The sequence below is a fragment of the Strongylocentrotus purpuratus genome, unplaced genomic scaffold (genome assembly GCF_000002235.5).
Source record: "Strongylocentrotus purpuratus isolate Spur 01 unplaced genomic scaffold, Spur_5.0 spur5_scaffold_3, whole genome shotgun sequence".
In the NCBI taxonomy this organism is placed as follows: domain Eukaryota; kingdom Metazoa; phylum Echinodermata; class Echinoidea; order Camarodonta; family Strongylocentrotidae; genus Strongylocentrotus; species Strongylocentrotus purpuratus.
In genome coordinates, this window is record NW_022145609.1 from 35,837,728 (window position 1) to 35,909,721 (window position 71,994).

Below are 71,994 nucleotides of genomic sequence, written 5' to 3' on the forward strand. Positions count from 1 at the left end.
GTTGCGGGAGACATCGTATGGCCTTGCTAAGTAAGATTGTCGACCCATTTTATAAAACAAATAATACACAAGTAAATATATATTTTTTAAAGTTTCTCTAAAGTTAATCAAACTATAAACATACACACACACAAATACTTATCCAACACACTCCCCCTCCTCCTATCTCACTCTCTTATACATATGTTCATAAGGAAATATATCCGGATCAAAGACAAGTTTAATCATAAAGAACAATAAGGATGAATTACATGTTCTTTGCTTCCTTCTTCTCTCTGTCTAATTTTGCGTCACTGGCTTCATAAAATGACTTCTTCCAATAAGTCTGTTGTGGATCGGAAATGGCGGCTTCAAAACCTGGCACATAAAAGTACAGCCAATTCTCAATAGCTGTCTGGAACGTGTTCAGTGCGTTAAGTGTTCACGGGAATTCCCCAGTCTTTCGCAATAACAACTATGAAGAAATTGCCACCACGCACTGCTCACGTTCCGTGTGATATATATCATACAATGGCTCTTTTGTTGTGGCTCTTACGCACCATAAGCACACTATGTATTCAGCATACAATGGTCTGACAAGCTGCAGCGAATACTTATAATGTGGGATTCTGTGATATATGTTTGTCATATTTTTGTGATACACAAGTCATGTAAAGAAAGTGTGTGTATACTATATTAATAGTAAACTGACATGAAAGTTATGTTAAAAAAATTACTTTAATAATTCAAATCAGTTCAAAATGTTTTTTATTAAAAACAAACGTGCGTCTCAACATAATATCAAATTGTTTATAGTTTACAATCATTAACAAAAATAACAATCAACACAATTTTACCAAATGTAGTTTTTACCTTCTCGGCTATTATTTTCCCTCATTGAAAAGGAAACGTTTTGTTATTGAATAAAAAATCCTTCCAATTAAAGCTCCGTGCATGACACATGTATAACTTGGTACGTCACATCTAAAATGGCTGCGTCCATGTCGTGTTAGAAGGCATATCATGATGCCAAGCAATCCACCGTCACACACATCGTCCCTTATTGAACTAAGTGCATGACCGTGAGCTATTTCGTTTTTCCCCTCCTATTTTGTAAAGTAGCAAACATAACTTTAAAAGAAGCACATTTGAATACGAATTTTGAGCCATTAGGGCTCATCTGCATATGTTAGATAATTTTTGTTATAACCTCTTATTTAACATTAAGTACAGAGGACCATTCTCATCTAATTAGAAAGGTAAGAAAAATATGAATCACATTATTGAAGTAATGAACTGTAACTGCATAACAAACAAAACAAAACAAAGAAAAAGTTACACAAACTTTCATAGTAATCTCTGACGATATCTAATAAAAAACAAAAAAGAGCGTACTCTTTCATTTTCATAATGAAAAGAAAAGGCATTTTTCTGTGGAAAATGAAACACTCCAGAACTGCAATGACTTGCCTACATATCAGGGTATTTCAGTTATTTAAAAAAAAACAAAGCATTATTATAACTAAAATATGGGTACATCTTGTTTTGATATTAATCAACGATTTCTTTTCAGTTTTAATAGCATGTCCATTCACACAAACAAAATAAAAAGGAAATCGAAAATTAAGGATTCTAGTACATTGATTAGACAGATACGTTCCTCCACATTTGAATTCGATCTGAAGATAATGCATCCTGCTTGTTTATCTACTACTCACACTGGATGAATGTACTAGGTTTTACATTCATAACACCAGCTTATACTTAAGCAACAACATGATAAACTGTTGTTAAAGGTACTATGTCCCATTTGCAGACCAAACAAATGAAAAGGTTAAATTCCAACGGCATTTGAAAGATAATACTAATTTAGAACTTCCCTAAAAAACGGGGGGCTTGAAAATGTCATTAAGTGGGAAAATAAGGACTATTAGTTATTGAATCGACTTAAGAGCTATAGAGCCAGTAAGTAATAGTCTGATTTTCAGACCATTGTACCGAATGATCGTACTTTTTATGCTCCGCAAAGATTCAGTCAGTTTGAATTTGGCCATTACAAGAAGTGGGTTATTGATGTAGACAAATGCTCATGTACCCTTTACAGCTCATTTTATGTATAAAGAAGAAGAAAAGGCCAGTCAGTTACTCAATAGTGTCTGCCAGTGAAGTCTAGCAAGTAAACGGGTTTCCTTGCATAATTTGAATATTAGGATACTGCTAGCGTTTAAATTTTACAGATAGGACATACATGACTTATTTATAATTCCTGCAAAGTTCTACAGAATTTGATGTTGGCTGCAAAAGGGACATTGTATCTTATACGGAGTAACCTGTCCTAGTTATAATGAGCATTGTTCTTTTTATTAATTTTGTTATTGAGATTTGGAAACATGGTGTTACAAAAAGCGGTTTATTTAAGCAGGTTTTGCCCTTTGCGTTTAGAGAAGAGATTTAAAATCAAACGTTCTATTTATTGTACAAATGGCATGAAATCTACTCAGTGATCAGGGATAAATAGTGTCGTAATATATTTTATAATAATTATGATCATTATCACAGTTGAAAAGACAAATAAATCGTCGATGATATCTCATATACAACGTCAGGCCAATAGGACATTTTCAAAATGTAATACAAATTATATACGTTTACCAAGTATTATAATTGACTGTGTAACAATTGGCATGATGCCTATTGCAAACGTCAGTTGTTGCTAGGTCAAACTTTGTGACAAGCCCTAACAACACGTACTATGCAATTTACATGGTGAATTTTGAAATATAATTACATGTACTCGAAACGAATAATAACAATTAACTCAACAAAGACATATGTTTTAAATATGATTACTAGTGCATTACGGAAATGGCAGTAAAGTCAATCTTTTTTTGAGGACATGCGAATCATGTAGTTTCAATGGACCCTTTGCCATGTTACCCCAGCAATGATTTGAATTAATATTGATCACTAAAGTTGCACCGCCATGGGTAAACAAATGTGGTATTGAAATCTCAGTCTTCAAAATATTTAGTGGTAATACCTCTACACGTGCGATGAGAACCAATAGGCGTTAACCCTTATCATTGCAATGCCCTCGATAATTATGTACAGGAGTGGAAATCCACTTTAGGAGAGTGATATTAGGGATCATTCTTCGTTTTGGAGAGGAAACCTACATCGAAAATAAAACACAGCGATCCACTATTAAACAAAAGAACTATTCAATAACTATGTTTGAATGTATTCAGTTCTAAAGGTAGCAGTCCTTTACATTTATCCTAAAAAGGTTTCCACTCCTTTGCATTAAGAGGGTAAGGTCCCTACTGCAAGTCAACGACTGAAGAAATTGGCTCGCTGCAATATGGGCATTCAGGGATGAGCTCAGCAATGCTTCGGATGACATCATGACCACATGCGAAGGAGATTTTCTTCTTGACCAGGTGTTCCAGTGTCTTGACCCTGGACTGAAGGGTTTCAAGCTCTTCGTCTTTGCGCTTGATCTCAGTTTGTATGTTATGCAACTTGCCTATAAGGATATAAGATACAGAGAATAAAGAAATGCTACATTAACTCAAAATATATATGTTTGTATCTCTTCAGTTGATAGTCAAAATATTTCAGTCACTTGATTCCTTGACTATTTTAATCTTACTTGAACGCAAACTCATCACAATTTGAAATATTTTCCATTTTCAACTGCACTTTTCCCTCCTCAAAGATTTTCATGATTCTCGAAGCAGTATGGAAATCGTAACTACAGTAGGAGAAGTTAAGAAAAAACCATATCTCCACTATCAAATACTCATAGTGAATGAATAGCATCGAAATGTATATCCTAATCGGCATGACGGATTTATACTTTTGGACCTTCAGCACTGTTTTTTCTTCTCCAGATCGATGGCATCGCAATCCGATTCCATAGTTTTCCACATAAACTTCAGGAAACCGATTTGGGTAATGATTTCTGATTATAGTCCTCGTCATCGTTCTACTATAAAAAAAAGGGAATATATATATCGAGATCTGTAGCCTTGTGTTTTGAATCTGTGCTCTTTCTTTTAAAACAATCATTGTATTCTTCACCTGAAGATTTCTGCTGACTTCCTGAACCCGTTGCCAACTTCGCCGAGGAGTTTCCAGAGCTACCTTTCTTTGAACCTGATCTTACAGTGCTTTTCTGTAAGACAGACGACACAGAGCTGACCTTAGTTCCTTTGTTTTTGTTTGTCTTAGTCAGGGTACGTAGGGGGCGTTTGGATGCGCTTTGCTGTCTGGCAATGTCTTTCCTGTAAGCGTTTTAGAGATTGCAAACAAATTAAACAGTACGCTCATATTGTTACAGGGATAGACCGACTACAAGACAACAGTTCAGATTAATAGTAACGTGTTTTTACAACTGGCGTGAAGGCTATACTATACTATCTTTCAGTCAGATTTAAGTTCCTGAAGTTTGTTCATTAATATTCTAATGCACAAAATATATTTAGACTAAAAAAACTGCAGAGATGCATCAGGACATATTAATATTGATAGGTCATGTTAAACGTGAACTTCTCTGCGATTTGAACTCTATTTGTTTTATGTTTCGTACGAATGACTTCTCATGTATGCAAAAGTAAGTGGTAAAAGTGATAGAGCAGGATGCCAGAAAAATCATTAATTTTTATGATTGTGCACACTCAATTCTAATTTGTGAAAAGAAACCACATGACAAGACTGTAATACCATTTGCATACTGGTACCGTAAAACTCTGCAAGCTGACTTTCAAATTTCTGAATCCACAATACCTCACAGTTATCAATACTTTCAGGTTCATGTAGTCTTACAACAGTTGATGAAACAGCATTGAATGCAAAATGTTTTATAGCACTATCCCTACTTGTAAAATACTCGTTTTTGAGGGGAAGTGTGACAGGGATGAATAGACCGATGTTTTTATGTAATCGTCCAGAGGACGAGTTGAGTGGGATGCTAAAAATGGTTCTCGAAAGAAGATTCAACATGTAATGGTTCCTGAATCATAACAACTTTGTGTTACTTTGTCGTCTGTTAAGTGAACAATGGACCTGTGAAAATAGTTGAAGGAAAGCAGCCGTAATAATATATACGGCTGAAAGTAGGCAAGTACTCGTATGTTTTGCCTTTACAACCAGTACACGTTTCCACAAAATGGCGCGTTTTTGTAGATTCTTCTTAAATTTTTGTGTTAGGAAGGTTTTCGGAGATGTTAATTTGATTTAACTGAATGAATACTAAAAGTTAACTGATTTTTTGAAAAAAATTGTAGGAACTATTTAGCCGGGAACGGGAATTTCACTCTAAGAATAAAGTCACAATGACGCTGATTAAAACTTCTAAATCACTATCAAAACCGTCATTTATGGTGGATTAATGAATTCAATAACCAACAAAGTTTTTAATCATCAACGATTATCTAGTTTCTTTAGAAATTTTCATTTGAGTTTAGTTTATAAATCGATTTTTTAAAATCTTTTCAAAATTCAAATCTTGATTTATAAATCATGTCCATGTAATGTATTAAATTGCACTTTTTATGAAAATATCATATCGTATGTCTTGTATCAAACGTATTTTATACCGTTTCTGACTTTGAATGTCAAGTAGAGGTTGCAGGATTGGATCCCGTTTTTGTTGAAGCATAGTTTTTATTTTCCAATTTGCACTATTGGATGCATTCAGATCACCACCGTGAGAGACAAGGAAGGCAAGGAGAGCATCTGAGTTCGTCTTAATGCCACGGTGTCCCCATTTCCTCTTCATCTGTAAACACAAAAAGGGGCATGGGAGCACCCCGAGGGGTTATTAGAAGAAGCAATATTCGTTAAAACAAAAAATTGACGACTAGCACATGACTACAATTTTGGGTAAAACATTCAAAGATATCACAAAAGTACATCAAAATTTAAATGAAAACCCCCCAAAAGAACAAAAACAAAGAATGTCTGTAAGAGAAAACAATAGGTTACATGAAAATTAATTACTTTTAGCCTAGAGTACAAAAAAGATTAAATGCGGGTCATAGTGTGGATAAACCTATATCGAAAAAAAAAATGGATAAAACACACTGTACATACATAGATGCACCATGTCAAATAATTGGATTTTTATAAATCAAGCAAGTTATTGACCAACTTTTAGAAGTACAATTTTGTTAAGAAAATGAATAAACTACATTTAAGTAGAATTAAATGTTTGAACAAAATACACTATATTCCCTGTAAAAAAAAAAATCAAGACTGAAAAGCCGTTGACAACCAGTGACGTAATACATCACCGCTAAGAGTAAAGGTAACTGTTGAAAATGAGGTCAATTACTATTATCATCTTGGAAGATAGGACTAGATTATAATTATAAGAACAATAAACAGATACAATAAAAAGTAAGTTACTTGTCTAAAATATATACGTATGAGCGGAAAAGGGTTCATTGGAAAATCTTCAAGCTTGAATAAAAGATTGATCAACGGATGACACTTTACAAAAAACAAAAACAAAAACTCTTTTTCTACGTACCGTATTTCAATGCCTTTGCCCGAATGCTAAATTTGTAGTTAAATCCCAAAGAGGTAATGCTTTAAAACCTTTAATTTTTTTTAGGTGATATGATTATGAAATAGCCTGCCAATTTGCACATATGATTGTTGGGTCATATACTAGTAGTTATGAAAGTGGGTTTTCAAATGTACGGGTGATATCTTCTCGGTTTGATTCATAGCAATATTCGTAATTTGTTTCATACTTAGGTAATATAATCTAAGGTTGTTAAAGGTACTATGTCCCATTTGCAGGCCCAAAAAAAAATGAAAAGGTTCAATTCCAACGGCATTTGAAAGATAATACTAATGTAGAACTTCCCTAAAAGAGGGGGGCATGAAAATGTCTTTAAATGGGAAAATAGCGACTATTAGTTGTCAAATCGACTTAAGAGCTAAAGAGCCAGTAAGTAATAGTCTTATTTTCAGACCATTGTACCGAATGGTTGTATGTTTTATGCTGCGCAAAGATTCAATCAGTTTAATTGTGGCCATTCCAAGAAGTGGGTTATTGATGTAGACAAATGCTCATGTGCCTTTTACAGCTAATTTTATGTAAGAAGATAGTCAGTCACTCAATAGTGTCTGACAGTGAAGTCTAGCACGTAAACGGGTTTCCTTGCATAATTTGAATATTAGGACACTGCTAGCGTTTAAATTTCACAGATAGGACATACACGACATATTCATTATTCCTGCAAAGTTCTAGAGAATTTGATGTTGGCTGCAAAAGGAACATGGTATCTTTAATATCATACCTCGGCCATATACGGCTCTTTTTTCATCTTTTGTCCTCCAGAAAAATGGGCAATGATGGCAAGCTGCAAGGATGTGTTTCCAGAACAGTCTGGAAGGTTGACATCTGCACCATGCTCCACCAAGACATCCACTAAATGAAAATGCTCACGGGCGATGGCCATAGCAAGAGGACAGTATCCAAAGTCGGTTCCCACTGGCACTGCATTCACATTACAGTGTCCCTGTCGGTATAAATTCAACAACAAAAAATATCACATTCATATTTATGATAAATGGATCAACTTAGGATTTTAGAAATCTGTCAATGCAGGAGTTTTTATAATGTTCGATGTTGGTCTAATTTAAGCCTACAACACACTTTATAAATCGACTACGATCTGATTTTAAAAACATTTGTTTACCTTTTTCATCAATAGTTCTGCAGCATTACGACAGCCCTTGAAAACAGCTAGAGAAATAGGAGAATTGCCCGCGTTTGCCAATGCTTCCACCAGTCTAGGTATCTTGTCCATGAGCTTGGTTAAAACACTGTGACCAAGGCATGGAGAATAATCGAAAAAAGAAATATGAATTAATTCATCAATCCTTGGAAATGGAAAGGGGAAAGCGGCATCCCTCTCCCTGATCTAATACAGGGCAAAAAGCATAACAAGCCTTTTACTCTAAATCACATAGATAATTTGTCCATAGCGCCCATCTTTATTTTTTAATACAATTTTTCATTTGTTTCCTCTTTGCTTGAGAGACATTTTTATTATCACTTACATTTTTATAAGGTGTTAAAACGTCCTAGTTGTTTTTTAATACACACACACACACACACACGCACACCCACACGCACACACACATACACATACATATTTATACATATATATATATATATATATACATAGTCCCGTAATAACCCTATATCTCTGAAAAGGAATAGTGGATCACCATGAAAGTGTTCTTCTAGTTAAAACTTGTTTTCTGAAACACGTCCTTCATAGTTAAAAGAGCTCACTAAAAATAAAACTATTCTCTGTACCAAGATCTGCTAAAACGAATATGGTAATAGTATATTTGTAAAGTGCTTAGAGATATTTGTATTAAGCGCTATATAAAAATTAAATATTATTATTATTATTATTATGTTTTTATCCCCGGCTGAATTCTGAAGCTCATTAAATATGTTTTATTCATTGGATCGACTTGGAAAAATAAAAGAATATACTCCACACACTATGTATTATCCAAGGTAGCAGCAGCGTGCATGCCAGATACTAGATCACTTGAAACCGCTTTCAGATCTGCTTCCTGTCTGTCCATGATGAGGTCCACTATGGTTCTTCCTCCACTTTCTATTGAATGGAGTACAGGTGTCATGTTGTGCACGCCCTATTGCAAAGACATTCCAAGCCATATGATAAGTACACTTACAATTTGTCATGTCTCTTATTCAATGTTATACACTGTTGCCTATAAAGGTTAAAGCCCCACTGTCCTACTTGTAGCTACTTGCTTCCTCTATATAGAAAACTTCCCCAGTCGGTGCCTGTTGGTCCCCCATGATCCTCTTTTTCTTATTTTAGTTGAGAGCTGAGTTAATGAGATAGCCACCTGTCAGTGACCTCGCTGTGTGGTCTAATCCCTACTCGCACAGTAGTATTGACGGTCTTTAAGATGTACCCCTTTTCATGAAATGAAAGTGACAATATGATATATTCTTAATAGTTGCAGTGTATATGTTCTCAAGCCTTTATTATAGAATGGATTTATCAATCCCTGCAATCTGTTTGGTTAATTGCTGCCTATAACAATCGGCTCGCATGGTGATGTAGATATACAGTAGGCTTGCGGTTGCACCATGCCAGACAGCTAGGGGAGGATTGGGGAGTCCTGAAAAAGACTGTTGGTTATCTTTCTTTAATATCTTATAGTTCTAAAGAGAACTATAGCGCCGGTTTGAGAGGAAGGGTGGTCCCATCCTCTCAAGATTGCTCAGTTTTTGTTTTGGGAGAAACCTTATCTGTCAAGACTATTAAAATCATGTTGTCACAATCATTTCATGAAGAGAGGTAAAACAAAATTATTTCAACTTGATGGGCAACAGAGTACAAGGTAAGTTATTACTTATTTGGCTATGTTGCATATAACATCTTAAAACACATTTACACTTTTATCATTTCTCTTTCCTGTTTAGTCAGATATATTTGAATGGTCTTAATATCTAACGGTTGTTGTGAAGATTTGTATCCATTGCCCAAGTAAAGGAGGTTAATATATGTTTTATATCCCACATCGGCAATTAGGGCCCCGTCTTACAAAGAGTTACGATCGATCCAAATCAATCATAAGTCCTCCAATCAATCGCAAGTTTGCAGTCTCCTATCTCTTATATACATAGTTACGATTAATATCAATTGCAAATAAGTTACGATTGGTAATAGACGGGGCCCAGGTCTATTTAAAGTGAATTTTACACAATTAAAACAACTGATTTTGCAGACAGTTTAGCTTCAGCTAGATTTTACAAAGCACAACATGCGTACATGTAATACAGTCGATGCGCGCTCATTTGACATTGACTTTGACATTTCACGTAACCTACTTTGCTATGCTTATTCAATGCGCAAGTAGCGCAAGTGGGGCAGCAGCAAACAATACTTTACAAAAAGACCTATCTCAGGTAGATAGTACTTATCTATACCTTTTTCGTGCTCTGTACAATCGTAATGCAAAGAACTATACATGAGGGATATAATGTCCGATATCAACTTTCCCCGTAAAGCACGAGCAAATGTTTTTGACATTTTTTGACATTTTCAACAGGGGGGGGGGGGGGGGGGGGGCGGAAGCCTCTTGCCGAATTTTAATTTTATGGTTTCACAATTTGGCGAGGGGGCGAAGCGAGTGAGCGAAAATGTGGGCATATATATGTTGTGAAAGTGTTATTTATCACCAAAATATACGAGATAAGATATACAAAGTGCAGTCGGGCAGTTCGCTGCTCGAATAATTGTAATTTTGTAACTTTCGGGGCAATAGAGGCTGCAACCCCACCCCGCATTAAATGCAGGTGTTAATATGAAATGTAATTTGAATCCTTGTGGAGTAAATATAGAAACAGCTCGTGCTACAACCATGATTGTAAACAATTTCTTTATATCTTTACATATTTATATTAATTTCATGAATGACTAAATCTCTCTCGTTCGCTTAACAAATACCAACGCTTTGAGTTATTTTCTACAACCATGATTGCAATGAAAACCTCCATATATTTGGAAATCCAGAACAGTTAAACTCCTGTGGTACTCAATGTGTGTTTCATGACTGTCATCATGATATATTAATCACTTTCTTTATATCTTTACATCTTTATACTCATGAATGACTTTATAACTCTCGTTCGCTTACAAAATACCAACGTGCGCATATTACTCCGTATTTCGAATGAATGCAATATAAATATAAGTTTAATTTTTTTTACAGCCACTATAAGAAGCAAATCCGTCGATTACTTTCATTGTTGGGGATGAATTATCTTTGTTTAAAACGCTTCAAGGATACTCGTCCCCCTGGATCCGCCACTGATACTTTAAACTATGAAGTAAACAAATCTCCCACATACTTTTCAACAATTCTTTTTTTTCTTTCTATCTGACACATCTTCTACAAGAGGATTTCAAATAATCAGCTCTTGAAAACTTGTATTCATCCTAAACATGCGAAAGATAACCATGATCAAGCTCATTTCATTATGACTCAATATAATTTCTGTAAAAGCCCAAAGTATGCAGTTCCGTTGCATTAGTATCATGAAGACATGAATTCACGTCCCACTCCTGCCGTAACTTTTAAAGTTTCAATCTATCACAGAAAAAAAAATCAGTTGTGACCTTTTACAAATACGTTTATTTCAAGAAGATCATATTAGACTTCAATCATGAATTTTTGATATAAATGATTATATTAAATATATATCACAATTTCCTTACCTTTTGGTTCAAGTCTGCACCATGCATCAGCAGATAATGTGCACATTGAAAGAATCCAAGTTCACATGCCTTAGCGAGACATGTGAAGCCTTGCGGGTTGACGGCATGCACATCAGCCCCTTGATCTAGAAGATATTCCACAGCTTCGTATTTGTTGCTTCCGTTTGGAATGGGTGCGTAAAGAAAACGGGCGGATGATCATTTGTTTAACCCGAAACAACTTAATGGATTACAACTTGAACATGGGCAGAAAGCACAAAAATCACTGGATAATTTGGGTCCATTTCTGTTGCTGTACATTGTACCGTTTATGAATAAGAGCTAATATATTCACTCATACAATTAAAATTGAAGTCTCCAAACTGGCAACGCAAAAAATATTGTATAACCATTTTTTTTTAGGTTTAATGTACACTGTCGCTCATAAAGGTGGAATATTTTAGTTTTATCCCAATTCATGGAATTATTTTAAAAATTATTTAAAAATAATAGATCTAGAAAATAGTATACATTCTCAGATTTTATTGAATAATACTTTGCCAATGTGTGTTTTGCGGGACTGCTAAAGCATGTGTACGCTACTATGCTTATCAACTAGGGGACCCCTGCCGTTAAGTCAGAAATGACAGTAATGAGGATTAATGCCCCACAAAAGGGCACTACTATAGCACATCGACACAGTTTTGATCCTGGGGCCTCACAGTTACGAGGACATTGTTTTGTCACTGAACCATGACTGTACGCAGCGGGGGCTAGGGTAGGGGGCAGTTTCCATAAATTAAAAAAAAAACAGAAAATGCAATAAATTTTCAATAATTTATTGCATTTTACCCCGGTCCCCAACATAACAAAATCCTCTGGACGGCCATGCATTATGGCTCAAGGCATGGGCACACAGAAGATTTTTTTATGTTGGGAACCGGGGTAAAATGCAATAAATTATTGAAAATTAATTGCATTTTCTATGTTTTTTTTTATTTATGGAAACTGCCCCCTACCCTAGCCCCCGCTGCGTACAGTCATAGTTCAGTGACAAAGCAATAGCCTCGTAACTGTGAGGCCCCATGATCAAAACCGTGTCGATGTGCTATATTAGTGCCCTTTTGTGGGGCATTAATCCTCATTACCGTCATTTATGACTTAAGGGCATAGGTCCCCTAGTTGATAAGCATAGTAGCATACACATGCTTTAGCAGTCACGCAAAACACACATTGGCAAATTATTGTTCAATAAAATCTGAGAATGTATACTATTATCTAGATGTATTATTTTTAAATAATTTTTAAAATAATTCCATAAATTGGGATAAAACTAAAATATTCCACCTTTATGAGCGACAGTGTACAAAAAGGCAATTTCGTGTTTACGTGTGGAATATTTCATTCCCAGCAGTTTAATTTTTTTTAAACACTTATTTTTACATTATGAAAGAGTGGGTAAGGGTAAAAAGGTACATGAAATGACAATTAAAATGTCAAAAAAATATATGAATAAACCGCAAAATAATAAACTAAAAATGAATGGATAAATTACAAATGATAACAAGTCAGCCATCATATATAAGTTTCACAGGCATTCTGGAGACAAATTACTCTGCAATAGAATATAATATAGGGAATGCGGCGGGGTGGGGGGCTACCCCGGCCCCCCACTCAGTGTTATTTAGGGTACGCATATGCTCGTTCCCTCTTTTTGAAAGCACCCCCTATCCGAGGACTGCCAACATTTCCCAACCCCCCTTTCGCGGGCCTTTCGCAGGTTTTTCCTGCCTTGGAGACACCCCTAAATCATGAAAATTCTCAATGTAACCCCCTAAATTCGGAATAATTTCTAAGGAGTCCAAAGAGATTAGAGAAAAAAAGACCCCCTTTTTAAAGAAATCTCCGGGTGAAAAGTTAATACACCCCTTTTTTTTTTTACAATTCTCGGGCCGGACTTTGTCGCACGAAAAGTACCCATTTACCGGACATTTTGGTAACACGCATGGGGTCCGTCCGTTCTCGGAGTGGGGGGGGGGGGGGGCTTCATCCCCTCGCTAGTGTGGTTACAGTGCAGTTGACCGAAGGCCGGCGAGACCGAAAACCATAAATTGTGTGAATTACACAACATGCAGTACATATGCTTGCGTACACACATTTGGCTTTTGGTTGTATTTGTTATGACCGTAAATGTTGGTGCTTTTGATCCCTAGGCATATAAAGGTTATATAATAATTATGGGGGACAGTAAATTCAAAGAAAATACCAGAAATCCTAAATCAGTTTTACCAAAAAGGTAAACTTGTGATGAAATATGAAATCTGAAAATTAATTACTCTTTTCATTTATGAGTAAAATCACACCACCATAAATTAGCTCATTTCATTGTGATGACAAGTTGATGATTGGGATTTCAAAATGTTACTAGTATAATGTGAGGGGGAAAATGCCGATAAACCTCTCCTTAATAGTGAGAAATGATATGTGTCCTGGCTGCTTTAAATGCAGAAATAATAAATATGCTTAGTTGAAGGACAGATATTAAAATGCAACATTTGTACACGCTTAAATTTACTTGCCTCAATATACAGGGCGTATCATAATAAAGGATATTGAAGTTTAATGACGATTTATATGAAAACTACTGATTTCATAATCAAGCATTTTGTGTCTGTTGTAAAGGACAGAATGTCCTCTTTTTAATGACACCCGATCATACTACTACTGTCACAGTTGACTGAATAACAAAGCATTGCTGTCCACCATGTGAAAGGTGCACTGTGACAAGTTAGCATTCACAGATAAATTCTAAAGATTAGTGCTTGTGTCAGCCCAGACATATTGAAATGCTGAACAATGAGTGGATTATGTGTCTAAGAAGGAAATGTTATCAAACTTGGCACAGTGCACCTTTCACATGGTGGACAGCAATGCTTTGTTATTCAGTCAACTGTGACAGTAGTAGTATGATCGGGGTGTCATTAAAAAGAGGACATTCTGTCCTTTACAACAGACACAAAATGCTTGATTATGAAATCAGTAGTTTTCATATAAATCGTCATTAAACTTCAATATCCTTTATTATGATACGCCCTGTAGACGTCGATGTAGAAAGTCGAGACAGGTCTCATCACCCATTATTAGTATATTATTAATGACTGCTTTGAGAGAAATAGTTGTTTTTATACGCTCAAGGGAAGGTTACAATTGTGCTATTGCCCGAGGCGCGGGCAATAGCACAATTGTAACTTTCCCTTGAGCGTATAAAAACAACTATTTCTCGAATATTAAAGCAGTCATTAATACTTTTATATGCCGAAAAAAGTGCCAACTTATGACACCACCTTGGCCTTTCTAGGTACGGTTTTTTATGAGTGTATCTTTGAGTTTATTTCTAGTCTGACTCTAAGCAAGATATTTTTAAAATTTAGGGGGGGGGGGGTGGGCCCCTGTGGGGAACATGGAGAAAAACTTGCACTTTCATATGACACCTCACTTATTGAGTATTACCTTCAGGATCACGAGCAATATTGGTTTGAATCTCATTTTGGAATTAAAACATCGACCAATTTAGCATTAGTGCGCGCAATGCACTTGGACTGCATAGATCTAGATCTAGAGATGTGTGCAATCTCTATGGGAAGGTTTTAGCACACAGTATTTTCATGGAGACTTTCACGTACCCTTTTGGTGTTCTTCAGAATTAATAAAGTCTTGCATTTGATCATCATCAGGAAGTTGAAATCTTGGGAGAGTTTCTTCAGCCATTTTTGCCTTGTTTGGAATTCAGTACGATCGAGATTTCCGTACGGTCGTCTGCGCTGCGCTCTGTATTAAAAAATTGGTAAATTAAGCTAGCGACCAATTCTTCGCACATGTACACGTATGTATGGTATCCGCGATCGCTCAAACCAGTTTTTAAGCAAGACTGAACTATTCCCGGTAACTTGAATTTTACCCTCGAACTATTACATGGGCGTGGCATTTTTCGTTTATTTACGGGAATGGCTAAAACCATGACTGCAATTTCGACCAATCAGATGGCTGGATTTCTTAAGTGAGGTATATAATTCGCAATATCATGCAGAGTTTTTTTGTATTATGTAGCCCGTAAAATATTGTTGGGGGCAGATAATTAGAAGAACTCGATATTCGAAAACTAAAAATGTTTGCAAGATTTTGACCCGTACTGTCCAACCCGTTAAGTGTTAAAAAGTGAGGAAGTTGGTTATCTATCGAATGTCAGATATCTTGAAGAGTTTATGAAATAATAGTCTCTCACATAACACTGTTTAATATCGAGACTAAGGATACGTAGTAGAAGCTAAAATCTTATTTTCTCTTTCAAACAGAGTTTATATATTAATAGTCTGACTGAACAAACTGTTATCTCCAAGAGCATTTTTGATAGGGCTCCTTTAAAGCTTATCTGTACTAGTTTATAGAAGGGATTAGCCCACTCTGTAAGGTCACTGGACAGGTGGTTATCTCATCAACTCAGCTCTCAATTAACATAAGAAAAAGAGGATCATGTGGGACCAATGGTCACCGATTAGGCATTGTTTTCTAAATAGAGGGAGCAAGTAGCTACAAGTAGGACAGTGTGGCTTTAACATTAGCAAAATTAATGACAACCCTTCCACAGCTGCAATGATGCACACACATTAGAGGTATCACAATGAATCTGAGTGGAATAGGATATTTATAATCATTTGTTATTGTCTATATAAATAATGTCAGCCATGACGCTGCCCAAGTTTATCCCAGATAGATAGCTTACGTTATATTATGTACACGCGCGAAGTCTCGCGGACCTTCAGTCAAGTGGGCAGACCCCAATAGTGCCTCAATAGAAAGAAAGGTCATACAAATTCATTTAAACTAACATGTATAATTCGATTATCAAAAATTATTCAAGAAAGTAAAAAAAAAATACAAATAAACAATGACAACATACTGTGACAAATCAATATTAAATTAACTCGAAGGTACATCACTGCGACCAAAAGGTACATGTGAGAATTTCTTCTTACATGATAACAGATTTTAATGTTGCGCAAATAATATATCTCTTTTTAGGTGCATTTAACATGAAATCATTCAGCATGAATTTAATTCAGTAAATTTAATTTCATCAGAGAAATGCATGCTAATGGTGAAAATAGAAAATGTTTTGTAAATCAAATTAGATATGAGATAACCATCTGTTTGGAACCTTCTTCAGAAGAATGTATGTACAATGGCTTGTAGACTCGGACCATAAAGCCTGTGGGATATCTAATTTTACTGATTACATTTAGAAAACCTTTCCATGTGAATGATGGTGTAAAATCAACGTGGGATGATGGAAACTTACTTTCTTTGTTAGAATTTGAATAATGTATTCACAGATTCGGGTTTAAAGATACAGGTGAGTTCTGGTAATGCGATTGCATTGTGAAAGAAAAGGTGTGGAATGGATCAGAAACAGTTGATCATGTAGCATGTAAGTATTGGTGTGCACTGCAAGGTTCTGGAGTCATCAAGATCATAATAAATTTGGCCGAGTCTTGGTAAAGTAACAAGCACTGTACACAGAAAGCTATATATGGGCTAGTACTACCTTGATTTCCTTGTTTTTCTATGCTCATTACTCAGCCAGTATACATTTTCTTCCAAAATTGTTTGGCACATGTCATTTATTTGTAATCTTGAACATTCAGTGTAAGTTTCGTTTGATTCTTTAAGAATTATTATTATTTTTTTTTACCAGAACTGGAGTTTATCTTAAAGCATAACAGGTAGGCAACACAAATTATCATTAGGTTTACAAAAATACTATTTTTTCTTGGAATTTCTTACGCAAGTGTCGACTGGTAAAGTGGGGCTTTGTGGTCGTTCTCAATAAAGGCCCCTTTACCAACGAGGAACTTCATCATGCGTACATCTCCTTTAGCTGCACTGCACCCTAACAGTGTTATGCCCGGCACTGCCTCATAATGAATCTAGATGCAAAGAGACAGAGAAAACTACTATTAATAATCTTTTCACGGACAGCTTTTCCTCAACTCCCATGTACGATAGGATTTGCTGTACACAGTAAAAACGCTGTTTAAAAAAGTGATGTTCACTTACAGTTGTACACTATCTTAAACAACAGTTGAACAAATTGTAAACAATGTTGCTCGAAACGAAAGTAATTTTGTTAAACATTCGTTGTTTAAAATTTAATGACTGCTATATTTACTATACGAGAGCTTTTAGACAGTGTTGTTTACATATGACGTCATGTGTCTCGTGCCAGTAAAGTGCGCGCTGGCTAAAAGCTTTATTTCACATTGTTATGTTTAGAAACAGGTTCCTTGAAACTAACATGCAATTGAAATTAACATGCCACTTAGAAATGCAGTGCTGCTGTTCAGGCACAGCTCATTGTTATTCATATTAGATGCATACACACAATGCAAGTATATGCAAGGGTCTTCTGTTGACTACACAGATTGATACATATGTAAAAGCACATGGACATTGAGTCTGGATTAAACTACCAAAGCAACCACACGTGTTTCTGCAGGCTCCATATTGTTTGTCTCTATACTTACATTTATTTAGCTTAATAGTTTTTACTTTCCAACCCACAACACAACACACATCATGGCCGACCAAGCTACCGACGCGCTTCTAAGTGACTGGGGATTCAATGTCTTAATTGAAATCACTTTTCTATTAACCAATTTGAAGTTTTTAACTTATAGCGTAAGTTCACAGTTACAATTTTCAGTATCTGTACGCAAATGTCAGAATAAAGGTAGACTTAAAATCGTCGCGTCATGCAGTGCGGCACTGATCGCGCACTCGTTTATAACGTGTGCTAAATTCCTTGCCATATAGATTGCATGTATCCCTATATATGCAGTTTATACGTGCGTGCATGCGCGCTCATGCAAAATGGGCACTGTTTTGGCGCTAATTCATGAATTGCAGAATTACCCTACCATATTGTAGTCTTGTAGTCTTCATATAACTATATAGAGACCCAGAAGTAGTGGTGCACTTATTCAGAGTATCAAACCCAAATTATACCCCATTATACAACCCTTTTGTTGTAAACAACCCCCACTGAACAACAGCTCCTTTTTAAACAACTTTCTTTAAACAACCCAGTTGGTGTAAACAACCCCCACTGAACAACAGCTCCTTTTTAAACAACTTTCTTTAAACAACCCAGTTGGTGTAAACAATTCCCACTGAACAACAGCTCCTTTTTAAACAACTTTCTTTAAACAACCCAGTTGGTGTAAACAACCCCCACTGAACAACAGCTCCTTTTTAAACAACTTTCTTTAAACAACCCAGTTGGTGTAAACAATCCCCACTGAACAACAGCTCCTTTTAAACAACTTTCTTTAAACAACCCAGTTGGTGTAAACAATCCCCACTGAACAACAGCTCCTTTTTAAACAACCGTCTTTAAACAACACCAGTTGTTTAAATTGTGATTTTAAACAAGTTGTTCAAAATGTTGATCAACTAAGTGTTTAAACTTTAAACAACTCGAGTTGCTTAACATTTTAAACAACTCTTAGATCAGGTCACCCGTTAATCAAGAGTTGTTTAAACTTTTAAACAACTTGTTCACAAAAATTTTAACTGTGTATCTATGATATTAATGCTTTATAAACTCTTAAATTTAAAATCGCATGAGGAAACCAAGATCCAGCTCATTAACCCCCTCCTTTTGACACCTACGTGGCATAACTAATATGTATACATAAGCCGAACATGTGCTCCCTTTTAAAATTGGTTTAACCTTTCTTTCTTCTTTCTTCTCCCTTTTTTTTTGTTGTTACAGAATTCGAAAATATAGGAACACCCCAAACATTTGATGACTTTTTTTTCTCTTTGGTACCCCCTCCCCCTTTACAGAATTCTAGATCCGACCCTTATTACTTACCCATTCTGGATGTATAGCCAAGATACGCTCCATCTTGTTGATATCACCTGCTTCTGCATGAATCATGATGCTCCATTGAGGATCCTGCATGGCCCGAGGGAGACCTAGAGGCAAAGGTAAAACAACGTCATATAAAGCTTGTAACGAATGCTCGCATAATCACGTTTCACGTTTTGAGTACTTTCGTAGATACAATCTAATGAAGCATTTGCCATACTTTTTATAGTCACGGCAGTGATTTAAAAAAAATTGCGATATATGACGATATTCGGGCACCTCGCTAACAAAAGAGATATTCGGGCACCTCGTTGACTAATTATGGCACCTTACTGTTTGAAAATAAAAAGCAGTTTCTGATAAAAAAAATTCACGAAATTGAGGTTTATTTCATTATAGATGCAAAAATAGTTTAACGAATTTCTCTCGCGGCATCGCTAGAGATGTCTTGAGGTTGTTGTGGCACTTGTTGAAAAACGCTAATCTAATTTTCGAGGTGTAAGGTTGAGCCAGTAAATCACGGATTCTCAGGTTGTGGGAGTACGCGACGTGACTCTTTTCTATTAAACCCTACATTTTACCGGTTTCAGACATAGGGGAATGTGCATAACTATGGAACGAAGTTTCTATTCACAAGGCTTGCAGACAAGTCCACAAGTCCGTTTCTATTAAATGGAAATACAGATCATACAATATCTAATCTAAAGATCTATGAATTATATTTAATTTTCTACAGTATGAAGCAAATCCGATTGCTTCCGGAAGTGATGTTGATTCCTTTTTAAAAAATAATACACAGTTAAAATTTTTGTGAACAAGTTGTTTAAAAGTTTAAACAACTCTTGATTAACGGGTGACCTGATCTAAGAGTTGTTTAAAGTGTTAAGCAACTCGAGTTGTTTAAAGTTTAAACACTTAGTTGATCAACATTTTGAACAACTTGTTTAAAATCACAATTTAAACAACCGGTGTTGTTTAAAGACGGTTGTTTAAAACGGAGCTGTTGTTCAGTGGAGGTTGTTTACACCAACTGGGTTGTTTAAAGAAAGTTGTTTAAAAAGGAGCTGTTGTTCAGTGGGGGTTGTTTACACCAACTGGGTTGTTTAAAGAAAGTTGTTTAAAACGGAGCTGTTGTTCAGTGGGGGTTGTTTACACCAACTGGGTTGTTTAAAGAAAGTTGTTTAAAAAGGAGCTGTTGTTCAGTGGGGGTTGTTTACACCAACTGGGTTGCTTAAAGAAAGTTGTTTAAAATGGAGCTGTTGTTCAGTTGGGGTTGTTTAAACCAACTGGGTTGTTTAAAGAAAGTTGTTTAAAAAGGAGCTGTTGTTCAGTGGGGGTTGTTTACAACAAAAGGGTTGTATAATGGGGTATAATTTGGGTTTGATACTCTGAATAAGTGCACCACTACTTTTGGGTCTCTATATAGGTATATGAAGACTAGGGTAATTCTGCAATTCATGAATTAGCGCCAAAACAGTGCCCATTTTGCATGAGCGCGCATGCACGCACCTATAAACTGCATATATAGGAATGCATGCAATCTCTATGGCAAGGAATTTAGCACACGTTATAACCGAGTGCGCGATCAGTGCCGCACTGCATGACGCGACGATTTTAAGTCTACCTATATTCTGACATTTGCGTACAGATACCGAAAATTTTAACTGTGAACTTACGCTATAAGTTAAAAACTTCAAAGTGGTTAATAGAAAAGTGATTTCAATTAAGCCATTGAATCCCCAGTCACTTAGAAGCGCGTCGGTAGCTTGGTCGGCCATGATGTTGTGTTGTGGGTTGGAAAGTAATAACTATTAAGCTAAATAAATGTAAGTATAGAGACAAACAAGATGGAGCCTGCAGAAACACGTGTGGTTGCTTTGGTAGTTTGATCCAGACTCAATGTCCATGTGCTTTTACATATGTATCAATCTGTGTAGTCAACAATTAAAGACCCTTGCATACACTTGCATTGTGTGTATGCATCTAATATGAATAACAATGAGCTGTGCCTTAACAGCTGCACTGCATTTCTAAGTGGCATGTCAATTTCAATTGCATGTTAGTTTCAAGGAACCTGTTTCTAAACATAACAATGTGAAATAAAGCCTTTAAGGCCCGGTCACACAGGGAGGACGCATGGGGAACGCACGGCCAGCGCATTGGAAATTTGCAATTTGGGCCAGTGCGTTGTCGTTCGCTAGGCGTGCGTCATCATTCGTTACTCGTTCGTCGAGCGCGCTGGACCAACGCTGGACCAGCGCTATGCATGCGTCGTCATTCGCTGTGTGCGTCGGGATTTTTTGAGCATGCTCAAAAACGTGCGCCGAGCTCGACGCATGAATATACACGCCAAAGGCACGCCAGACATGCGCCGGAGCGCGCTAGACCAGCGCCAGACATGCGTGGAGCGCGCTAGACCAGCGCCAAACAAACGCGGAGCACACGCCCTGTATACGCACAGCGCGCTAGCTACACGCCGTGCATTTTGTGTCAGCTCGCTAGCTTTTCCAAAATTATGACAAAAGTTAGGCACACGTTCTTTTCCGATTTCCAATGCGCTGGCCGTGCGTCGTAGAACGCGGTGCATGCGTGGACCATTCGTCCAGCGCGCTAGCAACACGCTGTGCATTCGTGGAAGTTGTTTTCATGTGCGCTCTGTGTGCGCCCTGTGTGCGCCCTGTGTGCGCCCTGTATACGCCCTGTACGCGTCCAGCGCGCTATGCATTTGGTGTCAGCTAGCTGTATAGCTTCGACAAAAGTTGGGCGCACGACAACGCACTGGCCAAAATTGCAAATTTTCCATGCGCCGGCCGTGCGTCCCCCATGCGTCCCCTCTGTGTGACCGGGCCTTTAGCAACACGCACTTAACTGGCACGAGGCACATGACGTCATATGTAAACAACACTGTCTAAAAGCTCTCGTATAGTAAATATAGCAGTCATTAAATTTTAAACAACGAATGTTTAACAAAATTACTTCTGTGTCGAGCAACATTGTTTACAATTTGATCAACTGTTGTTTAAGATAGTGTACAACTGTAAGTGAACATCACTTTTTTAAACAGCGTTTTTACTGTGTACCAAAGGGTGAATTGCAAGGAAATGTGCTATTAATAGAACTTTCAATTATTGATTCATGATTTTTTAAATTTATTCATTCATTAATTAATTTCATTTATGTTTCTATTAATTGTTTATAATATTAAAGTTTGCATCCTCTTTGGATGTAGATATTAAACCAAATTGTAATGTGTAATCGTAAATGTAATAAACTATTATAAGACCTAAAACTTAAAACTTACCACGCAAATTTTCGTCAAAATTTTCATATTCTGGTTTAGGAGCACGAAACCGTTCTGGAGTCAGGTTTACAGAATTGAAAACGAATTTGAGATTGCCCTTGATTTTGACGTGAATATCCGATCCGTCAATCTCTACCACCTTTCCAACTGTACCGATGGCCTAAAACAGGAATATAATGATCATGATTATTGGGCTACATAATTGTTTTGTTTGTAATGTGGAAGTAAATAGAAGGATGGTGGGCTGATATCATTGCCCGTATATTAACTTCGTTTGCGACCTAAGCGAGAGAGTTATAACAAAATATAGATTCGATATGGCATAACAAAAACGAGCATCTGTGATGCCGGAATATAGGAACCTTGTTAGTTCTCGAGGGGAGGGGTTCGCAGAAAGCAGCTCCCCTCTCCCGCCTCGCGCACCCGTATTCTATAGCTAAAATAGTTATATAGACAGAAGTCACCTGTTTCATAGCTGCCGTCCATCCGCCATGTCCAGACTGTAATCTTTTGACCATCTCGATATCATCACTTATCCGGACAAGCTGACCGATACTTAATGGATGAATCTAAAATGAACAGGTGGGTAGAAATGGAAATGGTAAGGATACTAATGATATCAAGAAAATTGTTGATAATTATGTGTCCCCGTAGATTTGGTAATTATTTAATAACAATAACAACAACAACAATTGCAACAACAGCAAAAGTAATGATGATAATTATTATACTAATACTAATGATAATAGTAGGTTATTGTTAAGCACTCATGTCTGTCAGGCTTGACACTCCTGGAGCTGCTAAATTAACATGGCTGCCGGTATGGTACCTGAGCATTTCTAGGAAAGGAATGAATTCCTGCCAGATACCAAGTAACCTCATTTGGGTCGAGCGTGGCAAATGGAGATTTATGTCTTGCAAAAGGAAATTAATGCTGCGGTGGGGATTCGAAACCCGTCATCTGTTTGGTTACAGAACCACCGTATCACGACACCTTTATAATTAGGCCATATTTATCAAGAAAAATATGATACAAGCATTTGTATAGTCAGTTAGGTATAAGCAAGGCCTGCTTACCTTCCTTAGAGCTGCAGAATTCATTCTAAATGTTTCTTGGCTGTCATGGAAAGTCACTGTGAAGTCACCAGTATTCGTCCTTTTAAGCACATATCCCTTCTCGAGAAACGTCTGTGTATAGACAGAGAAAGTAATAGTAAATATGTTTGCCTATTCCATTTTCTGCATTTTTATTTTTAAAGTTACATTTAAGTCGGGTAGTCTCTCCAACAGGGCAGCAATGGGAACATAATATATTTTGTGAGAGAGAAAGAAAGATATTTATAACCATGAATATAAAATTCGAAATAAGTTCTTTTTAACGAATATCATCTCAGCAGCGTTCGGATAGTTCTTCAGGTGCTATGTCGGGGCTGTATTAAAGCGTTTTCATAATTGATAATAATCATTACTTCGAATGTTTTCAACCATTGAATTTTGATAAAATTGTCCAATCAAAGTTTCATGTTTGCAATAATGACAATGAAGTAATTTAACAAAAAAATCTTCGCACAGCTACTTTAAGTGCCATGTTACAAATTTTTAAATTCACTTGTTACGAATAATTGTATTACAATAGTCAGAATACGGATTGCAGGCGCGGATCCAGGGGGGGGGCCGAGCGGGCCTTGGCACCCCCCCGCCCCCCCAAAAAAAAATGAGAGAGAGAGAGAAGGAAAAGAAGAGAAAGGGAAAGAGGAGAGAAAGGGAAAAAAGAGGAGGAAGAAGAAAAGAAAGGAGGGAAGAAGGAGATCGGGGGGGGGGGGAGGACTTGCCTCCCAGGCTGTTGCCTCACCCCCCCAATCAAAAAATAAAAGAGAAGGAAGGAAAGGGAAAGAAAAAAAGGAGAAGAGGAGATAAAGGGAAGGAAAAAAGAGGAAGAAGAAAAGAAAAGAAGGGGGATATCAGTTGCAATTTTCCCGCCAACAAGTTGTGAATCGGGGGGGGGGGGGGCAAAAGGCCCTTGCTCCCCCCCCGTCCCCGCTAAAAAAAAGAGAGAAGGAATGGAAAGGAAAAGAGGAGAGCTAAAAGGGAACAAAAAAGAGGAAGAAGAAACGGGAGAAAAGAAGGGGAGATCAGTTGCGGTTAATCCCGTAAATAATCTGTGGAGCGGGGTGCATGGGGATTCCACCTAGGACCCTAAGGCGGGCACTTAAATGCTCATCTGACAGAAATTTAAGGACTAAAACCCCTGATTTCTGGGGGCTCTGCCCCCTGGACCCCACGCCAAATATTGTCCTGCCAGTGTCACAAAATAATAAGGTATCAAAAAATGCTCATCTGACCGTAATTAAACCCCTGAGCTTCCGGGGGCTCTGCCCCCTAGACCCAACCAAGATCCCTAAGGCGTGCCCCTTGATACTCATCTGACCGTAATTGAGTGCCTAAAACCCTTGAGCTTCCGGGGGCTCCGCTTTCTGAACCCCACGCCAATTAGTGACCTGCCAGTGTCACAATTAGGTATCAAAATAACGGTCATCTGACCGTAATTAAATGCCTTAAACCCCTGAACTTCCGGGGCTCTGCCCCCTGGACCCCACCTAGGGCCCTAAGGCGGACGTCTGAATGCTAATCTGACCGAAAATTATTGCCTTAAACCCCTGAGCTTCCGGGGGCGGACAAGGTATCAACATATGTTCATCTGACCGCAGGCGCGTAGCCAGGGGGGGGGGGGGGGGTGACGGTGAGGTGGTCCCCCCAAAAAAGAGAGAAGTGAAAAGGAAAGAGGACGTAGGAAGAAAAGGGAGTAGACAAAGAAGATTTTTGAAATTCAGACAGAATTAAGAGTCGAGAACGGTACAGCGAATCGTCTTCTTTCTCTAATAATTTAATAAAACGTGAAAGCTTCCGCGCTTCGCGCAGGAAGGTGGGGTGGAACTTAATTCAGACAAGGATTAGACAAGGAGTCGAGAACGGTACAACTAATCGTCTTCTTTCTCTGATGATTTAATGAAACGTAAAAGTTTCCGCGCTTTGCGCGGAAGGGGGGAAACTAAATTCAGACGAGGATTATTTTCGAGAGCGGTACAACGAATCGTCTTTTTCTCTGATGATTTAATGAAACGTAAAAGCTTTGCGCAGGAGGGGGAAACTGAATTTAGACGAGGATTAAAAGTCATAACGGTACAACGAATCGTCTTCTTTCTCTAATGATTTAATGAAACGTAAAAGCTTCCGTGCTTCGCGCAGGAGGGGGAAAACTGAAGTTAGACGATTTAATGAAACTTAAAAGCTTCCGCGCTTTGCGCGGGAGGGGGGGGGGGAACATTATTCAGACGAGGATTATTTTTGGGAACGGTACAATGAATCGCCTTCTTTCTTTAATAATTTATTGAAATGTCGAAGGTTCCGCGCTTCGCGGTGGAGGTAGGGGAAAAACTCGCCCCTCCCTGTACCCAACCCCCCCCCCCCATTACGTCACTGCTGGTCACTACTACGTACCAATATTTGGCACGCATAATTTCAAATTTGGGCCTCCCCCTAAGAAATTCTGGATCCGCACCTGGCGAATTTCATATATTAGTTGCTGCGAGGTAGGCCGAAAATTGTAAAATTAGAATTGTTGCTTGCAAACGAGTTACGAAACATATTCTAGTGACATTTTAAAAGTCTTTGTTATTATTGTTTAAATGGTCCTCATACTATGTTGAAGAGCAAATTGTGAAGCGCTTTGTAACTGCACGGCTATACCAACTACTCTGTAGATTGGATTGGATTGGAGATTAAATCTTCAGTCATATGTAGCATTAACATGTCACCATGAGAAATACCCACATGAAGCACTAGTATGTAAAAACGTTTCTCTGCGAACTCGATTCAATGTACAGTCATACTTGTCTATTGAGGCCACCCATGGGAAATAGAGAAAGTGGCTTTTGTAGACAGGTGACCTTTCTAGACAGGTTCTACGAAATATATTTTTTTTCTCTAGGGTGACAAAATACATGGCCGCTATATACAGGTGGCATTTACAAGAGATTGGGCGCTAAGACAGGTATGACTTTAGTTTACTAACAGGGGCAGCGGTGGGATATACATTTACTGAATTTATAAAGAAATTTTCCTCTCTACTATCAAGTTCACTCATTATTTGAATGGCAAAACATGAACGAATTATTTTTTTGAAATATTCGAAATAAAAAGAATTTTGTGGGGCAAAAGCTAAAAATTGCAGCCTCAAGATGTTGTTTGGAAGGACTAAAGGAACCTAAATCTCTCCAACACTTGATGAAAGCATTAGATATTAGTGAATATAGACTTATACTCACTTTGGTCATATCTGGCTTCCACAATCCTCTGCGCTTGTGGAGTTCCTCCAATTCTGCAGGAGTGGCAGTTACCAGGACGTTGTCACCTTCATTCACTCGCTCCAGATCCCCTATGATAAGCGAACAACTAAGGGTAAACAAATCTGTTCTATATAGCCTAGCTCTTTCTTCTTTTACATGTCTCAAGGAAAACATCTATTTTTTTTCTTCTGATTTTTTCTTTTGTTTACATGTTTCATAACCCAATAAGCGACAGTGGTAATAGCAATCTCAATTCCAATGATGATGATGATGATATGGATATTTATGACTGTACAAATGACCATATCTTTCCGGGTCTATTTACATGATTTAAGAACATATTCTTTCTCCTGATATCAATATTTATTGGTAGGCAGGGTAACCCCCGAAAGAATACCTGCGATCTGCAACTTCAGCGACCTCTTCACGGCTTGCCATACAATCAGCTGTTTTAACGGGACGGAAATGCGTTTCTCAACTCAGCTGGTTGTATGGGAAGCCGTCATGTGCACATTTTGCACGGCTGCAAGCATTTTGACGGTTGTAAAAGTAGCAAAGTTTGAAAAAATATTGCCTCACAAAAATATCTGTAGAATCAAAACGTCTTACCGAAACACTTATAATCTTGGTGTCATTTTACTCGGAAAAAACAGAAATCAATGGTGTCTTCGAAGGTGGTGTCTTCGAAATGGTGTCTTCGAAATTGCAGATCCCAGGTGTTGCAGACTTTGTGGAGCACCTCGTATATACAACTACTTGGAAAAATACGAGATAAAATAAATTGTCTTAATTTTTAAACTCTAAGCACTCTAAGACATTGCTATTCTCACCAAGATTTGCTAGGTGTCCAGCATACACAAAACCTCCTGACCCTGGTAGTGTACATGAGATTTTATTGAGGTCTACCCTCTCTCGCCCAAAAGAGAACTCAACCGCTGCTCGTACATTGACTTTATCCTCAAGTGTCTGTCCATGTCTGACTACTGTCCCGAGTAGCTTATCTAGGAGGAAATAAAATAAGAGCTCTGATAGATATCATTTGTATAGAGAATTTCTTGATTATTCTTCATTTCTGTCGCCAAATGCAATTATTTGGAGATTTCATCTCGTTATATGTAACAGACATGTGCGATGAACCCTTTTTATTAAATACTATGATAGCCACTTTACATGTTCATGTGCATTGCCAACATCTCTATATCAAGACGAACCTGATTCAAGTCTCTTGTGCCACTGGGGATGTCTGACAACCTTTGCTCCAGCAAAGCTTCCTTTAAGAGCAAGACGAGGAGATGATGATCTTGGTAGCATCTTAGGACTGCATCAATTAAAAAAAAAATCAATATTGAACGCTGGAAACTGGTATGTGTCAACTTGTAGCAACGGAATATTGGTAGATTTGGGTCTGACTTCGATTGTCTGATTTTCAAAGACACTAACTAAGATTCAAACATGTTTAATAAACATTCTTATTGGTGTGTAGGGGCCGTTTCATGAATCCGTCATAAGTCTAACTTTGTGGAAATCCCATTGATATGTGTTAAATAATTAACACGAATTTTCTACGAAAATTCTTTGAACTTAGACTTATGATGGTTTCGAGTTTACTTGCCCCAGGAGGTTTTCTTTTATCGGCATTAAACAAAACACAATACAAGTAATTTCAAATGTAATTCATCAAACCAATGTACCCCCTGGCTGTTGGGACTCAACTGATTTTAGAATGGGGTAAAAAAACAACAACAATCCCATTTCTAAACGACACTAACGACTGTTAAATTAAGTATAATACACTTCGCTTTTAGGAGATATGGCACGCAGAGAAAACAAACTCAGTGTAGATAAGTGGGACTAGATAAGATCGTTCCAGTGTAAGACAAGCTTGATATAGTAAGAGATGTACAAACAGGAAGAGTAATGTTGTACTGTTTCAAAAACCTGATATATTATGATGACCAAAATGCCATTTCTCCCTAAATTGCCCGCAGTAATAGCCGATTTCTTGGTCTTTCATCACCCAAATCCCACAATATACCTGTACATGTGGAGTGTAATATACAAGTGCATACCCCATGGATGTTTTGTCTGAAGACAGCACTCTCATGAATATATGACTGAGATCATGTTCATCATTCATGTAGCAAGTGGTACAGAGGTCAAAGGCGTAGCACTCGGTGCATCTCCATCGCATCCCCCTAATCTCATCAACGTCGCATCCGTCACACCAGACCTTTGGATGACACACTAATACAAAGGGGAAAAATACCAATGTCAACAAAATCTAACGGAAAATAATCTCAATTTGACCTTAATTTGACCATATCGTAACACTGACCAAGAACGTTAAGTTTGCGAGACAATGTAGAGCAAGGGCTATGAGCGCCCATTAGAAGCGGACATAGGCGGTATACAAGAAGCCATCGTCATCAATATTAGGGACTTTTCTATTGGCACGTCGACATAGTGGACTGATACGTGTGCCTGCTCAGTGCCTTAAAAGTAAGTCTACTATGTCGACGTTCAAACCTTCAAAGGACGTGACACGTAGCAGTCCACTATGTCGACGTGCAAATCTAAAAGTCCATAATATCGTCACAATGCCATGAGCACCGAAAGGTGGACCTGTACAAGTAGCCACTATTATTATCAATGTAATACAGCTACTAATTAATTAAAATTATAGTCCACACATTAAGTTTGTTTGCTCCCTTTATCAAGCATATGAAACGCCGGAACCCTGGTTGGGTGAAATCTTAAATGGAATATTGGCAATTGTAGTAGTTGTATCCGGCATTACAGAGAAGAGGAAAAGTCAAAGGAAGAACATAGAAGAACATTGTAACGGGCATGAGTTTATGTATAAAAGAGAGGTACGAACCATATCAAAACATCAATAGTTGTCGAGGTTTCGTGGTTTAGTAATTTAAAGGTAAAGACCAGTATTGGAAACGCCCCAATTTCAAAAAATGAAATGGAAGCTCTCATTACCAATCATGTGAAAGAATATGTTTTGACTAATACATGATGATACAAAATTTGCCGGTAAACCGCCTACTAAATCATATATTTGGTAAATTTGTTTCTCTCGTGGTCTGTGAGAGATATAGGGTAGTCCCATATACATCTTTCTGTGTATAGTATTTGTAACTTTACGAAGAATGGGCCAAATTGCTTATCATTTTGATGATTCCAGAAACTTGCAGATGCTAGATGCTAGATGATCAACCTTTTCTGATCGATTCCACAACGTTTCTTTCACAATGCTATCGCATGACCATAACTGGTCTTTACCTTTAATGTATTAGCTAATTTAATTGACTGTTATTCCTAGGGTTCGATTTTGCCTGTCACTAACATTCTTTAGTAAGAAAATAATCTATATTTGCCACTCTCCACCCAGGTGTAAATAGGTACCTTGCCATTGCTGGGTTAATACTAATTGCAGGGCCCTCACGGAGAACAGCATTGAAACGGATGAGGCTTCCCTGGGTTAACAAAAGTATTAGTAACCATATGTGGAACTACCTGCATTAGCTGTATCAATGATCCTGAGATCGTAACCCTGGTCATAGCCAGCCCGGTAGAGACCTTTATCTCCATTGTCCCACTGAACGAGTACCGAGAGTTTTGGAAAATGTGGTTGACGTTCATCATGTAGTCTCAGAACCGTTCCTGCGTATCCCTTTCCGCCATCTTGGTTCTTGTAAGTCCAATCAGGCCCTCGGATGACACGGAAACCTGGTTTTACAGGGGTTTCCATTTGTGTTAACCTTCAACAGCTAAATAGAGGGCAGAAATGGGAAACATATAAGATAGATATAAAGGAAGAATGTTAAAAGAAATAGAAACATGTACTATATAGATTGAGAGAGGGTGAGATAAAGAGAGGGTAGAAGTCTATGTCATGTTCGGAGAGGTTTGCAGTTATCAACGTTTGCAGATAAATCCACTCTTTTTAATTTCATGCCATTTAAAGCAAGGATTATTCAAGGTTTATAATCATATTCGTTTATAATTCATCCTGTTAAAACATATCGTTTTTAACAAGATAAAAGGAAACCTCCATAATTGTCACAAATAATCCATCGTTATAGAGCAAGCATTGGCTAAGATCGAATAATGATGATTTCTTAAAATACTTTACATATTGTTCACTTGTTAACTTATCTACTCCTTATACCATTGTATACTTTATTTGCCATTTACCCGACGTTCGCCAAGGCAGTGTAAAGGCAGTTCGCTTGTTATTGTACTCAGTTATACGCCCACTATTCACTAACAATCCGCGAATAAGGTTTCTCACCGTGTACAATACTTCTTTAACCTTTGTTCACCATTCTGTTGTACCCTGTACCAGTGAGGCTTCTTACCATAGAAACGTCATTTTCACATTCCTTTGTCCTTCTGTAGGCCTTAACAATTTGTTTATCCATAAATAACATTCTAGTTCTGGAGAAGATCAAATATACATTATGACTGAAAATATATAAAACTCAAAATGATCACATCATTTCTTACTGGCTCTATAAATGCGTATAGATTGAATTTGGAATCCATCAAAACTTTGTTCTCATCGGCTAATAAATAAACGGAAATTCATGTAGAACTTCCTCCTTTTCTTTTTCTTTAAATTTCATTACAAAAAATTGTTTTAAAAGTAACCAATAGTTGAAATTGGAAAACCTATCCGCATTTTCTTTTTAAAAGTTACATCTTATTTTACATTTCAATGAAAATTGAACATAGGCACTCATTCACTCATCCAATTAAGATCTATTCATACAATTAACATGCAAGTTAGTTTCTTTCGTGCTTTTTTGAAATACAGGAAATAATACACACACGCACGCTCAACCTCACACACACACTTATCTAGTCATACACCCCAGGCGCATATAACCATTCTCTCTCTCTCTCTCTTCCATGTTTCTATTAACAAAAAAAGCAAATTGTAAACACACTTGTCTATACACCCACACCCATGCGCATATAAAATTCTCCCCTCTCTCTCTCTCTCTCTCTCTCTCTCTCTTTCATGTTTCTTTAAATCCATCACACAATCCATCACACACATCACATAAAACAAGGATGAATTACATGTTCTTTGCTTCCTTCTCCTCTCTGTCCAATTTTGCGTCACTGGCTTCATAAAATGACTTCTTTCAATACGTCTGTTGTTGATCAGTAATGGCGGCTTCTAAACCTTGCACACATACATGCATACAAGTACAGCCAATTCTCAATAGCTGTCTGCAGCGTATTGAATGTGTAGAGTGTTCACGGGGATTCCCCAGTATTGCGCAATACCAACTGGCAATAAATTCCGATCGTACACTGCTTACGCGTCCGTGTGTTATTTATCATACATTATAAAATGGGTTCAATCAAGGATGTAGCCAATGAGAAGCGTGAAAATGGATCACGTGATCGTGCACTATTTTTTACTATCTGCATGGTACCATCTGCATGGGGTTCATTTTGGTGATAACAACCGCGGATAAAGCTTGAGGGAGACATCTTATGGCCTCGCTAAGTAAGATTGTCAACCCATTTTATAAAACAAATAATACACAAGTAAATATTTTTTTAAAAAGTTTCTTTAAAGTCAATCAAATTATAAACATACCCACACACAAATACTTATCCAACACACCCCCCCCTCTCCTATCTCACTCTCTTATAAATATGTTCATAAGGAAATATATCCGGATCAAAGACAAGTTTAATCATAAAGAACAATAAGGATGAATTACATGTTCTTTGCTTCCTCCTCCTCTCTGTCCAATTTTGCGTCACTGGCTTCATAAAATCACTTCATCCATTAAGTCTGTTGTTGATCAGTAACGGCGGCTTCAAAACCTGGCACATACAAGTACAGCCAATTCTCAATAGCTGTCTGGAACGTGTTGAGTGCGTTAAGTGTTCACGGGAATTCCCCAGTCTTTCGCACTAACAACTGTGAAGAAATTGCCACCACGCAATGCTTACGCTTCCGTGTAAACTGATATCTATCATACAATGGCTTTTTTTTTGTTCTTACGCACCATAAGCACACTATGTATTCAGAATACACTGGTCTGACAAGCTTCAACGAATACTTATAATGTGGGATCCTGTGATAATTGTCATATTTTTTGTTATACACAAGTCATGTACAAAAAGTTTGTATACCATACTAATAGTAAACTGACATGAAAGTTATGTTAACAAAATTACTTATCAATTCAAATCAGTTTAAATTTTTTTTTTTATTAAAAACAAACGTGCGTCTCAACATAATGTTAAATTGTTTATAGTTTACAATCATTACAAAAAATAACAGTCAACACAATTTTACCAAATGTAGTTTTTACCTTCTCGGCTAATATTTTCCCTCAGTGAAAAGGAAACGTTTTGTTATTGAATAAAAAGTCTTTCCAATTAAAGCTTCATGCGTGATACATGTATAACTTGGTACGTCACATCTAAAATGGCTGCGTCCATGTCGTGTTAAAAGGCATAACATGATGCCAAGCAATCCACCGCCACACACACCGTCCCTTGTTGAACTAAGTGCATGACCGCGAGCTATTTAGTTTTGCCCCTCCTATTTTGTAAAGTAGCAAACATAACTTTAAAAGAAGCACATTTGGATACGAATGTTGAGCCATTAGGGCTCATCAGCATATCTTAGATAAGTGTTGTTATAAACTCTTATTTAACATTAAGTACAGAGGACAATTCTCATCTAATTAGAAAGAAAAGAAAAATACAAAGCACATTATTGAAGTAATGAACTGTAACTGCATAACGAACAAAACAAAACAAAGAAAAAGTTACACAAACTTTCATAGTAATCTCTGACGATATCTAATAAAAAAGAAAGAAAAAAAAGAGCGTACTCTTTCATTTTCATAATGAAATGAAAAGGCATTTTTCTGTGGAAAATGAAACACTCCAGAACTGCAATGACTTGCCTACATATCAGGGTATTTCAGTTATTTCATAAAAAACAAAGCATTATTATGACTAAAATATGGGTACATCTTGTTTTGATATTAATAAATGATTTCTTTTCAGTTTTAATAGCATGTCCATTCAGACAAACAAAATAAAAAGGAAATCGAAAATTAAGGATTCTAGTACATTGATTAGACAGATACGTTCCTCCACATTTGAATTCGATCTGAAGATAATGCATCCTGCTTGTTTATCTACTACTCACACTGGATGAAAGTACTAAGTTTCACACTCATAACACCAGCTTCTACTTAAGCAACAACATGATAAACTGTTGTTAAAGGTACTATGTCCCATTTGCAGGCCAAACAAATGACAAGGTTAAATTCCAACGGCATTTGAAAGATAATACTAATGTAGAACTTCCCTAAAAAACGGGGGACTTGAAAATGTCATTAAGTGGGAAAATAAGGACTATTATTGAATCGACTTAAGAGCTATAGAGCCAGTAAGTAATAGTCTGATTTTCAGACCATTGTACCGAATGATCGTACTTTTTATGCTCCGCAAAGATTTAATCAGTTTAATTGTGGCCATTCCAAGAAGTGGGTTATTGATGTAGACAAATGCTCATGTACCCTTTACAGCTCATTTTATGTATAAAGAAGAAGAAAAGGCCAGTCAGTTACTCAATAGTGTCTGCCAGTGAAGTCTAGCAAGTAAACGGGTTTCCTTGCATAATTTGAATATTAGGATACTGCTAACGTTTAAATTTCACAGATAGGACATACATGACTTATTTATAATTCCTGCAAAGTTCTACAGAATTTGATGTTGGCTGCAAAAGGGACATTGTATCTTATACGGAGTAACCTGTCCTAGTTATAATGAGCATTGTTCTTTTTATTAATTTTGTTATTGAGATTTGGAAACATGGTGTTACAAAAAGCGGTTTATTTAAGCAGGTTTTGCCCTTTGCCTTTAGAGAAGAGATTTAAAATCAAACGTGCTATTTATTGTACAAATGGCATGAAATCTACTCAGTGATCAGGGATAAATAGTGTCGTAATATATTTTATAATAATTATGATCATTATCACAGTTGAAAAGACAAATAAATCGTCGATGATATCTCATATACAACGTCAGGCCAATAGGACATTTTCAAAATCTAATAAAAATTATAAACGTTTACCAAGTATTATAATTGACTGTATAACAATTGGCAAGATGCCTATTGCAAACGTCAGTTGTTGCTAGGTCAGACAAACTTTGTGACAAGCCCTAACAACACGTACTATGCAATTTACATGGTGAATTTTGAAATATAATTACATGTACTCGAAACGAATAATAACAATTAACTCAACAAAGACATATGTTTTAAATATGATTACTAGTGCATTACGGAAATGGCATTAAAGTCAATCTTTTTTTGAGGACATGCGAATCATGTAGTTTCAATGGACCCTTTGTCATAATACCCCAGCAATGATTTGAATTAATATTGATCACTAAAGTTGCACCGCCATGGGTAAACAAATGTGGTATTGAAATCTCAGCCTTCAAATTATTTAGTGGTAATACCTCTACACGTGCGATGAGAACCAATAGGCGTTAACCCTTATCATTGCAATGCCCTCGATAATTATGTACAGGAGTGGAAATCCACTTTGGGAGAGTGATATTACGGATCATTCTTCGTTTTGGAGAGGAAACCTACATCGAAAATAAAACACAGCGATCCACTATTAAACAAAAGAACTATTCAATCACTATGTTTGAATGTATTCGGTTCTAAAGGTAGCAATCCTTTACATTTATCCTAAAAAGGTTTCCACTCCTTTGCATTAAGAGGGTAAGGTCCCTACTGCAAGTCAACGACTGAAGAAATTGGCTCGCTGCAATATGGGCATTCAGGGATGAGCTCAGCAATGCTTCGGATGACATCATGACCACATGCGAAGGAGATTTTCTTCTTGACAAGGTGTTCCAGTGTCTTGACCCTGGACTGAAGGGTTTCAAGCTCTTCGTCTTTGCGCTTGATCTCAGTTTGTATGTTATGCAACTTGCCTATAAGGATATAAGATACAGAGAATAAAGAAATGCTACATTAACTCAAAATATATATGTTTGTATCTCTTCAGTTGACAGTCAAAATATTTCAGTCACTTGATTCCTTGACTATTTTAATCTTACTTGAACGCAAACTCATCACAATTTGAAATATTTTCCATTTTCAACTGCACTTTTCCCTCCTCAAAGATTTTCATGATTCTCGAAGCAGTATGGAAATCGTAACTACAGTAGGAGAAGTTAAGAAAAAACCATATCTCCACTATCAAATACTCATAGTGAATGAATAGCATCGAAATGTATATCCTAATCGGCATGACGGATTTATACTTTTGGACCTTCAGCACTGTTTTTTCTTCTCCAGATCGATGGCATCGCAATCCGATTCCATAGTTTTCCACATAAACTTCAGGAAACCGATTTGGGTAATGATTTCTGATTATAGTCCTCGTCATCGTTCTACTATAAAAAAAGGGATTATATATATCGATATCTGTAGCCTTGTGTTTTGAATCTGTGCTCTTTCTTTTAAAACAATCATTGGATTCTTCACCTGAAGATTTCTGCTGACTTCCTGAACCCGTTGCCAACTTCGCCGGGGAGTTTCCAGAGCTACCTTTCTTTGAACCTGATCTTACAGTGCTTTTCTGTAAGACAGACGACACAGAGCTGACCTTAGTTCCTTTGTTTTTGTTTGTCTTAGTCAGGGTACGTAGGGGGCGTTTGGATGCGCTCTGCTGTCTGGCGATGTCTTTCCTGTAAGCGTTTTAGAGATTGCAAACAAATTAAACAGTACGCTCATATTGTTACAGGGATAGACCGACTACAAGACAACAGTTCAGATTAATAGTAACGTGTTTTTACAACTGGCGTGAAGGCTATACTATACTATCTTTCAGTCAGATTTAAGTTCCTGAAGTTTGTTCATTAATATTCTAACGCACAAAATATATTTAGATTAAAAAAACTACAGAGATGCATCAGGACATATTAATATTGATAGGTCATGTTAAACGTGAACTTCTCTGCGATTTGAACTCTATTTGTTTTATGTTTCGTACAAATGACTTCTCATGTATGCAAAAGTAAGTGGTAAAAGTGATAGAGCAGGATGCCATAAAAATCATTAATTTTTATGATTGTGCACACTCAATTCTAATTTGTGAAAAGAAACCACATGACAACACTGTAATACCATTTGCATACTGGTACCGTAAAACTCTGCAAGCTGACTTTCAAATTTCTGAATCCACAATACCCCACAGTTATCAATACTTTCAGGTTCATGTAGTCTTACAACAGTTGATGAAACAGCATTGAATGCAAAATGTTTTATAGCACTATCCCTACTTGTAAAATACTCGTTTTTGAGGGGAAGTGTGACAGGGATGAATAGACCGATGTTTTTATGTAATCGTCCAGAGGACGAGTTGAGTGGGATGCTAAAAATGGTTCTCGAAAGAAGATTCAACATGTAATGGTTCCTGAATCATAACAACTTTGTGTTACTTTGTCGTCTGTTAAGTGAACAATGGACCTGTGAAAATAGTTGAAGGAAAGCAGCCGTAATAATATATACGGCTGAAAGTAGGCAAGTACTCGTATGTTTTGCCTTTACAACCAGTACACGTTTCCACAAAATGGCGCGTTTTTGTAGATTCTTTTTAAATTTTGGTGTTAATTTGATTTAACTGAATGAATACTAAAAGTTAACTGAAACTTTTAAAAAATTGTAGGAACTATATAGCCAACGGGAAGTTCACTCTAAGAATAAAGTCACAATGACGCTGATTCAAACTTTTAAATCACTTTCAAAACCGTCATTTATGGTGGATTAATGAATTCAATAACCAACAAAGTTTTTAATCATCAACGATTATCTAGTTTCGTTAGAAATTTTCATTTGAGTTTATTTTTTAAATCGATTTTTTTTTAAATCTTTTCAAAATTTAAATCTTGATTTATAAATCATGTCCATGTAATGTATTAAATTGCACTTTTTATGAAAAAATCATATCGTATGTCTTGTATCAAACGTATTTTATACCGTTTCTGACTTTGAATGTCAAGTAGAGGTTGCAGGATTGGATCCCGTTTTTGTTGAAGCATAGTTTTTATTTTCCACCTTGCACTATTGTATGCATTCAGGTCACCACCGTGAGAGACAAGGAAGGCAAGTAGTGCATCTGCGTTCGTCTTAATGCCACGGTGTCCCCATTTCCTCTTCATCTGTAAACACAAAAAGGGGCATGGGAGCACCCCGAGGGGTTATTAGAAGAAGCAATATTCGTTAAAACAAAAAATTAACGACTAGCACATGACTACAATTTTGGGTAAAACATTCAAAGATATCACAAAAGTACATCAAAATTTAAATGAAAACCCCCCAAAAGAACAAAAACAAAGAATGTCTGTAAGAGAAAACAATAGGTTACATGAAAATTAATTACTTTTAGCCTAGAGTACAAAAAAGATTAAATGCGGGTCATAGTAGTGGATAAACCTATATCGAAAAAAAATGGATAAAACACATTGTACATACATAGATGCACCATGTCAAATAATTGGATTTTTATAAATCAAGCAAGTTATTGACCAACTTTTAGAAGTACAATTTTGTTAAGAAAATGAATAAACTACATTTAAGTAGAATTAAATGTTTGAACAAAATACACTATATTCCCTGTAAAAAAAAAAAATCAAGACTGGAAAGCCGTTGACAACCAGTGACGTAATACATCACCGTTAAGAGTAAAGGTAACTGTTGAAAATGAGGTCAATTACTATTATCATCTTGGAAGATAGGACAAGATCATAATTATAAGAACAATAAATAGATACAATAAAAAGTAAGTTACTTGTCTAAAATATATATGTATGAGCAGAAAAGGGTTCATTGGAAAATCTTCAAGCTTGAATAAAAAATTGATCAACGGATGACACTTTACAAAAAACAAAAACAAAAACTCTTTTTCTACGTACCGTATTTCAATGCCTTTGCCCGAATGCTAAATTTTTAGTTAAATCCCAAAGAGGTAATGCTTTAAAACCTTTAATTTTTTAGGTGATATGATTATGAAATAGCCTGCCAATTTGCACATATGATTGTTGGGTCATATACTAGTAGTTATGAAAGTGGGTTTTCAAATGTACGGGTGATATCTTCTCGGTTTGATTCCTAGCAATATTCCTAGTTTGTTTCATACTAAGGTAAAATAATCTAAGGTTGTTAAAGGTACTATGTCCCATTTGCAGGCCAACAAAATGAAAAGGTTCAATTCCAACGGCATTTAAAAGATAATCCTAATGTAGAACTTCCCTAAAAGAGGGGGGCTTGAAAATGTCTTTAAATGGGAAAATAATGACTATTAGTTGTCAAATCGACTAAAGAGCTATAGAGCCAGTAAGTAATAGTCTTATTTTCAGACCATTGTACCGAATGGTTGTATGTTTTATGCTGCGCAAAGATTTAATCAGTTCAATTTTGGCCATCACAAGGAAGTGGGTTATTGATGTAGACAAATGCTCATGTACCCTTTACAGCTGATTTCAAGTAGGCCTTTGTTGTTACCAAAGAAGAAAAAAAGAAGATATCAGTCACTCAATAGTGTCTGACAGTGATGTCTAGCACGTAAACGGGTTTCCTTGCATAATTTGAATACAAGAACACTGCTAACGTTTAAATTTCACAGATAGGACATACATGACATATTCATTATTCCTGCACAGTTCTAGAGAATTTGATGTTGGCTGCAAAAGGGACATGGTATCTTTAATATCATACCTCGGCCATATACGGCTCTTCTTTCATCTTTTGTCCTCCAGAAAAATGAACATTGACGGCAAGCTGCAAGGATGTGTTTCCAGAACAGTCTGGAAGGTTGACGTCTGCACCATGCTCCACCAAGACATCCACTAAATGAAAATGCTCACGGGCGATGGCCAAAGCAAGAGGACAGTATCCAAAGTCGGTTCCCACTGGCACTGCATTCACATTACAGTGTCCCTGTCGGTTTAAATTCAACAACAACAAACATCAGATTCATATTTATGATAAATGGATCAACTTAGGATGTTAGAAATCTGTCAATGCAGGAGTTTTTATAATGTTCGATTTTGATCTAATTTAAGCCTACAACACACTTTATTATCCGACTACGATCTGATTTTAAAAACATTTGTTTACCTTTTTCATCAATAGTTCTGCAGCATTACGACAGCCCTTGAAAACAGCTACAGAAATAGGAGAATGGCCCGGGTTTGCCAATGCTTCCACCAGTCTAGGTATCTTGTCCATGAGCTTGGTTAAAACACTGTGACCAAGGCATGGAGAATAATCGAAAAAAGAAATATGAATTAATACATCAATCCTTGGAAATGGAAAGGGGAAAGCGGCATCCCTCTCCCTGATCTAATACAGGGCAAAAAGCATAACAAGCCTTTTACTCTAAATCACATAGATAATTTGTCCATAGCGCCCATCTTTATTTTTTAATACAATTTTTCATTTGTTTCCCCTTTGCTTGAGAGACATTTTTATTAACACTTACATTTTTATAAGGTGCTAAAACGTCCTAGTTGCTTTTTAATACACACACGCACACACGCACACGCACTCACACACACACACACACACACACACACACACACATACACATACATATTTATACATATATATATATACATAGTCCCGTAATAACCCTATATCTCTGAAAAGGAATAGTGGATCACCATGAAAGTGTTCTTCTAGCTAAAACTTGTTTTCTGAAACACGTCTTTCATAGTTAAAAGAGCTCACTAAAAATAAAACTATTCTCTGTACCAAGATCTGCTTAAGGCCCGGTCACACAGGGAGGACGCATGGGGAACGCACGGCCAGCGCATTGGAAATTTGCAATTTGGGCCAGTGCGTTGTCGTTCGCTAGGCGTGCGTCATCATTCGTTACTCGTTCGTCGAGCGCGCTGGACCAACGCTGGACCAGCGCTATGCATGCGTCGTCATTCGCTGTGTGCGTCGGGATTTTTTGAGCATGCTCAAAAACGTGCGCCGCGCATGAATATACACGCCAAAGGCACGCCAGACATGCGCCGGAGCGCGCTAGACCAGCGCCAGACATGCGTGGAGCGCGCTAGACCAGCGCCAGACAAACGCGGAGCACACGCCCTGTATACGCACAGCGCGCTAGCTACACGCCGTGCATTTTGTGTCAGCTCGCTAGCTTTTCCAAAATTATGACAAAAGTTAGGCACACGTTCTTTTCCGATTTCCAATGCGCTGGCCGTGCGTCGTAGAACGCGGTGCATGCGTGGACCATTCGTCCAGCGCGCTAGCAACACGCTGTGCATTCGTGGAAGTTGTTTTCATGTGCGCTCTGTGTGCGCCCTGTGTGCGCCCTGTGTGCGCCCTGTGTGTGCGCCCTGTATACGCCCTGTATGCGTCCAGCGCGCTATGCATTTGGTGTCAGCTAGCTGTATAGCTTTGACAAAAGTTGGGCGCACGACAACGCACTGGCCAAAATTGCAAATTTTCCATGCGCCGGCCGTGCGTCCCCCATGCGTCCCCTCTGTGTGACCGGGCCTTAAAACAAATATGGTAATAGTACATTTTGTATTAAGCGCTATATAAAAATTAAATATTATTATTTTTATTATTATGTTTTTATCCCCGGCTGAATTCTGAAGCTCATTTAATATGTCTTATTCATCGGATCGACTTGGAAAAATAAAAGAATATACTCCACACACTATGTATTATCCAAGCTAGCAGCAGCGTGCATGCCAGATACTAGATCACTTGAAACCGCTTTCAGATCTGCTTCCTGTCTGTCCATGATGAGGTCCACTATGGTTCTTCCTCCACTTTCTATTGAATGGAGTACAGGTGTCATGTTGTGCACGCCCTATTGCAAAGACATTCCAAGCCACATGATAAGTACACTTACAATTTGTCATGTCTCTTATTAAATGTTATACACTGTTGCCTATAAAGGTTAAAGCCCCACTGTCCTACTTGTAGCTACTTGCTCCCTCTATATAGAAAACTGCCCCAGTCGGTGCCTGTTGGTCCCCCATGATCCTCTTTTTATTATGTTAGTTGAGAGCTGAGTTAATGAGATAGCCACCTGTCAGTGACCTCGCTGTGTGGTCTAATCCCTACTGGCACAGTAGTATTGACGGTCTTTAAGATCAAATCTACCCCTTTTCATGAAATGAAAGTGACAATATTATACATTCTTAATAGTTGCAGTGTATATGTTCTCAAGCCTTTATTATAGAATGGATTTATCAATCCCTGCAATCTGTTTGGTTAATTGCTGCCTATAACTATCGGCTCGCATGGTGATGTATAGTAGGCTTGCGGTTGCACCATGCCAGACAGCTAGGGGAGGATTGGGGAGTCCTGAAAAGGACTCTCGGTAATATTTCTTGAGTGTGTGTTGTCCTGAAAAGGACTGTTGGTGTAGTCTTGAAAAAGACTGTTGGTTATCTTTCTTTAATAGCTTATAGTTCTAAAGAGAACTATAGCGCCGGTTTGAGAGGAAGGGTGGTCCCATCCTCTCAAGATGGCTCAGTTTTTATTTTGGGAGAAACCTTATCTGTCAAGACTATTAAAATCATGTTGTCACAATCATTTCATGAAGAGAGGTAAAACAAAATTATTCCAACTTGATGGGCAACAGTGTACAAGGTAAGTTATCATTCATTTGGCTATGTTGCATATAACATCTTAAAGCACATTTACAATTTTATCATTTCTCTTTCCTGTTTAGTCAGATATATTTGAATGGTCTTAATATCTAACGGTTGTTGCGAAGATTTGTATCCATTGCCCGAGTAAAGGAGGTTAATATATGTTTTATATCCCACATCGGCAATCAGGGCCCCGTCTTACAAAGAGTTACGATCGATCCAAATCAATCGTAAGTCCTCCAATCAATCGCAAGTTTGCAGTCTCCTATCTCTTATGTACATAGTTACGATTAATAACAATTGCAAATAAGTTACGATTGATATCAACTCTTTGTAGGACGGGGCCAAGGTCTATTTAAAGTGAATTTTACATAATTAAAACAACTGATTTTGCAGACAGTTTAGCTTCAGCTAGATTTTACAAAGCACAACATGCGTACATGTAATACAGTCGATGCGCGCTCATTTGACATTGACATTGACTTTGACATTTCACGTAACCTACTTTGCTATGCTTATTCAATGCGCAAGTCGCGCAAGTGGGGCAGCAGCAAAAAAATACTTAACAAAAAGACCTATCTCAGGTAGATAGTACTTATCTATACCTTTTTCGTGCTCTGTACAATCGCAATGCAAACAACTATACATGAGGGATATAATGTCCGATATCAACTTTCCCCGTTAAGTACGAGCAAATGTTTTTGACATTTTTTGACATTTTCAACAGGGGGGGGGGGGGGGGGGGGGGCTGAAGCCTCTTGCCGAATTTTAATTTTATGGTTTCACAATTTGGCGAGGGGGCGAAGCGAGTGAGCGAAAATGTGGGCATATATATGTTGTGAAAGTGTTATTTATCACCAAAATATACGAGATAAGATATACAAAGTGCAGTCGGGCAGTTCGCTGCTCGAATATTTGTAATTTTGTAACTTTCGGGGCAATAGAGGCTGCAACCCCACCCCGCATTAAATGCAGGTGTTAATATGAAATGTAATTTGAATCCTTGTGGAGTAAATATAGAAACAGCTCGTGCTACAACCATGATTGTAATGGAAATGTTCAGTTATTTAGAATTCAAGAACATCTTAACTCCTGTAGTACTAAATAGGTGTTTTATGACTGTCAAGATATATTTAACAATTTCTTTATATCTTTACATATTGATATCAATTTCATGAATGACTAAATCTCTCTCGTTCGCTTAACAAATACCAACGCTTTGAGTTATTTTCTACAACCATGATTGCAATGAAAACCTCCATATATTTGGAAATCCAGAACAGTTAAACTCCTGTGGTACTAAATGTGTGTTTCATGACTGTCATCATGATATATTAATCAATTTCTTTATATCTTTACATCTTTATATTCATGAATGACTTTATAACTCTCGTTCGCTTACAAAATACCAACGTGCGCATATTACTCCGTATTTTGAATGAATGCAATATAAATATAAGTTTAATTTTTTTTACAGCCACTATAAGAAGCAAATCCGTCGATTACTTTCATTGTTGGGGATGAATTATCTTAGTTTAAAACGCTTAAAAGGATACTCGTCCCCCTGGATCCGCCACTGATACTTTAAACTATGAAGTAAACAAATCTCCCACATACTTCTCAACAATTCTTTTTTTTCCTTTCTATCTGACACATCTTCTACAAGAGGATTTCAAATAATCAGCTCTTGAAAACTTGTATTCATCCTAAACATGCGAAAGATAACCATGATCAAGCTCATTTCATTATGACTCAATATAATTTCTGTAAAAGCCCAAAGTATGTAGTTCCGTTGCATTAGTACCATAAAGACATGAATTCACGTCCCACTCCTGCCGTAACTTTTAAAGTTTTAATCTATCACAGAAAAAAAAAATCAGTTGTGACCTTTTACAAATACGTTTATTTCAAAAAGATCATATTAGACTTCAATCATGATTTTTAGATATAAATGATTATATTAAATATATATCACAATTTCCTTACCTTTTGGTTCAAGTCTGCACCATGCATCAGCAGATAATGTGCACATTGAAAGAACCCTTGTTCACATGCCTTAGCGAGACATGTGAAGCCTTGCGGGTTGACGGCATGCACATCAGCCCCTTGATCTAGAAGGTATTCCACAGCTTCGTATTTGTTGCTTCCGTTTGGAATGGGTGTGTAAAGAAAACGGGCGGATGATCATTTGTTTAACCCGAATCAACTTAATGGATTACAATTTGAACATGGGCAGAAAGCACAAAAATCACTGGATAATTTGGGTCCATTTCTGTTGCTGTACATTGTACCGTTCATGAATAAGAGCTAATATATTCACGCATACAATTAAAATTGAAGTCTCCAAACTGGCAACGCAAAAAATATTGTATAACCACTCTTTTAGGTTTCATGTACAAAAAGGCAATTTCGTGTTTACGTGTTGAATATTTCATTCACAGCAGTTTATTTATTTTTAAACACTTATTTTTACATTATGAAAGAGTGGGAAGGATAAAAAGGTACATAAAATGACAATTAATATGTCAGAAAAAATATGAATAAACCGCAAAATAATGAACTAAAAATGAGTTGATAAATTACAAATGATAACAAGTCAGCCATTATATAAGTTTCACAGGCATTCTGGAGACAAATTGCTCTGCAATAGAATATAATATAGGGAATGGTGTGTAGGGGCGGCGGGGGGGGGGGGGGGGGGGCTGGGGGGCTACCCCGGCCCCCCACACAGTGTTCTTTAGGGTACGCATATGCTCGTTGAAAACACCCCCTATCCGAGGACTGCCAACATTTCCGAACCCCCCTTTCGCGGGCTTTTCCTGCCTTGGAGACACCCCTAAATCATCAAAATTCTCAATGTAACCCCCTAAATCGGAATAATTTCTCAGGAGTCCAAAGAGATGAAAGAAAAAAGACCCCCTTTTTAAAGAAATCTCCGGGTGAAAAGTTAATACACCCCTCTTTTTACAATTCTCGGGCCGGACTTTGTCGCACGAAAAGTACCCCTTTACCGGACATTTTGGTAACATGCATGGGGTCCGTCCGTTCTCGGAGTGGGGGGGGGGGGGGGGGGCTACATCCCCTCGCTAGTGTGGTTACAGTGCAGTTGACCGAAGGCCGGCGAGACCGAAAACCATAAATTGTGTGAATTACACAACATGCAGTACATATGCTTGCGTACATTTTGGTTGTATTTGTTATGACCGTAAATGTTGGTGCTTTTGATCCCTAGGCATATAAAGGTTATATAATAATTATGGGGGACAGTAAATTCAAAGAAAATACTATAAATCCTAAATCAGTTTTACCAAAAAGGTAAACTTGTGATGAAATATGAAATCTGAAAATTAATTACTCTTGTCATTTATGAGTAAAATCACACCACCATAAATTAGCTCATTTCATTGTGATGACAAGTTGATGATAGGGATTTCAAAATGTTACTAGTATAATGTGAGGGGGAAAATGCCGATATACCTCTCCTTAATAGTGAGAAATGATATGTGTCCTGGCTGCTTTAAATGCAGAAATAATAAATATGCTTAGTTGAAGGACGGATATTAAAATGCAACATTTGTACACGCTTAAATTTACTTGCCTCAATATAGACGTCGATGTAGAAAGTCGAGACAGATCTCATCACCCATTATTAGTATAGTATTAATGACTGCTTTGAGAGAAATAGTTGTTTTATACGCTCAAGGGAAGGTAACAATTGTGCTATTGCCCGAGGCGCGGGCAATAGCACAATTGTAACCTTCCCTTGAGCGTATAAAAACAGCTATTTCTCGAACATTAAAGCAGTCATTAATACTTTTATATGCCGAAAAAAGTGTCAACTTATGACACCACCTTGGCCTTTCTGTAGTTTATATGTACGGTTTTTTTTTTATGAGTGTATCTTTGAGTTTATTTCTAGTCTGACTCTAAGCAAGATATTTTTAAAATTTAGGGGGGGGGGGGTGTGAGCCCCTGTGGGGAATATGGAGAAAAACTTGCTCTTTCATATGACACCTCACTTATTGAGTATCACCTTCAGGATCACGAGCAATATTGGTTTGAATCTCATTTTGGAATTAAAACATCGACCAATTTAGCATGAGTGCGCGCAATGCACTTGGACTGCATAGATCTAGATCTAGAGATGTGTGCAATCTCTATGGGAAGGTTTTAGCACACAGTATTTTCATGGAGACTTTCACGTACCCTTTTGGTGTTCTTCAGAATTAATAAAGTCTTGCATTCGATCATCATCAAGAAGTTGAAATCTTGGGAGAGTTTCTTCAGCCATTTTTGCCTTGTTTGGAATTCAGTACGATCGAGATTGCCGTACGGTCGTCTGCGCTACGCTCTGTATTAAAAAAATTGGTAAATTAAGCTAGCGACCAATTCTTCGCACACGTACACGTATGTATGGTATCCGCGATCGCTCAAACCAGTTTTTAAGCAAGACTAAACTATAACTTGAATTTTACCCTCGAACTATTACATGGGCGTGGCATTTTTCGTTTATTTTCGGGAATGGCTAAAACCATGACTGCAATTTCGACCAATCAGATGGCTGGATTTCTTAAGTGAGGTATATAATTCGCAATATCATGCAGATTTTTTTTGTATTATGTAGCTCGTAAAATATTGTTGGGGGCAGATAATTAGAAGAACTCATTGATATTCGAAAACTAAAAATGTTTGCAAGATTTTGACCCGTACTGTCCAACCCGTTAAGTGTTAAAAAGTGAGGAAGTTGGTTATCTATCAAATGTCAGATATCTTGAAGAGTTTATGAAATAATAGTCTCTCACATAACATTGTTTAATATCGAGACTAAGGATACGTAGTAGAAGCTAAAATCTTATTTTCTCTTTCAAACAGAGTTTATATATTAATAGTCTGACTACACAACCTGTTATCTCCATGAGCATTTTTGATAGGGCTCCTTTAACATTAGTAAAATTAATGACAACCCTTCCACAGCTGCAATGATGCACACACATAAGAGGTGTCACGATGAATCTGAGTGGAATAGGATATTTATAATCATTTATTATTGTCTATATAAATATTGTCAGCCATGACGCAGCCCAAGTTTATCCCAGATAGATAGCTTACGTTATATTATGTACACGCGCGAAGTCTCGCGGACCTTCAGTCAAGTGGGCAGACCCCAATAGTGCCTCAATGGAAAGAAAGGTCATACAAATTCATTTAAACTAACATGTATAATTTCGATTATCAAAAATTATTCAAGGAAGTAAAAAAAAAAAATACAAATAAACAATGACAACATACTGACAAATCAATATTAAATTAACTCGAAGGTACATCACTACGACCAAAAGGTACATGTGAGAATTTCTTCTTACATGATAACAGATTTAATGTTGCGCGAATAATCTTTCTCTTTTTAGGTGCATTTAACATGAAATCATTCAGCATGAATTTAATTAAATTTAATTTCATCAGAGAAATGCATGCTAATGGTGAAAATAGAAAATGTTTTGTAAATCAAATTAGATATGAGATAACCTTCTGTTTGGAACCTTCTTCTGAAGAATGTATGTATAATGGCTTGTAGAATCGGACCATAAAGCCTGTGGGATATCTAATTTCACTGATTACATTTAGAAAACCTTTCCATGTGAATGATGGTGTAAAATCAACGTGGGATGATGGAAATTTAATTTCTTTGTTAGAATTTGAATAATGTATTCACAGATTCGGGTTTAAAGATACAGCTGAGTTCTGGTAATGCGATTGCCTTGTGAAAGAAAAGGTGTGGAATGGATCAGAAACAGTTGATCATGTAGCATGTAAGTATTGGTGTGCACTGCAAAGGTTCTGGAGTCATCAAGATCATAATAAATGTGGCCGAGTCTTGGTAAAGTAACACAGAAAGCTATATACGGGACAACACACATGGTGTCGGGGCTAGTACTACCTTGATTTCCTTGTCTTTCTATGCTGATTACTCAGCCAGTATACATTTTCTTCCAAAATTGTTTGGCACATGTCATTTATTTGTAATCTTGAACATTCAGTGTAAGTTTCGTTTGATTCTTTAAGAATTATTATTATTTTTTTTTACCAGAACTGGAGTTTATCTTAAAGCATAACAGGTAGGCAACACAAATTATCATTAGGTTTACAAAAATACTATTTTTTCTTGGAATTTCTTACGCAAGTGTCGACTGGTAAAGTGGGGCTTTGTGGTCGTTCTCAATAAAGGCCCCTTTCCCAACGAGGAACTTCATCATGCGTACATCTCCTTTAGCTGCACTGCACCCTAACAGTGTTATGCCCGGCACTGCCTCATAATGAATCTAGATGCAAAAAGACAGAGAAAACTATATAAATAATCTTTTCACGGACAGCTTTTCCTCAACTGCCGTGTACGATAGGATTTGCTGTATCTATGGTATTAATGCTTCATAAACTCTTAAATTCAAAATCGCATGAGGAAACCAAGATCCAGCTCATTAACCCCCCTCCTTTTGACACCTACATGGCATAACTAATATCTATACATAAGCCGAACATGTGCTCCCTATTAAAATTGGTTTAACCTTTCTTTCTTCTTTCTTCTCCTTCTTTTTTTGTTGTTGTTACAGAATTCGAAAATATAGGAACACCCGAAACATTTGATGACTTTTTTTTCTCTTTGGTACCCCCTCCCCCTTTACAGAATTCTAGATCCGACCCTTATTACTTACCCATTCTGGATGTATAGCCAAGATACGCTCCATCTTGTTGATATCACCTGCTTCTGCATGAATCATGATGCTCCATTCAGGATCCTGCATGGCCCGAGGGAGACCTAGAGGCAAGAAAAAACATTGTCATATAAAGCTTGTAACGAATGCTCGCATAATCACGTTTCACGTTTTGAGTATTTTCGTAGATACAATCTAATCAAGCGTTTGTCATACTTTTTATAGTCACGGCAGTGATTTAAAACAAATTGCGATATATCACGATATTCGGGCACCTCGTTGACTAATTATGGCACCTTACTGTTTGAAAATAAAAAGCAGTTTCTGATAAAAGAAAATTCACGAAATTGAGGTTTATTTCATTATAGATGCAAAAATAGTTTAACGAATTTCTCTCGCGGCACCGCTAGAGATGTCTTGAGGTTGTTGTCCGTTTCTATTAAATGGAAATACAGATGATACAATATCTAATCTAAAGATCTATGAATTATATTTAATTTTCTACAGTATGAAGCAAATCCGATTGCTTCCGAAAGAGATGTTGATTCCTTCTTGAAAAATAATACCAAAGGGTGAAATGCAAGGAAATGTGCTATTAATAGGACTTTCAATTATTGATTCATGATTTTTTTAATTTATTCATTCATTAATTTATTTTATATATGTTTCTATTAATTGTTTATAATATTAAAGTTTGCATCCTCTTTGGATATAGATATTGAACCAAATTGTAATGTGTAATCGTAAATTAAATTAACTATTATAAGACCTAAAACTTAAAACTTACCACGCAAATGTTCGTCAAAATTTTCATATTCTGGTTTAGGAGCACGAAACCGTTCTGGAGTCAGGTTTACAGAATTGAAAACGAATTTGTGATTGCCCTTGATTTTGACGTGAATATCCGATCCGTCAATCTCTACCACCTTTCCAACTGTACCGATGGCCTAGAACAGGAATATAATGATCATGATTATTGGGCTACATAATTGTTTGTTTGTAATGTGGAAGTAAATAGAAGGATGGTGGGCTGATATCATTGCCCGTATATGAACTTCGTTTGCGGCCTAATCGAGAGAGCCATTACAAAATATAGATTCAATATGGCATAACAAAAACGAGCATCTTTGATGCCAGAATATAGGAATCTTGTTAGTTCTCGAGGGGAGGGGTTCGCAAAAAGCAGCTCCCCTCTCCCGCCTCGCGCACCCGTATTCTATAGCTAAAATAGTTATATAGACAGAAGTCACCTGTTTCATAGCTGCCGTCCATCCGCCATGTCCAGACTGTAATCTTTTGACCATCTCGATATCATCACTTATCCGGACAAGCTGACCGAGACTTAATGGATGAATCTAAAATGAACAGGTGGATAAAAATGGAAATGGTAAGAATACTAATGATATCAAGAAAATTGTTGATAATTATGTGTCCCCGTAGATTTGGTAATTATTTAATAACAATAACAACAACAACAATTGCAAAAACAGCAAAAGTAATGATGATAATTATTATACTAATACTAATGATAATAGTAGGTTATTGTTAAGCACTCATGTCTGTCAGGCTTGACACTCCTGGAGCTTCTAAATTAACATGACTGCCGGTATGGTACCTGAGCATTTCTAGGAAAAGGAATGAATTCCTGCTAGGTACCAAGTAACCTCATTTGGGTTGAGCATGGCAAATGGAGATTTATGTCTTGCCAAAGGAAATTAATGCTGCGGTGGGGATTCGAAACCCGTTACCTGTTTGGTTACTGAACCCCCGTATCACGGCACCTCTACAATTAGGCCCTATGTATCAAGAAATATATCATACAAGCATTTGTATAGTCAGTTAGGTATAAGCAAGGCCTGCTGGTTATGTCATAGTTACCTTCCTTAGAGCTGCAGAATTCATAGTAAATGTTTCTTGGCTGTCATGGAAAGTCACTGTGAAGTCACCAGTATTCGTCCTTTTAAGCACATATCCCTTCTCGAGAAACGTCTGTGTATAGACAGAGATATTAATAGTAAATATGTTTGCCTATTCCAATTTCTGCATTTTTATTTTTAAAGTTACATTTAAGTCGGGTAGTCTCCTCCACTGGGCAGCAATGGGAACATAATATATTTTGGGAGAGAGAAAGAAAGATATTTATAACCATGAATATAAAATTCGAAATAATTTGTTTTAAAGAATATCATCTCAGCAGCGTTCGGATAGTTCTTCAGGTGCTATGTCGGGGCTGTTTTAAAGCGTTTTCATAATTGATAATAATCATTACTTCGAATGTTTTCAACCATTGAATTTTGATAAAATTGTCTGATCAAAGTATCACGTTTGCAATAATGACGATAAAGTAATTAAAAATAAAACTTCGCACAGCTACTTTAAGTGCCATGTTACAAATTATTTCATTCACTTGTTACGAATAATAATTACAATACTCAGAATGCGAATTGCATATATTAGTTGCTGCGAGGTAGGCCAACAATTGTAAAATTAGAACTGTTGCTTGCAAATGAGTGTTACGAAACAAATTCCAGTTTCATTTTAAAAGTCTTTGTTATTATTGTTTAAATGGTCATCATACTATGTTGAAGAGCAAATTGTGAAGCGCTTTGTAACTGCACGGTTATACCAACTACTCTGTAGATTGGATTGGAGATTAAATCTTCAGTCATATGTAGCATTAACATGTAGCCATGAGAAATACCCACATGAAGCACTAGTATGTAAAAAATTTTCTTTGTGAACTCGATTCAATGTATAGTCATACTTGTCTATTGAGGCTACCCATGGGAAATAGAGAAAGTGGCTTCTGTAGACAGGTTCTACGAAATATATTTTTTTCTCTAGGGTGACAAAATACATGGCCGCTATATACAGATGGCATTTGCAAGAGATTGGGCGCTAAGACAGGTATGACTGTAGTTTACTAACAGGGGCAGCGGTGGGATATACATTTACTGAATTGCAAAGATAAATTCCTCTCTATTATCAAGTTCATTCATTATTTGAATGGCAAAACATTAACGAATTAGTGTTTGAAATATTTGAAATAAAACAATTTTTTGAGGGTAAAAGCTAAAAATTGCAGCCTCAAGATGTTATTTGGAAGGAATAAAGGAACCTAAATCTCTCCAACACTTGATGAAAGCATTAGATATTAGTGAATATAGACTTATACTCACTTTGGTCATATCTGGCTTCCACAATCCCCTGCGCTTGTGGAGTTCCTCCAATTCTGCAGGAGTGGCAGTTACCAGGACGTTGTCACCTTCATTCACTCGCTCCAGATCCCCTATGATTAGCGAACAACTAAGGGTAAACAAATCTGTTCTATGTAGCCTAGCTCTTTCTTCTTTTACATGTCTCAAGGAAAACATCTATTTTTTTTTCTTCTAGTTTTTTCTTTTGTTTACATGTTTCATAACCCAATAAGCGATAGTGGTAATAGTAATCTCAGTTCCAATGATGATGATGATGATATGGATATTTATGACTGTACAAATGACCATATCTTTCCGGGTCTATTTACATGATTTAAGAACATATTCTTTCTCCTGATATCAATATTTATTGGTAGGCAGGGTAACCCCCGAAAGAATATCTGCGATCTGCAACTTCAGCGACCTCTTCACGGCTTGCCATACAATCAGCTGTTTTGACCGGACGGAAATGCGTTTCTCAGCTCAGCTGGTTGTATGGGAAGCCGTCATGCGCACATTTCTCACGGCTGCAAGCATTTTTCCGGTTGTAAAAGTATCAAAGTTTGAAAAAATATTGCCTCACAAAAATATCTGTAGAATCAAAACGCCTTACCGAAACACTTATAATCTTGGTGTCATTTTACTCGGAAAAAACAGAAATCAATGGTGTCTATGAAGGTGGTGTCTTCGAAATGGTGTCTTCGAAATTGCTGATCTCAGGTGTTGCAGACTTTTTGGAGCACCTCGTATATACAACTACTTGGAAAAATAAGAGATGAAATAAATTGTCTTAATTCTTAAACTCTAAGCACTCTAAGACATTGCTATTCTTACCAAGATTTGCTAAGTGTCCAGCATACACAAAACCTCCTGACCCTGGTAGTGTACAGAAGATTTTATTGAGGTCTACCCTCTCTCGCCCAGAAGAGAACTCAACCGCTGCTCGTACATTGACTTTATCCTCAAGTGTCTGTCCATGTCTGACTACTGTCCCGAGTAGCTTATCTGGGAAGAAATAAAATAAAAGGTCTGATAGATATCATTTGTATCTAGAGACTTCCTTGATTATTCTTCATTTCTGTCGCCAAATGCAATTATTTGGAGATTTCACCTGGATTATGTAACATACATGTGCGGTGAACCCTTTTGATTAAATACTATGATAGCCACTTTTCTTGTTCATGCGCATTGTCAACATCTCTTTGGAGAGTATATATAGAGTGGAAGATATCAAGACGAACCTGATTCAAGTCTCTTGTGCCACTGGGGATGTCTGACAACTTTTGCTCCAGCAAAGCTTCCTTTAAGAGCAAGACGAGGAGATGATGATCTTGGTAGCATCTTAGGACTGCATCTATTACAAAAATCAATATCGAACGCTGGAAACTGTTATGTGTCAACTTGTAGCAACGGAATATTCGTAAATTTAGGTCTGACTTCGATTTTCTGATTTTCAAAGACACTAACTAAGATTCCAACATGTTAAATAAACATTCTTATTGTCTGTAGAGGCCGTTTAATGAATCTGTCATAAGTCTAACTTTGTGGAAATCCCATTGAAATGTGTTAAAGAATTAACACGAATTTTATATGAAAATGCTTTGAACTTAGACTTATGATGGTTTCGAGTTTACTGGCCCCAGGAGGTTTTCTTTTATCGGCATTAAAAAAACACAATACCAGTAATTTTAAATGTAATTCATCAAACCAATGTACACTCTGGCTGTTGGAACTCGACTGAGTTTAGAATGGGGTAACACAAACACATCACATTTCTAAACGACACTAACGACTGTTAAATTAAGTATAATACACTCGACTTTTAGGAGCAATTAAACGTTCTATAAGAAGATATGGCACGCAGAGAAGACAAAATCGGTGTAGAAAAGTGGGACTAGAGAAGATCGTTCCAGTGTAAGACAAGCTTGATATATATAGTAAGAGATGTACAAACAGGAAGAGTGATGTTGTACTGTTTCAAAACCTGATATATTATGAGGACCAAGATGCCATTTCTCCCTAAATTGCCCGTAGTAATAGCTGATTACTTGGTCTTTCATCACCAAAATCCCACAATATACCTGAAAATGTGGAGTGTAATAATATACAAGTGCATACCCCTTGGATGTTTTGTCTGAAGACAACACTCTCGTGAAGACATGACTGAGATCATGTTCGTCATTCATGTAGCAAGTGGTACAGAGGTCAAAGGCGTAGCACTCGGTGCATCTCCATCGCATCCCCCTAATCTCATCAACGTCACATCCGTCACACCAGACCTTTGGATGACACACTAAAACAGAGGGGAAAACAATACCAATTTCAACAAAGACTAATGGATTTTTTTAAAATTTGACCTTAATTTATAGACCACACATTATGTTTGTCTGCTCCCTTTATCAAGCATATGAAACGCCGGAACCAAGGTTTGGCTGAAATCTAAAATGGAATATTGTCAATTGCAGCAGTTGTATCCGGCATATTATCCATAGGACACTGTGGAATATTTCTTCATTCGATTGACTTTACATTAAGAGGACTACTTTAAAATAATTTGTGATGATTGTGTCGTTTGACATGGCATTTGGTTAAAATGTCTTTCTCGATCCAGGTGTGTCATAGTTCCTGGTAAGGAAGATAAATTGTGGCATTCAGGCGGAATTTCATTAGTATCTACCTGTGCCAGGAAAAATAAATTTGTAACGGGCATGAGTTTATGTATAAAACGCCATTTGTCATTGATGTAATCGGAAAGAGGTACGAACAATATCAAAACATCAAAAGTTGTCGAGGTGTCGTGGTTTAGTAATTTAATGTAATAGTTAATTCAAATGACTGTTATTCCTAGGGTTCGGAGAACAGCACTGAAACGGACGAATCATCCCTGGGTGAACAGAAGTATTAGTAAACATATTTAGAACTACCTGTATTAGCTGTATCAATGATCCTGAGATCGTAACACTGGTCATAGCCAGCCCGGTAGAGACCTTTATCTCCATTGTCCCACTGAACGAGTACCGAGAATTTTGGAAAATGTGGTTGACGTTCATCATGTAGTCTCAGAACCGTTCCTGCACATCCCTTTCCGCCATCTTGGTTCTTATAAGTCCAATCAGGTCCTCGGATGACACGGAAACCTGGTTTTACAGGGGTTTCCATTTGTGTTAACCTTCAACAGCTAAATTGAGGGCAGAAATGGGAAAACATATAAGATAGATATATAGGAAGAATGTTAAAAGAAATAGAAACATGTACTGTATAGATTGAGAGAGGGTGAGATAAAGAGAGGGTAGAAGTCTATGTCATGTTCGGAGAGGTTTGTAGTTATCAACGTTTGCAGATAAATCCACTCTTTTTAGTTTCATGCCATTTGAAGCAAGGATTATTCAAGGTTTATAATCATATTCGTTTATAATTCATCCTGTTAAAACATATCGTTTTTAACAAGATAAAAGGAAACCTCCATAATTGTCACAAATAATCCATCGTTATAGAGCAAGCATTGACTTAGATCGATTAATGATGATTTCTTAAAATACTTTACATATTGTTCACTTGTTAACTTATCTACTCCTTATACCATTGTATACTTCATATGCCATTTACCCGACGTTCGCCAAGGCAGTGTAAAGGCAGTTCGCTTGTTATTGTACTCAGTTATAAGCCCACTATTCACTAACAATCCGCGAACAATGATTGAACTTCTTTAACCTTTGTTCACCATTCTGTTGTACCCTGTACCAGTGAGGCTTCTTACCATAGAAACGTCATTTTCACATTCTAGTTCTGGAGAAGATCAAATATACATTATGACTGAAAATATATAAAACTCAAAATGATCACATCATTTCTTACTGGCTCTATAAATGCGTATAGATTGAATTTGGAATCCATCAAAACTTTGTTCTCATCGGCTAATAAATAAACGGAAATTCATGTAGAACTTCCTCCTTTTCTCTTCTTTTAATTTCAATTCAAAAAAATTGTTTTAAAAGTAACCAATAGTTGAAATTGGAAAACCTATCCGCATTTTCTTTTTAAAAGTTACATCTTATTTTACATTTCAATGAAAATTGAACATAGGCACTCATTCACTCATCCGATTAGGATCTATTCATACAATTAACATGCAAGTTAGTTTCTTTCGTGCTTCTTTGAAATACAGGAAATAATAAACACACGCACGCTCAACCTCACACACACACTTATCTAGTCATACGCCCCAGGCGCATATAACCATTCTCTCCCTCTCCCTCTTCCATGTTTCTATTAACAACAACAAAAAAAGCAAATTATACACACACTTGTCTATACACCCACACCCATGCGCATAAAAAAATTCTCCCCTCTCTCTCTCTCTCTCTCTCTTTCATGTTTCTTTATAATCAATCCATCACACTCACACACATAAAATAAGAATTAATTACATGTTCTTTGCTTTCTTATCCTCTCTGTCCAATTTTGCGTCACTAGCTTCATAAAATGACTTCATCCATTAAGTCTGTTGTTGATCAGTAATGGCGGCTTCAAAACCTGGCACATATACATGCATACACGTACAGCCAATTCTCAAATAGCTGTCTACAGCGTATTGAGTGCGTAGAGTGGCGGGGATTCCCCAGTAGTGCGCAATACTAACTGGCAAGAAATTCCGGCCGTGCACTGCTTACGCATCCGTGTGTTATTTATCATACATTATAAAATGGATTCAATCAAGGATGTAACCAATGAGAAGCGTGAAAATGGATCCCGTGATCGTGCATTATTGTTTACTATCTGCACGGTACCATCTGCATGGGGTCCAATTTCGCGTCGCTATCTTCATAAAATGACTTCTTCCATTAAGTCTGTTGTTGATCAGTAATGGCGGCTTCAAAACCTGGCACATACCCCGGCCCCCCACTCAGTGTTATTTAGGGTACGCATATGCTTGTTCCCTCTTTTTGAAAGCACCCCCTATCTGAGGACTGCCAACAATTCCGAACCCCCTTTCGCGGGGTTTTTGCGGGCTTTTCCTGCCTTGGAGATCCCCCTAAATCCGGAAAAATGCTTAATGTACCCCCCTAAATTCGGAGTAATTTCCCAGGAGTCCAAAGAGATGGGAGAAAGAAAAAAAAAATCACCCCTTTTTAAAGAAATCTCCGGGTGAAAAGTCAAATATACCCCTGTTTTTGCAATTCTCGGGCCGGACTTTGTCGCACGAAAAGTTTACCTGACATTTTGGTAACACGCATTCGGTCATTTCGACCCCGGAGTGGGGGGGGGGGGGGGGGGGGCGGGGCACATACAAGTAAAGCCAATTCTCAATAGCTGTCTACAACGTGTTTAGTGTGTTAAGTGTTCACGGGAATTCCCCAGTCTTTCGCAATAACAACTTCATATGAAGAAATTGCCACCATGCCCGCACTGCTTACGCTTCCGTGTGATATCTATCATACAATGGTTTTGTTGTTGTTGCTCTTACGCACCATAAGCACACTATGTTTTCAGGATACAATGGTCTGACAAGCTGCAGCGAATACTTATAATGTGAGATCCTGTGATATATGTTTGTCATATTTTTGTGATATACAAGTCATGTAAAGAAAGTGTGTGTATACTATAATAGTAAACTTACATGAAAGTTATGTTTAAATAAATTACTTTAATAATTCAAATCAGTTCAAAATGTTTTTTTTTTATTAAAAACAAACGTGCGTCTCAGCATAATGTTTTTTTAATTTTTTTTTATAGTTTACAATCATTACAAAACTAGATGGAATTTTGACTGCGCGCAGTCGAAAATGATGCCTCCGCCATACAGCAATTAAAATAACGAGCTGAAGACATGGAATTTCACAAGTTGACCTCTGTGACCCTTGACCTACGTGCTCCAAAATCTAAACAGATCGTCTTCCTATGGTGATACATACTATCATTAAGTTTGAAGTGAAAATTCTCCAGTGGTTCTTGAGATATCGCGATAACGATCTCAATGTATGGAATTTCATAAGTTGACCTCTGTGACCCTTGACCTGTGACCTACGTGCTCCAAAATCTAATCAGATTGTCTTCCTATGGTGATACATACATGTACTATCATCAAGTTTGGAGTTTAAATCTCCAGTGGTTCTTGAGATATCATGATAACAATCTCAATGTATGGAATTTCATAAGTTGACCTCTGTGACCCTTGACCTTTGACCTACGTGCTCCAAAATCTAATCAGATTGTCTTCCTATGGTGATACATACATGTACTATCATCAAGTTTGGAGTTTAAATCTCCAGTGGTTCTTGAGATATCATGATAACAATCTCAATGTATGGAATTTCATAAGTTGACCTCTGTGACCCTTGACCTTTGACCTACGTGCTCCAAAATCTAATCAGATTGTCTTCCTATGGTGATACACACTATCATTAAGTTTGAAGTTTAAATCTCCAGTGGTTCTTGAGATATTATGATATGGTGATACATACTATCATTAAGTTTGAAGTGAAAATTCTCCAGTGGTTCTTGAGATATCGCGATAACGATCTCAATGTATGGAATTTCATAAGTTGACCTCTGTGACCCTTGACCTTTGACCTACGTGCTCCAAAATCTAATCAGATTGTCTTCCTATGGTGATACACACTATCATTAAGTTTGAAGTTTAAATCTCCAGTGGTTCTTGAGATATTATGATAACAATCTCAATGTATGGAATTTCATAAGTTGACCTCTGTGACCCTTGACCTTTGACCTACGTGCTCCAAAATCTAATCAGATCGTCTTCCTATGGTGATACATACTAACCTTAAGTTTGAAGTTTTTACATCTCCAGTGGTTCTTGAGATATCATGATAACAATCTCAATGTATGGAATTTCATAAGTTGACCTCTATGACCCTTGACCTTTGACCTACGTGCTCCAAAATGTAATCAGATTGTTTTCATATAGTGATACACACTATCACTAAGTTTGAAGTTTAAATCTCCAGTGGTTCTTGAGATATCATGATAACAATCTCAATGTATGGAATTTCATAAGTTGACCTCTGTGACCCTTGACCTTTGACATACGTGCTCCAAAATCTAATCAGATCGTCTTCCTATGGTGATACATACTATCCTTAAGTTTGAAGTTTAAATCTCAAATGGTTCTTGAGATATCGCACTAACAAACTCAATACAAGGAATTTCATAAGTTGACCTCTGTGACCTGTGACCTTTGACCTACGTACTCCAAAATCTAATCAGATCGTCTTCCTATGGTGATACATACTATCCTTAAGTTTGAAGTTTTTACATCTCCAGTGGTTCTTGAGATATCATGATAACAATCTCAATGTATGGAATTTCATAAGTTGACCTCTATGACCCTTGACCTTTGACCTACGTGCTCCAAAATGTAATCAGATTGTTTTCATATAGTGATACACACTATCACTAAGTTTGAAGTTTAAATCTCCAGTGGTTCTTGAGATATCATGATAACAATCTCAATGTATGGAATTTCATAAGTTGACCTCTGTGACCCTTGACCTTTGACATACGTGCTCCAAAATCTAATCAGATCGTCTTCCTATGGTGATACATACTATCCTTAAGTTTGAAGTTTAAATCTCAAATGGTTCTTGAGATATCGCGCTAACAAACTCAATACAAGGAATTTCATAAGTTGACCTCTGTGACCTGTGACCTTTGACCTACGTACTCCAAAATCTAATCAGATCGTCTTCCTATGGTGATAAATACTATTCCCGAGTCTTCAGTTTAAATCTTAAATGGTTCTTGAGATATTGTGATAACGGTCAAACGGGACGGACGTACGGACGTACGGACGGACAACCCGAAAACATGATGCCTCCGGCACCACCTTCGGTGGCGGAGGCATAAAAAAACAATCAACACAGTTCTACCAAATGTAGTTTTTTACCTTCTCGTCTATTATTTTCCCTCATTGAAAAGGAAACGTTTTGTTATTGAATAAAAAGTCTTTCCAATTAAAGCTTCGTGCATGATACATGAATACTTTGGTACGTCACATCTAAAATGGCTGCGTCCATGTCGTGTTAAAAGGCATAACATGATGCCAAGCAATCCACCGCCACACACATCGTCCCTTGTTGAACTAAGTGCATGACCGTGAGCTATTTCTTTTTGCCCCTCCTATTTTGTAAAGTAGCAAATATAACTTTAAAAGAAGCACATTTGAATACGAATTTTGAGCCATTAGGGCTCATCTGCATATCTTAGATAGTTTTTGTTACAACCTCTTATTTAACATTAAGTACATAGGATAATTCTCATCTAATTAAAAATGGAAGAAAAAATACAAAGCACATTATTAAAGTATACTGTAACTGCATAACGAACAAAACAAAACAAAGAAAAAGTTACAAAAAACTTTCATAGTAATTTCTGACGATATCTAATAAAAAACAAAAAAGAGCGTACTCTCTCATTTTCCTAATGAAATGAAAAGGCATTTTTCTGTGGAAAATGAAACACCCAGAACTGGAATGACTTGTCTACATATCAGGGTATTTTAGTTATTTCATAACAAACAAAGCATTATTATGACTAAAATATGGGTACATCTTGTTTTGATACTAATCAATGATTTCTTTTCAGTTTTAATAGCACGTCCATTCAAACAAACAAAATAAAAAGGAAATCGAAAATCAAGGATTCTAGTACATTGATTAGACAGATACGTTCCTCCACATTTGAATTCGATCTGAAGATAATGCATCCTGCTTGTTTATCTACTACTCACACTGGATGAAAGTATTAAGTTTCACATTCATAACACCAGCTTATACTTAAGCAACAACATGATAAATTGTTGTTTAAGGTACTATGTCCAATTTGCCCTTTGCGTTTAGTGAAGAGATTCAAAATCAAACGTGCTATTTATTGTACAAATGGCATGAAATCTACTCAATGATCAGGGATAAATAGTGTCGTAATATATTTTATAATAATTATGATCATTATCACAGTTGAAAAGACAAATAAATCGTCGATGAGATCTCATACAACGTCAGGCCAATGGGACATTTTCAAAATGTAATCAAAATTATAAACGTTTACCAAGTATTATAATTGACTGTATAACAATTGGCAGGATGCCTATTGCAAACGTCAGTTGTTGCTAGGTCAGACAAACTTTGTGACGAGCCCTAACAAAACGTACTATGCAATTTGAATGGTGAATTTTGAAATATAATTAAATGTACTCGAAATGAATAATAATAATGAACTCTACAAAGCCATTTGTTTTTTAAATATGATTACTAGTGCATTACGGAAATTGCATTAAAGTCAATCTTTTTTTGAGGACATGCGAATCGTGTAGTTTCAATGAACCCTTTGTCATGTTACCCCAGCAATGATTTGAATTAATATTGATCACTAAAGTTGCACCGCCATTGGTAAAAAAATGTGGTATTGAAATCTCAGCCTTTAAAATATTTAGTGGTATTACCTCTACTCGTGCGATGAGAACCAAGAGGCGTTAACCCTTATAATTGCAATGCCCTCGATAATTATGTACAGGAGTGGAAATCCACTTTGGGAGAGTGATATTAGGGATCATGCTTCGTTTTGGAGAGGAAAACTACATTGAAAATAAAATACGGCGATCCACTATTAAACAGAAGAACTATTAAATTACTATGTTTGAATGTATTCAGTTCTAAAGGTAGCAATCCTTTATATTTATCCTAAAAAGGTTTCCACTCCTTTGCATTAAGAGGGTAAGGTCCCTACTGCAAGTCAACGACTGAAGAAATTGGCTCGCTGCAATATGGGCATTCAGGGATGAGCTCAGCAATGCTTCGGATGACATTATGGCCACAAGTGAAGGAGATATTCTTCTTGACCAGGTGTTCCAGTGTCTTGACCCTTGACCGAAGGGTTTCTAGCTCTTCGTCTTTGCGCTGGAGCTCAGCTTGGAGGTGATGCAAATCGCCTATAAGGATATAAGATACAGAGAATAAAGAAAAATATTTCTGTCGCTTGATTACTTGTCCATTCTAAGCTTACTTGAACGCAATTCCATCACAATTTGAAATATACCATTTTCAAGTTTGATTTTTCCTCCACAGAAATTTTCCTGATTCAGAAAGGTATATGAAAAATAAGAACAATATTAGAAAATAAGATATTTACACTATCAAAAAAACATAGTTAAATCAAAGACTTAGAAAATAAATAGTAACAGTATATTATATCCTAATATAAACCGACATGACGGATCTATGCTTTAGAGCCTTCAGCACTGTTTTTTTTCTCCAGATCGATGGTATCACAATCTGATTCCTTAGTTTTCAACATAAACTTTAGGAGACCGATGTGGGTAATGATTTCTGATTAACTTAGTCCTCGTCATCGTTCTACTATAAGAAGAGAATATAAATATCGATTAATATCCTTATCTGTAGCAGTGTGTTTCGATTCTGTGCTCTTTCTTGTTTAAGACACTGACACACCCCTTTTGGAAAGTTACATATCATTCTTGATTTCTCTATCCAAGGAACAGTTTTACTAGCTTTTGAGGTTCGTTTTTGTGCTCCTTTTGTATTTGTTTAAGTTTAGGTCAATTTTCGTGATATTTCAACATCATGCCTGTCGCCAGAAAGGGAAAGAAAAAAGCCGCTGTAAAAATGAAGGAAGTTGTCGACAATCCTTTTCAATCGCTTGCCGAAGCTTCTGGGCATGTTGATATCAGCGATTGCGAAGACTCCGAAGAAAGCTCTGCTGCTCAGTCAACCCCATCAAAGCTTTCAAATTCAAATTCACCCAGCTGCATGAAGCGTGAAATAATGGATCAGGTAATACATGCGTTGCGATCCCCTCTGGTTGTCAAGGAGATCGTTGACGACATTTACAACACAGTCTACGAGAAGATCGCAAGTGAACTTCACCAATCCTTCCAACTAGAAATGAAAAAGAGCGAGGATAAAATATCTAGTTTGGTGGATTCTTCAGATTCTCTAAAAAAAAGGATCGCGGGTTTGGAGTCTCTGTTGGACGAACAAGAGCAGTACTCACGAAGGCAATGTTTGCGGATCTACGGTGTCACAGAGAGAGTAAACGAGAATACCGATAACCTTGTTCTGGAAGTAGCCAGGAAGATGAATGTCAAATTAGAACCACGTGATATCGATAGAAGTCATCGAATTCCTACTAAACATATCGCTACTCCGGAGTCGGCTTCAACGTCCAGTTCGACTCCTACAGCTAAACATCATCCGAAACCACTAATCGTCAAGTTCTCAAGATACAATGCACGTCAGTTAATGTATGCCGCAAAGTCAAAATTGAAAAATACCGGTATCGTCATCAGGGAAGACCTGACATCTATTCGGCAGGATCTTTTTTACAGGGCCATGAAACATCCGAACACGAAATTCACGTGGTCCAATGACGGCAAGATCTTCTCACTCACCAAGAATAGTCTGAAAGTACTGAAATTAAGTCAGCACGTTTGTCAGGGAGAGGAGGGGGAGTTGCATTCTTTATCGATGACCAATTCACTTTTCGTATTTTAGACAAAATTAATTTCAATATCGTAGGAGTAGAATCACTTTTTATTGAAATTGAAAGTAAAAGCTGTAAGAATATGATTATAGGAGTTGTTTATCGCAAACCCTCAAGCAGTGCTATCGATTTCATAAACAGATTTGAAAATATAGTGCACTCGATTTCTTTGAACCATAAAACATGTTATATTATGGGTGATTTTAATTTGAACTTACTGGATTTTACTAAGGTCTCAAGTATCGGCAACTTTTTGAACATGTTTTTTTCTTTTGGATTTTATCCTTTGATCAATAAACCCACTCGTTTGTCTATAGATTCAGCTACTCTACTTGACATTATATTTACAAATTCAACCTATGATAGTATTGTTTCGGGTATTTGTGTTTCTGACATTAGTGATCATTTTCCTATATTTAGTATTTCATCTATAATTGGTTCACGCAGTACAAGTGAAGTCGATACGAAGTGTTTTGCACGTAATATTACCCCAACTTCAGTTGCCTCTTTAACCAATGATTTGAGAATTACTGATTGGAACATGGTACTTCAATCAAGTGATGTAAATACGGCATATGATATATTTCTTGATAGTTTTACAACGTTATGTGATAAGCATATACCTTATCAAAAGAAGAAAAGCTACCGTAGAAATGAGATTAAAAAACCCTGGATAACTCTTGCTATTTTGAAGTTTATTAAGAAAACTAACATGTTGTATGGTAAATATAAATTGGACCCTTCTTTTGAAAATAAATCCAAATATAGACAATATCGTAATAAAATAAATACCTTAAAACGATGTGCTAAAAGAAAATATTATTTTGATAAATTCACTGCTGTGAAGTCTAATTTGCGTTAAACATGGAACGTTGTGAATACTATTTTGGGTAAAAAGAATCGTACAACGCGTCAAACGCTGCAATACAAAGGAAAAACTGTAAATGAACCAAAAGAAATTGCAAATATTTTCAATAATCATTTTGTCAACATTGGAGAAAACCTTATTAAGTCCATTCCTGACTCTAATCTATAATTCTTTGACTATTTACAAGGTAACTTTGTTCACAGTTTATTTTTCAAACCAGTAACTATCACTGAAATTTTAATTATTGTTAAAAAATTGCCTAGTGCGAACAGTTCCGGATATGATAACATAAGTACACGTCTTTTAAAATCTGTCATCAATTTTTTACTCGTACCTTTAACACATATTTGTAATCTGTCGCTTAAAAATGGTGATTTTCCTTCAAGCATGAAAATCGCCAAAGTAATTCCCTTGTTCAAGAAGGGGATACAGATAATGTTGATAATTACCGTCCTATTTCCATTCTGCCTTCTTTTTCTAAAATACTTGAAAGATTAGTTTTTAATAGACTATCAAGTTTTTTGGTTCGTTTCAACATTCTGTCTAATGAGCAATATGGCTTTCGAAAAAATTCTTCCACAGGTCTTTCTATTCTTGATTTATATGATAAAATAGTCCATTATGTTGATGTAAATAATCATGCAATATGTGTTTTTATGGATCTTTCGAAAGCGTTCGATTCTATACCCCATGATATATTATTAGTTAAATTACATTTTTACGGCGTAAGAGGTTTACCTCACAAATGGTTTCAAAGTTTTCTTGCCGAAAGGAAGCAATTTACATCTGTAAATTCTCATTGTTCTTTTTTTAATCTAATATCATATGGCATCCCTCAGGGCTTTATTTTGGGGCCTCTCTTATTTTTGATTTACATCAATGATATTGTAAACTGTTCCACTTTCTGTAAATTCACACTTTTTGCAGACGATAAGACTATTCTTGCCTCAGAAAAAAAATTGATCTATTAACCCATAAACTGAATATTAATTTGGAGTATGTTTACGAATGGCTAGTTTGCAATAAGCTGTCTTTGAATGTTTCTAAGACTAAATTTGTTATTTTCAAAAATGCTAGGAACCTAAATCCTGTATCCTGTATATGACAATGTATCTATTTCTATCAACAATAGATTAATTGAACAGTGTAGAGTTTTTAATTACCTTGGAGTACTTTTCGATGAAAACCTATCTTGGACTTCTCATATTAATTATATTACAAAAAAGGTTTCTCAGAGCGTCGGTATTATTAGTCACTTAAGATTAGTTATTCCACTTCGTATCTTATTCATGTTATATAATGCATCTATTTTGCCATATATTATGTATTGCAATTCTGTTTGGGCGACGAAACATCCCTCTAAGTTACTCAAATTACATAGACTTCAAAAAAGGGCATTACGACTCTGCTCTAATTCCCCTTTCTTAGCTCCCTCACAACCTTTATTTAGAAAATTCAATACTTTACATATTTATGATATTAATAAATTGCAAATTGCCTCCTTGAAGCAACGATTTTTCTTAAACTCACTACCTCCAAACCTTATGCACCTATTTAGCCTTAACAATGTGGTCCATACCCACTACACAAGAAATGCTGATAAAATCCATCATTGGAATGCTTCATCCAATATACTAACCGATTCTCTACGTTATGTTGGTCCAAAAATGTGGAATTCCCTACCTCCATTTTTACAATCTGTTGGATTTAATAATTCTTTCAAAAGACTTTACAAGAAACATCTTCTCTCTCTTTATGACGCATAATTTATTTTAAGACCACACCTATATTACTAATACTCCTTTTTATTTTCCCTTTTTTTTTCTCTTCAAGTATATCTAATTATTAATTCTGCGCCAGGTGCTTTCAATTGTCAAGCCTTACTGGCTTTTACGGATGCACCATTTTCCATTTATATTTTGAATGCTGTTATGTTAATTTTATATGTAATTTTGATATTGTTACATGTTATGAAATTCCATATTTTATCTTTGTATATATTGTCATGATGATGGAAATAAATTTCAATTCAATTCAATTAAATCATTGGATTCCTTACCTGAAGATTTCTGCTGTATTCCTGATCCCGCTGCAAACTTCTCCGAGGAGTCTCCAGAGCTCTGTTTCTTTGAATCTTGTCTACCAGTGCTTTTCTGTAAGAGAGAGGAGACAGAGTTGGCCTCAGCTCCAGTGTCATTGGTTTTCACCGTCAGGGTACGCAGGGGGCGATTGGCTGTGCTCTGCTGTCTGGCGATGTCTTTTCTGTAAGAGTTTTAGAGATTGCAAACAAAATTAAAACATTACGTTCATATCTACAGGTGAAAGAAAACAAAAACCAATATCTTCTGAATTTAGAACCACTACACATTACCACAAAATGGCAAATTTAAGAAAGTCTTGTTAACATGTGGTTTTCGGAGATGTTAGTTTGATTTAACTGAATGAATAGTCAAAGTAACTTTTAGCTGACATTTTGAAATTGTAGGAACTTTTTTTTAGCTTACGGCAAGTTCACTCTAAGAATGACGTCACAATGAGGCTGATTCAAACGATTTAATCACTATCATAAGCGTAATTTATGGCGGATAAATGAAATCAATAATCAACAAAGTTTTAGATATTAACGAGTTTGGGTTATTACAAAGTGAATTTTTATATTGACTTATACATCATGTCCATGTTATATATTAAAATGCACGTTTTATGCAAATATTATATTGTGTGTCTTGTATACAAAATATTGTCATACCCTCTCTGACTTTGGATTTTAAGTAGAGGTTGCAGGATTGGTTGATGCTGAAGCAGTGTCTTTATTGTCACCCTTTCACTGTTGAATGCATTCAGGTCACCACCGTGAGAGACAAGGAAGGCAAGGAGAGCATCTGAGTTCGTCTTAATGCCAAGGTGTCCCCATTTCATCTTCATCTGTAAACAAAAATGGGGTCGTTAGATCACCACGTGTTGTCATACTGTCATTTAATTTTCATTGATGGTTTATTCAAAAGAATCAAGATTCGTTTCCAAATCAAAGAATTAGACTTTTTTCTTTATATGGGATTTCAAAATGCAAAATATGGCCTCTTTTTTTTCTCATAACATACCGTATTTCAAGGCTTTTGCCTGAATGTTAAATTTTTAGTCAAATCCTTAAGAGTTAACGATTTAAAGCCTTTGAGATTTCATTGTGATATGTATATGAAATAGCCTGCCAATTTGCACAATTTGGGGTGATAAACGTGGGTTTTTAGAGGTACGTGTAATGTATTCTCAATTCGTTTCATCCCTCAGTAATGTATTATCGGTTTGTTTCATACTCGGTAACATATTCTCAGTATGTTTCATACCTTGGTTATATTTTCTCACTTTTTTGTTATACCTCAGTTTGTTTCTTACCTTAGCAAAACAAATTCAATTTGTTTCATGCCAATAATCCAAGTTTGTCTCATACTTGGGTAATATATTATCAGTTTTTTTTTATCCATCGGTAATCTCTACCCACTTTAATTCATACCTCGGCAATATACTCTCAGTTTGCTTCGTACCTCATGGAGCGTCTCAACGTGACGGACATGTGCGCTATATAAGAAGCCACCATTATTATTATTATTATTATTAATATAAATGTACTTTCAGTTTGCTTTTCACCTCGGTAATATATTCTCACTTTATGTCATACCTCGGCCATGTATGGCTCTTCTTTCATGTCTTGTCCTCGAGTAGCATGGACATCGACGGCAAATTGCAAGGACGTTTTTCCAACAATGTTTGGAAGGTTGATGTCTGCACCATGCTTCACCAAGACATCGACTAAATGGAAATTCTGAAAGAATATGGCTGCAGCAAGAGGACAGGTTCCACATTCGCTATCAACTACATTCACATTACAGCGTCCCTGTCGGCAGAAATGTAAAGAAAAATCATGATTAAATGGACAAATGTTGCATTGCCTGAGTGCTGATTTAGCGCACACTAAATCTGCAATCCGACTACGATCTGATTTTACAAGACTTTGCAAGAGCAGTCGATATTATATTTCGAACAAGTGAAATTGACGAGTCATGTAAACAATATCATTGATTTATGAATAAAAGCTTCATTGTCGGAGGAAAAATCCAAGTCGGCTCCGATTCACTAAATGACACCGGACTAGTCATTAGATTGTATATGATTTAAAGTCGATTTGACCTTTACCGAACTTTTAATTTAGTATATTCATATGATTTTTAAGAACTTAAGTGAGAAAGATCATGTTTGTTCAAATTTCTATAGCTATTAAATTGAGATTCCTTGAAAATCTTATCTCAGGCAGGTCGAATAATGTGTAGCGGTACGCTTTAACCATCTGGCTTTTTACCTTTTTGATCAATAGTTCTGCAGCATCACGGCAGCCTTTGAAAGCAGCTGAATAGAGAGGAGTTCTGCCATTTTTATCCATTGCTTCCCCTAGTCTAGGTATCTTGTCCAGGAGTTTACTCATAGCACTGTGACCAAGGCATGGAGATTAATCAAATATTAAGGGATAATGAATTTATACATAAACCCGTTGAAAAGGAATGGGAAAGGGGAGTTCCTCCCCCTGAATATTGGCTGAATTAATACAACGTATATGGCACAAGCAAACCTTTTACTGTAACTTATATATTTTTTTTCTCCATTGCACCCATTCTTATTCTTTAAAATAATTTTTCATTTGTTTCCCGTTTGCTTTAGAGACAATTTTATTGACACTTACATTATTTTGTATAATTGCTACTAACGGTGCTGAAAAGTCCTGCTGTCTTTTAATGCTCAAACAAAAATAAATATGTATATATATAAATCATCGTATTGGTGCTTTTCTTGTAATAAACCTAGATCTCTATGAAACTGTTCTTGTTCATGTAAGATAAATTTAAATCAATTACAATTGATAGACTTTATACATTATTTTCTTCAAATGACCTTCATGTATAACAGAGCTAACTATAAAGATAATAATTCTCTGAACCAAGATCTGCTAAAATGAATATGTTTGTATCCCCGGCTGAATTCTGAAGCTCATTTAATATGTCTTATTCATTGGAAATGAAAAATGAAAGAATGAACTCCACACACTATGTATTATCCAAGCTAGCAGCAGCGTGCATGCCAGACATTAGATCACTTGAAACCGCTTTCAGATCTGCTTCCTGTCTGTCCATGGTGAGGTCCACTATGGTTCTTCCTCCACTTTGTATTGAAAGGAGTACAGGTGTCATATTGTGCCCGGCCTATTGCAAAGACATTCCAAGGCATATGATAAGTACACTTAGAATTTGTCATGTCTCTTATTAGGTTATAAACACAATTTTCAATTTCAATTTTTTTAGGTGGTCTGTCGTAGACAGATCACCTATTGATTTCGTCAGAATTTTCTTTCTTTATTATTTATTTATTTTATTCTTTATTTTTATTTATTGTTCCCACTTTTTTGTCCGATGATAACTCAAGATCGGTTCAGTCAATTTTGTTCAATTATGGCACAGTCATAGGTCATTGCCATAAGACCTGGCAGAAACATTTTCAAGGTCATCAAGTCTTCATGACGTCATCCAAGCGCCATTTTGTGTTTTGGGGGGTACTTTCAACTTTTGATCGTATCTTTATAACGGAAAGGCATTTCTCATTCATATTTATCATGATTAAGGTCAATATCCATCCGGTCAATTTCAGGTCAAAAAACGCGCGCACATGCGTACGACCGCGCGTCAACGCGCGTGCAAAATTTCAAAATGCTCGAAATCGTCTCAAATTCATTTTGCATACGTTTTAGGCCATTTTAAGCATTTTGCAAAAAACGCGCGCGCGTGTTTTCGCGCGTCATGATATTTTGCAACTTAAAATCGCCGAATTTTCTGTATCATCAAATTTGGCACATTTTTCCAAGCATTTTGATATCTTGTTCACCTGTTTGTGAACATTAATAACGGAATGAGCGTCCGTTTAAGATACATGTACTTGCGTGTGAACTCTTGTAATACATAGCATATATTGGCAAAAACATGCCTATACAAAATCCATTGTAGCTCTTTAAGATGCCAGTTGACCCCAATTTTATTTTCATATTTGGATAGAGTATAAATTGTAGATATGATTTCATGTCTCATTTGACCCTCAATGAACTCATGACGTCATCATAATGGCCTCTGAACTCAAAATTTCTATTTGCTTATTATGACGTCAGCATATTTTTAGAACATTGATTGTATCTCTTTAAATATTGATCGATTTTCCTCTAAATTTGGATATGTTCTAGCTGAGACAATTCCCTACGAGTGCACTTCACACAATTTTTCATTTTGACAAAGGCATCATGGCGTATTTTTGCGATTAAAGGAGGCATGTCAATTTTTCACATTTTGCGTGTATTCTCTATAGGACATGACTTTTTCTCAAAACCGGATTCTACATTCCCGTCTTTCGCGAGCAAAATCATCATGATCATCATCATCATGATCATCATTGTTTATATATCTATATCATTTTTCCCATTCTCAAATCTTTCATAAGAAGTGAAGACAGACCACCTAATTCGTCCCCATGACGAATTAAATTTCTAGTTCAATTTCAATTTATTTATTCAACCATAAAAAGATACATATACAATAAAAATTTATGAAAATATAAAAACATGGGGTTAGGAGCCCCTGAAGAAGTTTGAAAACAAACTTGTGATTGGGGCACCAACCATGACACATATATCGAGAAAATTAACAAAAACAACATTAACGGAAAAACAAATATATACAAGAAAAAAGATTATAAAGACCTACATGTATATGAGGATAAGACATTTACAGCAAAGCACCAGCAAAGCACCAGCAAAGGACGCACACAGGACACGACGTCAAGCGACACTGCGTCACTATATGCGCTCCCCGCTGGTGCTTTGCAATATTACAAAACATTTATATACAAAAAAAGAAAGAAAAAAGAACAAGTGGAGCAAGTTATTCATTATTTAATTGAGCGTGGTTTTTGTACTGCAAGAAAATTTCATTTTTCAAGAGTTTTTTAAATTTATCAAGAGTTTTACTTAGTTTAATATCATTGTCTAGGTCATTCCATAACTTAATTCCAGTACAGCGTAAGGAATTTTGACTAATTGTAGTTTTGGGAAGAAATTGATGAAGATCTGCGTGTTGACGGGTGA

The 71,994-nt window shown here is 36.7% G+C and overlaps 5 protein-coding genes across 5 annotated transcripts; all 5 read right to left on the reverse strand.

The window, feature by feature from the left end:
• Positions 1-2,705: 2,705 nt before the first annotated feature.
• LOC582793 (E3 ubiquitin-protein ligase MIB2-like) lies at positions 2,706-7,815 on the reverse strand. The gene is made up of 5 exons (XM_030995668.1): positions 7,695-7,815; positions 7,293-7,514; positions 5,580-5,761; positions 4,063-4,265; positions 2,706-3,505 (listed from the first exon to the last, which is right to left on the reverse strand). Exons 1-5 carry the CDS (start codon positions 7,803-7,805, stop codon positions 3,300-3,302), a joined length of 924 nt encoding a protein of 307 aa, XP_030851528.1. The 5' UTR covers positions 7,806-7,815; the 3' UTR covers positions 2,706-3,299.
• Positions 7,816-17,020: 9,205 nt separating this feature from the next.
• Positions 17,021-23,029, reverse strand: LOC115928897 (E3 ubiquitin-protein ligase MIB2-like). The gene is made up of 4 exons (XM_030996966.1): positions 22,948-23,029; positions 22,484-22,643; positions 19,186-19,289; positions 17,021-17,236 (listed from the first exon to the last, which is right to left on the reverse strand). The coding sequence occupies exons 1-4, from the start codon at positions 22,999-23,001 to the stop codon at positions 17,090-17,092; spliced, it is 465 nt and encodes a 154-aa protein (XP_030852826.1). The 5' UTR covers positions 23,002-23,029; the 3' UTR covers positions 17,021-17,089.
• LOC105440427 (E3 ubiquitin-protein ligase MIB2-like) lies at positions 23,012-32,025 on the reverse strand. Its single transcript, XM_030995911.1, has 8 exons — positions 31,927-32,025; positions 30,355-30,608; positions 28,899-29,073; positions 28,041-28,147; positions 27,660-27,830; positions 26,809-26,918; positions 23,561-23,671; positions 23,012-23,038 (listed from the first exon to the last, which is right to left on the reverse strand). The coding sequence occupies exons 2-8, from the start codon at positions 30,587-30,589 to the stop codon at positions 23,012-23,014; spliced, it is 936 nt and encodes a 311-aa protein (XP_030851771.1). The 5' UTR covers positions 30,590-30,608; positions 31,927-32,025.
• Positions 32,026-36,543: 4,518 nt separating this feature from the next.
• Positions 36,544-55,613, reverse strand: LOC100890225 (E3 ubiquitin-protein ligase MIB2). The gene is made up of 11 exons (XM_030995912.1): positions 55,366-55,613; positions 54,560-54,734; positions 53,683-53,795; positions 53,276-53,446; positions 52,424-52,533; positions 51,123-51,233; positions 50,495-50,599; positions 50,032-50,191; positions 49,245-49,348; positions 39,629-39,850; positions 36,544-36,600 (listed from the first exon to the last, which is right to left on the reverse strand). The coding sequence occupies exons 1-11, from the start codon at positions 55,598-55,600 to the stop codon at positions 36,544-36,546; spliced, it is 1,563 nt and encodes a 520-aa protein (XP_030851772.1). The 5' UTR covers positions 55,601-55,613.
• A 4,668-nt stretch (positions 55,614-60,281) lies between these two features.
• LOC115928876 (E3 ubiquitin-protein ligase MIB2-like) lies at positions 60,282-69,306 on the reverse strand. The gene is made up of 5 exons (XM_030996903.1): positions 69,178-69,306; positions 68,500-68,715; positions 67,573-67,748; positions 66,883-67,085; positions 60,282-62,384 (listed from the first exon to the last, which is right to left on the reverse strand). The coding sequence occupies exons 1-5, from the start codon at positions 69,298-69,300 to the stop codon at positions 62,179-62,181; spliced, it is 924 nt and encodes a 307-aa protein (XP_030852763.1). The 5' UTR covers positions 69,301-69,306; the 3' UTR covers positions 60,282-62,178.
• Between the last annotated feature and the right edge of the window lie 2,688 nt (positions 69,307-71,994).

Bases quoted from the DNA above. Each gene is read 5' to 3' on its own strand.
- LOC582793 (XM_030995668.1), bottom strand. From the start codon at position 7,805: ATGGACAAGATACCTAGACTGGTGGAAGCATTGGCAAACGCGGGCAAT. The intron at 5,762-7,292 runs GTATGATATTAA...TTGTGTTTACAG, and splicing joins AAGAGCCGTATATGGCCGAG to ATGAAGAGGAAATGGGGACA. The intron at 3,506-4,062 runs GTGAAGAATACA...ATATCCTTATAG, and splicing joins AAGTCAGCAGAAATCTTCAG to GCAAGTTGCATAACATACAA.
- LOC105440427 (XM_030995911.1), bottom strand. From the start codon at position 30,589: ATGGAAACCCCTGTAAAACCAGGTTTCCGTGTCATCCGAGGGCCTGAT. The intron at 29,074-30,354 runs GTAGTTCCACAT...CCTTTGTATTAG, and splicing joins CATTGATACAGCTAATGCAG to TGTGTCATCCAAAGGTCTGG. The intron at 23,039-23,560 runs GTAAGCAGGCCT...TCATCCATTAAG, and splicing joins ATTCTGCAGCTCTAAGGAAG to TATCGGTCAGCTTGTCCGGA.
- LOC100890225 (XM_030995912.1), bottom strand. From the start codon at position 55,600: ATGGAAACCCCTGTAAAACCAGGTTTCCGTGTCATCCGAGGACCTGAT. The intron at 53,796-54,559 runs GTATGCACTTGT...TTTTTGTAATAG, and splicing joins TCAGACAAAACATCCAAGGG to ATGCAGTCCTAAGATGCTAC. The intron at 53,447-53,682 runs GTTCGTCTTGAT...ATTTCTTCCCAG, and splicing joins GCACAAGAGACTTGAATCAG to ATAAGCTACTCGGGACAGTA.
- LOC115928897 (XM_030996966.1), bottom strand. From the start codon at position 23,001: ATGGTCAAAAGATTACAGTCTGGACATGGCGGATGGACGGCAGCTATG. The intron at 22,644-22,947 runs GTGACTTCTGTC...TTCCTGTTTTAG, and splicing joins GGACGGCAGCTATGAAACAG to GCCATCGGTACAGTTGGAAA. The intron at 17,237-19,185 runs GTAAGTAATAAG...CTTTGCATCTAG, and splicing joins TGGCTATACATCCAGAATGG to ATTCATTATGAGGCAGTGCC.
- LOC115928876 (XM_030996903.1), bottom strand. From the start codon at position 69,300: ATGAGTAAACTCCTGGACAAGATACCTAGACTAGGGGAAGCAATGGAT. The intron at 67,749-68,499 runs GTATGACATAAA...TTTTGTTTACAG, and splicing joins AAGAGCCATACATGGCCGAG to ATGAAGATGAAATGGGGACA. The intron at 67,086-67,572 runs GTATGACAATAT...AAACTCTTACAG, and splicing joins AAAATCCAAAGTCAGAGAGG to AAAAGACATCGCCAGACAGC.